A 72,089-nucleotide genomic window follows, 5' to 3' on the forward strand; every position below is an offset into this window, starting at 1 on the left:
CGTAGTTTGATTTACTAGATGCCTGCAACTGTTTCCTTAGAATGTCCTGTACTGTGTACGGATTGGTATCGCTGTTGTTCAGTGCATGAAGTCATTTAAATTTTGATGTAGGAAAACAGTTGAGAAGAAAAACAATGGGAAGTGTTGTTCCAGTGAAAATCCTTCATCTTTATATAGACCCCCAATATTAACACATACTTGATGTAAGAATGACTCTAATTGGTGTTTGGAAAACAATTAGAAGAAACTATAGTTCAGATGAAAAGTACCAAATTAAGGAAGCTTCAAACCCTTCCCTTGATTATTTTATGATACTTGAAACAAAAACATAATTGTCCAACTAGAGAGCTTGTCTTTCATTCTCACATGTGAAGAGACCAACTGTGCAAATCACAGGTAATTAGACATAGTATAACACCCATGCCAGACAGCCACTTACTTACGATAATGAAAAGCGCAAGGCATTCAACAATTTTTTCAAGTATAGGAATGACAAATTGTTCAAATCCTGTCAACAGAATTGCATCAATGACACCATAATAACATCTTGCATCAGAGCAAAGGTGTTTACCTTCAACTCCATTCCGCTAAGCATCTGCCAAAACTCTTCAATCCTTGCAGGCCAGGTCATAAAATTCCATTCCCCTCCCGAGTGAAAATGATCTCTGGTGACCTACCTCAATTAAGTATCAAGAATTCTCCAGTCACTTAAAGTACCTTCCAGTACACCCTATAAACCACGCCAATCATGCATGCTCATCACCTCACACACAGATGCCATCTTTGATATAACTACCCATAAAATTACCAGCATAATAGATGACACCACTGAAGGTGTTAACACAATCAAAGGTGTTCTACACCCTTGCACCATAGAGTTCAAAATGCTCTTAGTGGCAGGGATGAAAATGCTCGTGCTTAAGCTAGAGTCTACTTTGTCAGTGGACAGCAAATTTTTGGCAAGGGGCATTGCCTTTGCCTACACTTTGTGCCCAAACCATGTTCCTCCAGAGCCTTCTGTGTGAGGCCTATTGGAAGGATGCCTAATGTTATCAGTGCTTGCTGCAAACTGCCATATGCAGTGACTTCTGGAGGTACAGTAAGTGGATGTAGGACATGATCCAATATCACACACTACACCTTGGGTCCTCTGGGCAGGGCTGGAAGCTTTGTGCAGCAGGTTATAATCAGTGTAGATGTTAGGTATACTGTGTAACAAAACCCATGCCCTACACGAAGAGGCTGCTTTTCACAACAAAGACTGTGTGCAGTGCATTTTGTGTCATGAGGGCTGGGCACAGGCCATGGCCTGTATCCAATTCCCACTATACATGCTCTAATTCTGAATTGAGTGTTTCTCTAGGCTTGGGTACTGAGTAGAAGGTCTGGCTAAAAGTCATCCTGTGACTTTTCTCTACATAGTTCCAATGCCTCTGTACATTGGGTTCTAGGGACACAGGGACCGAATGTAGTGTACTGAATGTGAAGTCATGTGTCCAGTACCAGTTTTATCAGAACTAAGGCTGTGCATTATGGACTTTGCAGGGGCAAGAGGACTAGGTTCTTGAGTGCAGAGCATGGCCGAAGGACATTCACTGTGCCTAGATACTTCTGGCCACTGCTAAAATGGGTTCAAAGCTCAGCATCCTTGCCATTCACCACATAGCCTGGTTGAAGGACAGTACCTATGGTGAGGGTCTGATGGGAATGGTCATACAGGACTCTAACCTTAGCACACATTCCAATCCATCATATGGCATGGTGGCATGGCAAAAGGGAAGTCCATGTGTTTAAAGACTTCTGTACTTCTGTATTTGACCAAATATAAGGGCAAGTGGACCTTGTGTGCTGGGACTTTGAGTGCCTTTAGTGGTATCACCAACGATATCAATGCCAATATGTTCATCGATGTCACCAGTGAAATCTTCAAATAAGCTACTTTTTGATTTCATTGGTGATATCAAGTCTAAGGTCATTAGCAATTTAGTGGAAGGGTATTATAGCTAAGTAGCTTACTAGAAGTGGTAAATTTCAGTCACTTTTATGTTTGGGTTGGAACAAAAATGTGACTTAAACAGAAAATTCGAAATGAGGTTTCTTGTTTTCATGCTAATTTATGTCTTTTGGCTGTAAAAGAAACGCAGACTCATTTGTTTGGTGATTCTTAGTGATGTTCATTGGCCCCTTTACAAAGAATAAATTATAGTCTGTATCCATGTATAATGGACACAGTGCACATATAATGTAGTTCAACAATGCCCTTCTTCACATCCTCCTTTCCCTATTGTCTGCTGTGCACAGACATTGGGTACTCCCTGTGCCCACTTTCCTTATGGCTGTGTACAAGTACTGCATGCAGATCTTGCCCTTAAACCAGACCTCGCCCTTAATTCCCCTTTCCACAGTGCCTGCTTTACATGGTCATTGGCCATGCCGATAGTTGGAACGAAGGAGAGTGTGGCCATTGCCACTTCCTGCACTCAGTCCTCTCCTGGCCAGCTTATGCTCCAAAATGCTTTTTTCAATGACCAAATTCTACACCCAGTATTTATAGCTTCATATCATATATTAGTTCATTAACTTGCATTGAACTATCAATGTCAAAGCAAATTAAATATTCCCAAAATGGCATCCCTCATTTCAAGATCAACAACCACATGGCAATTTACTTTTTTTGTTTTTTAAAGAGTCTTTTCAATTTTGAGCGACACAATTAATTACAGGGTATGCAGCAACTCCTGCTACCAAACATATTTCAATTATGAATGTTGTAATAAATATCAACAGGGGGCACGCAGGAGCTCCCGTCATGCTCCGCGGCTAACCACAGGCTCGGGAAGAACGCGCTTTAGGAATCAGACGCGCTTATGGCGGTACCGCGTTTCTGAACGCGGAAAAAGAGTTTGTAGTTCACCTTGCTCCTAGGAACCTCCCGATCCGCTCCCCCCGTTTTTCGTCCTTTGGAATGGACTTGGAGTGCTGTCTCTCTGATATTCCGACCTCTGTGACTTCTGCTGCGGGTGGAATCCGCTTCTTGCCCTAAAGAGGCTTGGCAAGTGCCTGTTTGGAATCCTGCCCTGAGGAGAGGAAGACTGGTCTCTCAGAAAGGGAGGTGAGGTGGGGGCTACGAACTACAATGTTCTCTCTCAATGGGGGAAGTTTTTTTTTTTTTCCTCGTTTCAAACTTTACATCGGATTAAGTTGTACTGCGGGCACTGCCTGGTGAGCTCCTGGTGCAGTGCATTTCTGAGCATATTGTTAGTCCTGGGTAGTTGCTGGTTAAAAAGACACTTCCTCATGCAAAAAAAAAAATTCGCGTAAATTTGGCATGAGGCCAGTTTCTTTTCCAGAAGTCAGCTACATAGGGGGGGGGGGCGAAGGGGGCTGCAAGGAGAAGCACTATCTAATGCCTCAATCTCCGCACTATCTCCAGGGAAAGGGACGCCCTGCCTCTAAGTCTCCTAAAGCAACACGCACTGTTAAAACAAAGTGCCCAGCCCCATCCGACAATCACCTGAATATGGATCTATCTTTAAATACCGTCCCTCTGCCGACCATTGACTCAGCTCTTAGGGATACTTCTCCTCACAGCTTACCGCCCTCTATGACTAGCTCGGGGGTCAAAATTCTAGCTCGGACTCTCTACTTGAAGAGGCTGGAAACCTGGACCTGGGCCTAGATTTAAATTTACAGTTAATGAATAAAGTGAGCCCACCTCTGGACCAATCAGCCTTGAGCTGTAACTCCTAAGTTAAATACAACCGGGCTCTGGATATGGGCGCAGGCTCCAAGCTACTGTATCCTCAGTTTGGTCGACTGGTGAAGGGCCAAAAGGGTGTTGTTCCTTCACTGACTAGTGACTCTGCCTCTGCTTCTCAGGCAAACAGCTCCCTACTTGATCTATCCCACGAGTCCCACAACTCAATTTCTGCATCAGGGATAAGTACTACAGCCGCCCCCCCCCAAACTCCTCTGTCAATGGACCCTCTGAATTGGCCCAAGATCAGCTGAGTTTACAAGTGGGCTTTTTTTCCCATGCACCTAGAGACAAGGCAAGCTCCGATATCCCTTCAGAAAATTTGCTCCTTCAGATCTTAACTGAGTTAAAAGCTTTGAAAAGTTTGCAAAATGAGGCAAACCAGAAAACGGAATCGCAACTGAATTTAATTTCTAGTAATGTACAGCAACTTAACTCACGTATCAAGGAGGTCGAACAGCAAGTATCTGATCTGGAGGATGCCCACATCGCTTTGGAACCCTCAGTGGCAACATTTCAAGCAGATTTGTTAGACTGACAGATTCGGCTAGATGATGCAGAGAATCTTGCACGCAGATCTAACTTGAGATTTACAGGAATCCCTGAAGGGCGTGAAAATGGACATACTGTCACAAACTTAATCACGGATCTTATCCTACATCATGTTCTCTCAGAACCAGCGGATAAACATTTGGATCTTACCATCATGCGGGCCCATCGGGTCCCCACAGTACAGCCACCCCATGCAAAGTATCCTCAAACTATTCTCGTCAATTTTGGTGATTTTCGTGTCAAAGAACGCATCCTTCAACGTGCGATTAAGAGTAAAATACATCAGGTCCCTGGCGATTTTGCCTTCAAAATTTTCTCAGATATGTCCGTGGCGGCTGCACATCAGAGGAGACAATTGAAAGGGATGATTCTGACATTCCAAAAAGCCGGCGCTACGGCAGGACTTGTACAGCAATCTAAACTTAAAGTTTAAGTTGCATTCAATTTAGAAGCACTCTGGGCAAGGGCAGGGGTAGGGGGGAATATGAATAGGAGAGGGGGAGAGGAGGACAGATTATGCACTGGAAGGGGGAATGTTGCTTCAGAAAGGTGGACTTCACAGAGTGTAAATCATATTCCAGTCCTTTTGGAGTCTATGGTATAGGGTGCCATGCCAAGGCACCCGATTAAGGATGGATGGGGTCAAGGGGTGGGGGGTGGCCCCAGATTGCTCAGATGGGAGGGCCCCAGGTATTGGTCACCCAAGGGTCGGTGTGGGGGTTGAAGGTGGGTGCTGGGAGGGTTGGCAAGGGGTAAAGGATCCTGGTTTTCCACGCTAAATCGTAGCTACGCGCAATTCAGAAGGATTAAGGTTATAAACTGGGTGATATTAGTTGGACCAGGCCAAGGCTTGAATTCTCTGGTGGGCTCAGATCACTTACTTCCTCTGCGATCTTTTATGAGAACTCAATGGCAAGGTTGAATTTCTCATTAAGAGTAGTTTCCTGGAATGTCAATGGGTTAAATAATCGGTGAAAAGGTCTGTAATTGAAGAGAGGGTAACTGCCCTAAATCCCTCGGTTATTCTTTTACAGGAAACTCATATTCCAATGGAAAAAGTTGCGGGCTTCCACATGTTTAAAAAGTTTGCAGATTTTAAGGTGGTTGCCGCAGCCCCAGCAGCCCAAAGAGGCGTGGTGGTCCTTTTAGCTATAGGCCTCAGTGCTCGGGCACTTGACTTTCTCTGCGATCCTGAAGGATGATGGTGCTGGGTGCACTGTTTAATTGCTAAAGAAAGATTTATCTCTGTTAGTTTTTTATGCACCCTTGCTAGATGACCCAGCCCCTTATGTAGGACTGTTTCAATCTCTTTTGCAACTATCAGGTAAAATTATTATTGGTGGGGATTTTAACTTTCTTCAGGATCCAATTTTGGACACCACTGTTAGGAGTAAGAAACAACATAAGCCTAGAGTTGCCAAAATCTTTAAAGACTATGCCAAAGTGTTGATGCTCTGTGATCCTTGGAGAATGAGTGCCCCAAATGAGAGAGAGTATACGTGCATCTCAACCCGGTTTAAAAGCGCCTCTCACATTGATTTTTTTCTGATATCTAAAACACTGTGTTTTAAGACTCAATCGGTGCGGCACTCTTGCTTATCTGACCAGGCCTCCCTGGTGCTGGAAGTGTCTCTTTTTTCAGAAGTCTCCAAGCCTCAGCCTAGAAGGTTGGTCTTTAACCAACAGCTCCTTCAAGATGAGGGATGGGTACAGGTCTCTAAGGACAAAATATATGAATTTTTCAAACGTAATCAGGGATCTTCAACTCCGGCTATAGTCTGCGATTCATTTAAGGCCTTTTTCAGGGGCTTGGTAATTGCCAAGGAAGCAGCAGACAAATCTTCTTAGAGACAACAAGCCAGGGCTCTGGAAGAGGCAATGCAAAGGTGTTTAACTACTTACCTACATGCCCCCACGGAAAACAATAGACAGTCTTTTGAATTAGCTAAAAAGGCATTGGCCAACAATTTTTTTAAGAAGGTTGATATAGGATATCGGAGTTATAGACAAAAGGTATATGAAGAGAGTAATTTCACAGGCAAATTCTTGGCATGGCAAGCTCGGGATCGAATTGCTGGCAATATGATACATGCATTGAGATGCCCTGTTACCGGGGTTATGCATACTGACCCCAGAGCTGTGGATGAAATTATGCTAGAAAATTATAGGCGAATTTACACCCATGCTCTGGATATTGACCTTAGGACCATTAAGGAATTCCTGGGGAAACTGGATATTCCTAGTCTTACAAAAGAAGACAGCGATGCTCTAATACAGCCATTTACGAAGTTAGAACTCCTTGAGGTTGTTAAGAACCGCACGGGGAAGGCTTGTGGACCTGATGGCTTTCCGGCTGAATTTTATAAAGGTTTCATTAAAGTATTCATTAACGATTTTTTGTCTTTAATTCATGGCCTGCTTAAGGGCGAAAAGATTCCCAATTCTTGGCACTCAGGGAATGTGGTTAGCTTTCCCAAAAAGAATAAGGACAGGGAAGATCCTAATGCATATCGTCCAATCTCTTTGCTAAACACAGATTATACAATTATTACGAAACTTCTGCCTAATAGGCTCAACGGGGGTGATCAATAAACTGGTGCACCCCGATCAAAACAGGTTTATTGCCGGTCGGCAACTTGCAACTAATACACTCTTCTTAGCCGAGGCTCTTGATTATTTCTCTTCTAATAACATTTCTGCCATCATCCTTTTATTAGATGCAGAAAAAGCATTTGATTTGGTTGTGTGGGATACACTCTTTGCAATATTGTCTAGCTATAAGGTGCCCTTTCAGGTCTCTGCATTAATTCAAAGGTTGTATTCAAACTCTGAATCCAATATTATTATAACTTCCACTTGTGTTGGTCAACTTCAAGTACAACGTGGGACTCTGCAAGGTTGGCCTCTATTCCTCATACTCTTTGCTGTCTTCATTGAGCCTTTAGCCATTAAAATCAGACAAAATAATCAGATTATTCCCCCTTGAAGTCAATGGGGAAGATCAAACTCTATGCTGATGATATCATTATGTTTTTAGATGAAGAGCGCACCTCTCAGGAAGCGGCTTTTAATGTGTTTGCCGAATTTGAGCAAATTGGTGGCTACAAGATTAATATGAGTAAGACCGATATTATTTTGTTTGGCACTCCTTCTATTAAACTGCTCCCCGAATTAAGACATTGTGTAAATGCTAGGCTGAAGAGATACCTTGGGATGAACTTTTCAGCCAACATTGGTGACATGTATGACCTTAATTATGCCCCATTGCTCTTGCAAACTCAGGCTTTGCTTGCTTGACGGGGGTCTCTCCCCCTTTCTATATTAGGTCGAATTGCATTGATCAAAATGGCAGTATTACCATTATTTAACTTTCTGTTCTCGGTCATCCCGTGTCTATTAACATCAATGTTTCGCTCATTTATTTGGCAAAATAAGAAGGCACGGGCCGCATTAAGCACATTATATGCGGATAGAGAAAAGGGGGTTTAGCATTACCCAATTTTAAAAGATTATTATTTTGGCTTTTTGCGCATTATTTCAATAATTTTAAAGCAGATCAATCGGTAGGCTGTTTATTCACTAATCACTTTCGTGAATTAATATGCAGGGAGCACGATATTCTGAATCCAGCACTTTTGGTGAAATCTCCCAAAAAAGTTCGCTATAAGATTCTTAAATGGCTCTTTAAGAGAAAATCAGATTTTTTTAGAAGATATTCAATCCCATATTTGCATTTCTACACTCCTCTCACACAGTTTACGCTACGCTCTGGCGCTCAGCTCAATTCAGACTTAGTAAGGAGATGGGAGCATGCAGGATTTAGTAAAATCAGGGATTTTCGCATCAATGACAACTGGGGAACTCCCTTAAACATTCAGATGGTTGTCAAAAATGATTTTTTTGGGTGGGATCCTATAATACTATGCTTTACAGTCTAAGGGATTTGGATATCGATTTAATCATTAATACTCTGGCATTAGTTGCCGAATTGGTTGTATCTCCTGGGATAAGGCTTACGGGTGCTTGGAGAAGGCTACTTCTAGAAAGGGATAAGGTTGATCTCGGGGCAAAGGCGGCAAGAAAATAGGCTCACTAGGAGGGCCTTGACCTGTCAAGAGAGTGCTGGGAGAGAATTAATCATTTAAATTTTACAGTACTTAGAGGTGCGAACTGGCATCAAATGATATTTTTTAGTAAATGGCTGTTGTATCGAACCCCGCAAGCCTTGTCCTGTGTGGTGCCCAGCTGCCCTAATCTCTGTTTTCACTGTAAGGCAGTGGGGGTGGCAGGTTGGATACATGTGATCGGGACATGTCGATGTATACAGGAATACTGGGATGGAATATTCAAGATGCTAACATCTATGGCTCAGGTTATTATAACTCCCAGTATTCGGTTGATGTGCATGGGTTTTGACCCCGAGGCAAGGCTCCCATCTAGTTGGGAGAAACTCATTTTTATCGCCACTGTGGTTGCCAGTTCTCTCTTGTTAAGAAACTGGCGAGATGAGTTATCTCCCACCCCTCAAGAATGGCTGAGCAAAATAATGCAAGTCAGGAATCAGGAAATGAGATATGCTAGCAGAATAGGAAGTGGTAAAAAGTTTTCCCTGATCTGGGGTGATTTTTCTTTTTAGACAATCATGGGTAAATCTGCTCTAGGTTAAATCACCTACTGAATGAATTTGCGTAGCTATCTAGTCTCATTGTATCTGTCTAGAGCTTTCTTTCTGGGAACCATTGGGTAAGTTATTTAAGACAAAGTATGGAATTGTGATGTTTTTTTTCTGTTATCTTGGTGGGTCCTGATAAAAATTCAATAAAAAGAAATTAAAAAAAATATATATATATCAACAGGTCAAATCTGCTAATATCTATTGAGAAAAATTAGAGTTTCTCAGAACATCCAGAGTTTGATATAGTAAGCATGACATTCAGCTCCCACTTGGATGGTATTTATCACACCCCATAAATTCTGACAAAGCAGAGTTAAAAATAGAAAATGCTAACTTTAGAACAACCCAACTGACATTGGTCCTTTTTTAACAAATAGGACGATGTCAGAAATCTAAGAAATTTCCTTTTGAACTCATAAAAAAAATGGGTCCTACACAATCAAATGATTTTTGATCGCTTAGGCCACTTCATATATCGAGTATTTAGCAATAAAGTGCAGCATGTCACATTTATTGCCTTTTAAAATTTGTAGCTGTCCTTGAAGTTAAAACAGGTCTGCATGGTGATCTAATGTCTGTCTTTCAGAATCAAGGAATGAGATAGTAATTTTTCATCCTTGACTGAGTTTGTCAATGGCATACAAGATCCGCTTCAGTGGAACCAGGTGCGAGTAAGCAATGATTGGGTATATGGAATTGTCAACATTCAAATGTGAAAAACCCAGAGCTTCAAGAAGGTTTCTGAGATTCCTTCAACAAGGGTGTCAGAATGTGGACAGTTGTTTTGGGATGGTGGTACAACTTTTTACTTAATAAACAGATTCTGGTTGTGGTGCAACACAGTTCTAAGTGAATGTCTGCTTATCTGATGGTAGCTAAGACACAAGCCCAAAGAAAATCCACTGAGAAAGGTGTTCTAAATTCAAGCTATAGCTAACAACAATGAAGATAAAAATACAACTAAAAAAATCCTAAAATAATATTGAAATATCAAAATAAGTGTAATAAATAAGTAGACACAAATGTTTATGTTTATTAAGCTCAGAAAAGGGGAAGAGGAGATATGCTTGTTTACGTATTTACAGGAAAAAGCACCATAAAGTGCCAGTTGAAAGTCAATGTTCACAGAAGACTGGGGCCTAGGCATGATTATAGGATGACCATAGAGAAAGGAAATAGGAAAAGTGAACTTTTCTGATTTTCAAAGTCCTCAAGTGGAGCAAGACACAATATTTTATTATAGTAGGGCTTCATGAGGCTTGATATCTACACTGTGAGGTCACACTGAAGCTATTTTCTTCACGGCAAAGGGATTTAAGTTAGATGAATTTGGAAGTCTTACCCACCACGGCAAGAATGCACATTGTTTGTGGTAACCTCAGTATCTTGTCTTTGGTCACCCAAGGTTAGCAAAATTATGACTAAGGGCCTGATTTAGATGTTGATAGTAATGGTAACACCATCACATTTTCAACTGAAAACCCGTCCACCACCATGACAGTCCCTCTGCTTTATTTAGATGTTGGGTTCCCATAGGCGAAAGCCTACATTCAAACCGCTGTCTCCATCAAGAAAGACTGACAATGTTGATGGCAGAAAAGGGAAAAGTGGCTGCTGGTGGGACCCCAGCCACACCTCCTGTCATTCAGATCTGGATGTGCTTTACCACCAAGCAAAAAGTGGCGGTCCGACCTACACTTCTGAGTTGATGGTTTAGGAGGGAAGGGGTATAAACTCACCTTTTTTCCTGATTTCACTTCCATTCTGAACTGGATATGACTGGACAACACCTGCAGTCACTGCTGCCACAGACCGACAGAGAAAACACAACCCTGCATCACCAGATGCAAAGGTAGGGATGCCACATTGCCAGGTTATGTTGGGTGGGCACTGCATGGGAGGTCGGAACCACTGCAGGCATATACATGTCACAGTAATTTGTTTAAATCACTGTGACATGCATGTGTCAGGGAGACAACTGTGTCACACATGGCTGGTGACACACTGGAATGACATGCACATTGCACACATACATGCATGTCATTGTGGTGTCATTATTCACTGCCAAATGAATGCTGGCACCAGAATGACAGTACAATCACAAATGTCAATAGTGTCCATGTGTGCACTTTGCAAGGGGACCTGTACTGGTAGGTTTATGCTAGGTGTTGTGTATATGAGTCAGTGCGTGTATGTATGTGTGTTTAGATTAGCTGGTTGAAGTGGAGGGAGCTGGATCGAGTGGGGTAGTTGTGTCTGTATGTGTGTCACTTGCATGTGAGATCGATGTTGTGTAGGTTGTGTTGCTCTGTGACACATTCAGGTGAGTGTTGTTTTGTGGGAGACGTTGTTGTGATGTATGTAGTTGTGCTTGTGTGGAAGTGTGATTGTGTAGCTGAATGTGTAGTTGTGTTGGTTGTTGTGGTTGTGTCATGTGTAGGTTCAGTGTCAATGGTGTGTGTCTGGGTTGTGTTGTATTGTATTGGAATGGATGATGGTGATTATGTGTTACGTTGTGTAGTGTATAGTGCAGGGGAACACATATGGCTAAGGGGCAGTGTGTGTGTGTCACTTACATTTATTCCAAGCCACTGCCATTGTACAACGCCAATTGGGTCCCACTGACATCTCCCTCTGTCAGCAATCCATTGCTAGTCTACCACTTGAAGAACACCACTGACTTGGTCTTTTCGGCCTGCCACTAATGTGGCAGTAACACCATCAAGATCTAAATCAGGCCCTAAGTCTCAAAAGTTGATTATTAGTAAGTCCACCTGGTCTATCCCACAGGTCCCAGCTTCCCATGAGAAGTTTCTATATACCAGGTGTCTCTTCAGTGAGGATTCTCTTAAGGGCCAGTCTTGACTGATTTGTTGGGCCTTATTTTGGGCAAGAAACCAGTCTGTCTGCGTGTCCCTCCAGCAACAGCAGAAAGATAACACTTGACTATTGTGGCCAGATTTATCATCATTTTGAGGAACGCAATGCAGCAAGACAAACTGCTGCGCAGGGGCCTAAAGGAGAGACCTAGGAATGTGCCATAATCACTAACTTATGGCACATTCCTGCTCTCTCTCTGCTGGCACACTTGTGGCTGACAAATGCTCCCTTGACCCATGATGCAAGCCTGCCTGTATTACAGACAGGATTGTTTTTGTGCAGAAAGGACACTTTCTTGCACACAAACAATCCACAGAAACATTGCCCTCTTTCTATGTGTGCTATAGAACTGAGCGCATGAAGAAATAGGACCTAAAAAGGAGAAATAAACATATTTCTCCTCATTACACCTCACCTGGGAAGTAGCATTTTTGCACAATCCCAGATTTACTAATCTTAGGAAATCAGGGAATGCACCAAAATCCATAGGTAAATTAATGGAAGAACTCACGCTCCATTCATTGAATACCTTTCCCATGCAGAGTAAAGCAAGTCAGTGACTTGTGCTGCCTTGAGTTACTCCAGTTGGCATAGTAAATCTGACTTAAGGGTTTATGTTGCTTTGTGTCTCCTTGCGAGATGCAAGGGCAATGCAAGCCTTTGACAAACATGAGCCTTGGGGGTTCAGTTCCACTTCCTGAATACTTTTTTCAATTGCATGTTTTATGTATTTTTCAGTATTTGTAGAGTGCAAACATTCATCTCCAGATGGATATCACAGTGCTAAAACTACCACACAGCCTATCAACTAAAGTAGTGGGGGAAAGAGGCAATTCATTAGATAAGATCAGTTACTCTGGGAAAAGTAATGTTTTAAACTTTTTTCTGAACCTAATTTAGGTTTAATAATCTCAGGTTTCTTGTAAAACTTCACATTAGATCAAAGGATCGTAGGACCACAATCATAGAGAGCCTTGTATGTGTGACCTGGAAGTTTGAATGTTGCTATTTTTTGGATGGGCAGCCAGTGAAGAGTTTTTCGTCAGGCAGAGGCAGAGCTGTATCTATCTTTGTTGCAGATGAGGTTTGAAGCCACATTTTGTATCACCTGCAAGTGAGTAAAAGAATATTCAGTCATGCCCACATATAGGGCATTACCATAGTCCAAACTACTGGTGATTAGGACTTGGGCTACTGTTGTGCTTCAATTGACTGGAATCTAAAGAAAACATTTCCTAAGGAGTTTGATACAAGTAGGAGTTAGTTGTCCTTCAGTCTTTTTTCCACCAGCAGTTCATTCTGAATTTTCTTTTCTTCCAGATGTGCTTTCCAGTCCAGAAATTTTTTGAGCAGGTTGTGGCAAGGTGCCATTCTTAAACTGTTTACTTGCCAGTGATTGGAGAATTCCTACAACCAGTTCTGACAATGCTTCCAATAGAAATCCCACTTCGTTTTGTGTACTTCCTTTCGAAACTTACTGCAAACCTTCACAAAGCCTGTGATTCAAGGAAGGGGACCATGCAAGCTTTCCTCTGTAAAAAGTATTTTATTTGTTTGAAATACATCCCTATTGAAATGAGGTTCAGTTCTCTGTCCCCTATACTAGAATGTGAGCATAGTCAGATATCTAAGTTGGATCAGAGAATGAATGGTTTCAGTTCCTTAGCTTCCACTTGGGATCTTTCCTTCAAAAAAATAGATGTTTTTTCAGTCCATTAGATTGCCATCTGCTTCTGTCTCACTTCCAGATCAATAATCTATTCTAAGTGGCCACTGCTAGAACCACTTCAAATTCAAAAAAAGTAAAGAATAATGAAAAGGGGCTTGGGTACAGTGGATCTGTGACACCACTGTGACTCCAGTGACCTCTTTGGGATCACAGCACCAGAGCTAAGGGGTCAGGTTGTTTATACCCTGGCTCCTATTGTATTTTTTATTATTTGTTCTGGGACTCAGCTCAAGCTGAGTCCCAAGATGGCTGCCAACACTTCCTGGTTTGAAGTGTTGACAACCAATCACATTTCAGCACGAGATCGGGACAGGTCGCAAATCCTTTGCGTCCCTTTATACACAAATTTGAATTTCCTTAAATTTCTCAAAAACTACTGAACAGATTTACACCAAACAATGAAAAGGGCTCTTTCTGGACCAAGAGCTACCCTTCTGCCAAATTTGGTGTAATTTTGTCCAGTGTTTTTTGCACCTATCGCTGTTCAATATTTCCTATAGGAATTACCATTGGAAACACCCTAAATATCACCCCCAGTTGAGCTTGGCCCCTGCTTGACGAATCACCCCAAAATTTTCCAGACTGCAGCTCATGTGACAGTTGAATTTGTTTGGAAAAGTTAATGAAGATTCATCAAGTGGCGCCAAAGATATAGGCAAGCAATTAACAGCTTTTTCAATACAACTAGGTCTTAACTATAACTACCTACTGGCAACATTTTATATATATATATATATATATATATAATATTATATATATATATATATATATATATATATATATATATATATATATATATATATATATAGGTATAGATAGATAGATAGATGGATAGATAGATAGATAGATAGATAGATAGATAGATAGATAGATAGATAGATAGATAGATAGATAGATAGATAGATAGATACACACACAGTTAGAGTTATTTCAAGTAACTATAACTCATGCAGTAAGGTAACTTTAACCCGCAACCCCTCCAGCACATGCATAAAAATGGCTGCCCTGTTCACTTACTATGTCTCAGGTTTGGCAAGGACTAAAGGTGTTGCTAATTGTTCCAATGCATCACAACAGTTTTAGGGAAAGAGATCTGGCCCGGTGAACCTGGTTAGCAGGGACCCTGGACACTAACAACTTTGAGGCTTAATCAAATACCAGGAAAAAAGTGGGAGCTAACCATGACAAAAGAGGTCTTTTCTCACACTATCATGTTCCTGTAACCTTTGTTTTTTTCTGTGAATTTCTATGTTTCTTTTAATGTAAAGTAATTTTCATACTATATGTTATTCCAACCACCACCTCACTCAACCTTTAGCTGCACGCAGCTGGGATAGCCCACTCTGCCCACGGTCTTTGGCCGTGCACAGCAGTAGTTGGCCACAAGTTTTTCTCTCTGGGTGTGCGAATAGGTGTGAGAGGGTGTCTCTGGGAATGAGAGCAGCAGTGAGAGTGTTTGTCTAGGTGTGAGAATGAGATTTAGAGGGTTTAGGTGAATGTGAGAGTGGGTGTGAGAATGTCTGATTGTGCTCCAATAGATGAAAGATGCACTCACCTCCACAAAGGTTTTCAAATTGTTTTTCAATAGGGAATCATGGATTAAATACACTTGCTTTGCCTTCTCCAAGCCCAGAAATTAGGATCATTTGTCTATTCCAGAAGTGAAACTTTAACTGAGGCACCTGCTACGCTTATATTTGTACGTGCTTCCTGTTGAGGTTTAATTTCTGTAAAATGAGCATTATGACCAGAACAAAAGCTCACCTGCTCATTTATTCTACAAGAATCCACAGTTTGCACAAAATGTTTATCCAACTGGAGTATTTTCTAATGGTCAGTCAGTAAATGCTACCTCGTTGGGTTAATAGGCTGTGTGGGGGAGAGGTGCCACGTGCCCCCCTCCCCTGGCCGATTTTGGACCTGGTGACCCCATCCCCTAGCCCACTAGAATTTCATTGGGGGGTTGAGCAGCCCCCCTACCTAGCCAAATTTGGCCCCTGGGACCCTATCCACTGTACCAGGCCTTCTAAAATATTTTTTTCGGTGGAAGGGCAACACGGCCCCCTCCCATAGCCAATTTTGGCCCCAGGAACCCCATCCCGAGGGGCTTGGCCTTAATATATATATTTTCTTTTTGGAAGGAGGGTGGCCTCCTGGCCCCCCCCTACCCTGGTCGATTTCGGCCCCAGGACTCCATACCCCAGGGCCAAAGCTTATGTGCCTTCGCCCCTCCACCTACATCTAAATTAGGCCCTTTGTCCCTGTTTGACAAATCTCCATGAAACTTGGCAGACCTATTCATTTTTCTACATTCAGTGGATGATGCAAAGTTTTATGGTGATTAGTTAAGGGGGCAATGCAAAAGGAAGGGCCCAAAACACTATTTTCCCACCAATGCATTTTACACAGACTTTTTACAGGGATGTAGCGGTTAAATGATTGAATGGATTTTCATTAAATTTGGCAGGTATATATATTGAGGTGTGGAAAGGTTAACTGTTGCTATTTCATGAAAGTCAGTTCAGTAGTTTCAAAGTTATAAAGCACAAAATTCGAGTGATATATTAGACCACAGTATACTTTAGTAATTTTACCCTACACCATGGTACATGCCGACGACAAGGCAATATATGATTGGCTAATGACTGCCTTTAAAAAGGTAAAAGGCAGCAATGTTGTTTAGCCCACACTTAGGCCCTCATTATGAGTTTAGCAGTTGGACGAGCCGACTGCCAACTCTCAGGGATGTGACCGCTGTCAGCCTGGCGGCCTCAACCACAGTCTTATTACGATGTTCCCACTAGACCAATCAGCAGGAACATTGTATTGCCACATTTCCGCTGGTCAGCCCAGTGGGAACAATGCTACAGTATTGTGGAGCCAAGCCCAATACAAAAGCAAAACAGCATCCTCTGAATGCGGACTATCTGCAAAGCAGACAGTGCACAAACTGAGGGTGCTGAGAAGGAGGGCCACTGCACTTCCCACAACGTGGTAGTGGGCAGTGCAGGGGCCCCTCTGTGGCCGCCAGCACTTCCCTTTCACCAGCCTTTTCATGTCAATTAAGCTGCCTTGAAAAGGCTGACAGAAAGGGCACTCTCGCTCAGCGCGGTGGTGCTGAACTGAAAACACTAATCTCCTCGCTATGACACTCCACTCTACGACACACACTGCCCCTCCAGTCTACGACACATACTCCACTGTACGTCATGCTACTATACTGCACACCACTACACTCTACTCTCTTCCACTCTGAGACACTTTATGAGATGCCACTCTGTGACATGCCATTCCACTCAACGACACTCCATTCTACAACATTCCATGCCACTACACTCTATTGCACTTTGGTACACTGTAAGCTAAGGCACTGCACTCTACTCCACTTCACTGTATGACACTGCACTGTATGACACTGTATGACAGTCTGTTGTACTGTACTATGCAACAGTCCACTCAGTGCCCACTCAATGCCCAAAACAAACGTACAGATAGGACTTCAAAGTTCCAGTCTTTTTATTTAACAGTAAGCAGCTCAGCTATGCAGTTCGGTTTCATAGCCTTTCTCATGCTCACTGACACAAGTACATAACATCTTAATATGTATTCAATAACATATGCAAGAAAAGAGGACTGTTACATTACAAAATTACAAAGTGGGCACCATCTTGGAATAGTTCGGAAGTCAACCGTATATGCTTTTTAGTTTGGCTAAAGGTATTATATATTTTTAATTCACCAGTCATAGTCCATAAAATAATAGCGCAATCAGGCCCTAACTAAATCATGAAAAAGGGAAACAATTATAAAATGATCAATTTTAATATGGTTGGCGTCATGAAGGTGTGTAAGTACATATGTTGGTTTCAAACCTGTGGGCATATATCATGCCAGATACATATGAAGTGAATCTGGGAGTGTGACATATTGTACGTGCACAAATAAAAAACAATTATATAATTTCAACAAGACATTAGTGTACATAGTATCAATTTAGCCCAGACATCCATTTAGTAACCAATATACAATGCATTATACATGATGTGATTCAAAATGCCCACCTGAATCAAAAGGCATTTGGACCCCAGGAGCACCAGAAATTGTCCATGGCAGATGTTTTACTTATCATCACACCTAACGTGATGATAATAAGCACTAGGCAAATCACAATCAAGTCCAAGTTAGCAAATTATAGCCATTTGAAGCCATCCCACAAAACATGATACTGAGAGACATACACAGCTTCTTCCCCAAACAAAGTGAGAAAACACTTCATCACTAGGGGTTGACAGAATTGGCGGAATTTAATTCTGAGGATTTCCATGAACTTACATTAAAACGCCGCAGAATTCCATGGAATTCCACCAAGGGGCAGAGTGAGTACAGCAAAGTGCAGTACTTACCCCTCCGTGTCCTTACATAAGTATTGAAGGGCACCAAGTGCTATGCAGTGCACTCCTGTGCAATGCATACCCCTTGGTGCCCTCACATAAGCATGTAAGGGCACTGAGGGGCATCCACTCCAGTGCATTCCCCTTGGTGCCCTTACATACTTATGTTACTTACTTATGTAAGGGCACCAAGGGGTATGCTGTGGATGATTACACTGCAGTGCATGCCCCTCGGTGGCACTAAGGTATATCCACTCCAGTGCATACCCCTCAGTGACCTTACATGCCTATATAAAAGAACTATGTAAAAGAACTATGGGGAATGTGTGGCACTGCAGTGCGGCACATATTCCTCTGTGCCCTTACTTAAGTATGAAAGGGCACCAAAGGGTATTCACTCCAGTGCACAACCCTCAATGCCCTTACATAAATATGTAAAGGCACCGAGCGATATCCAATACAGTGCATACCATTCAGTCCTCTCTTGCACTTATGTAAGGGCGCTGAGGGATATACACTGCACTGCAGTGGTTTAAACAGGACTGAAAAAGGGAGAAGTCTCTCTATGTTCAAAAATCACTGCAGATTAAAGTCTAAACTGCAGTGGTTTTTAAACATAGAAGGACTGCTCCCTTTTCCAGCTGCATTTTAAACCAAACAGTGAGATTTAATTCTGCCGGCAGAACAGCAAAATTATGTAATAATTTCATGGTACTTGAGTAACGTTGAATAACTAAATAACTCTAACTCTCCTGGCGGAATTAAACATTCCACCCACCCCTATTCATCACCCATGTTTCAAAACAGCTACCCATCAACATGGCCAACAGAATACCTCAAGACAGGAGAGTATTGTAGGTGACCCCAATCTGGACAACTTCTAGATTCCGTACCAATAAATAAAATCAGTGTAAAAACTCCACTGTTAAAATCCAACTACACTGAAGCCTCAGGGAAAATAGTAGATTAGAAGCAGTATATCCAAGAAAGTAGAGAAGCAGTAAGAGCACGACAGGCCACAAATTCTTCAAAGATGCTGTCACATCACACCACCGGCTCATCGGATCAGCTATAAAATAGGCTATTCAAGAGCGCATCAATGCCAATGCATACAACAGCAAGGAACTCTTCACCGTTGTCAAGGAATTTATAAAACCCGGCATGGACACCACAGACAACCCACCCTCCCAAGACCTCTGCAACAAACTTGCCACCTTTTCCCCCCGCGAAAAATCTAGGACATCTACGAAGGTTTCGCAAGCAAAAACCCACCCCATACTCACCAACACCACCACAGATTCCAACCACTGACCGGTCATGAACCACTGGACCCTCCTCACCCTGGATGACATGTTGAAGCTCATGAATACCATCCACTCTGCGGCACCCTCTGACCCATGCCCCCACTACATCTTCAATCAAGCCACCATTGCACCCGAACTATGCCGAACCATCAATCCCTCCTTCGAGATTGCCACCTTCCCGGACGTTTGGAAACACGCAGAGGTAAACCACCTACTGAAGAAACCCTCCGCAGACCCAATAGAGCTGAAAAACTAGAGACCGATCTCATTGCTCCCTTTTCCAGCCAAGGTAATCAAAAAAGCGATCAACACACAGCTCACCGAGTTTATTGATGCCAGCCATCTCATTGACCCCTCCCAGTATAGATTCAGGAGCAACCACAACACCAAAACTGTGCTCCTAGCAGGCAGGGATGGCATCCGCACCATACTGGACTTTGGTGAAACAGCTGCCCTCATTCTTCTCGACCTCTCCGCCTTCAGCACCATCTCCCACACCACCTTGTGCACCATACTACGTGACGTCGGCATCCGTGGCAAGGCCCTGGAGTGGATCCGCTCCTTCCTCACCGGCTGAACACAAAGAGTCAGGCTCCCACCTTTCACCTGGAAGCTGCCGGAAACAAGTTTCAAAGTTCCCCAGGGCTCCTCCCTAAGCCCCACTCTCTTGAACGTCTACATGATCCCACTTGCCGAGATCACGAGACACCATGGGCTCAACATTGCCTCATACGTCGATGACACACAGCTCATTCTCTCCCTCACCAATGAACCATTTACAAAGAAAGAAACTTTCACAACAGAATGAAGGCAGTCGCTGACTAGATGAGAGACAGCTACCTCAAGCTCAACTCAGACAAGACAGAGATCCTCATCATGGGTACTACTACTACCACCTGGGATGACTCCTGGTGGCCCAGTGCCCTCAGAACTGTCCCATCTCTGATTGACCATGCATGCAACCTCAGTATCATTCTCAACTCCTCATAGTCTATGGCCTGCCAAGTCAATGCTGTTTCATCCTCATGCTTCCACACTCTCTGCATGATCCAGAAGACCTTCAAGTGGATCTCCATTGATGCGAGAAGAACAGTCACCCATGCACTCGTCAACAGTAAACTACGGCAACACACTCTATGCTGGAATCAACAAGAAACTCCAAACAAGACTTCAGAGAATACAGAACACTGCGGCCAGACTGAACCTGATCATTTCCAGCCACAGCCACATCTCTACCCATCTGAGAGACCTACACTGGCTCACCGTCAACAAACGCATCACTTTCAAACTCCTGACACATGCATACAAGGTCCTTCACAACATTAGACCTGGATACTTTAACTACCGCCTCACCTTGTGCACACCCTCCAGGCAACTGTGCTCTGCTCAACTGGATCTTAACACCATCCCCACGATTCAGAAGAACACAACTGGGAAAGATCCTTCTCCTACCTCACCACGCAGACCTGGAACACAATGCCACTCCACCTCAGGCAGTCTCCCTCGCTGGCTCAGATCAAGAAAGGCCTCAAAACCTGGCTTTTCGACTGACCCGCATCCCCCATCTAGCGGCGTGAGACCCTCTGGGTGATAAGTCATGCTCTATAAAAGTTTGGTTGATTACATTTATATTGCTAATGATAGTTAACCCATGTGAATTGACAGTTATGCATTGAGTTCAAGCCATAAGGGGATTTTGTGTTAAGATCAATTATGAGGCAGGGTCTCTCCCCCCCCACACCTCTCTCAGGGTCCAACTCAGTATTTTCAATGCCACAGTATTCTGAGAGGTTTCAGTTGCTGTAGGGACATCCTTTGAAACATCTGGCCTCAATTTTCAGCTGCTCATGTGTTCTAACACTCTTCTCAGTGAATTGTGCTGCCAACCTATCTCACCACCTCATGAGGAAGTAAAAGAGCTCCCAAGGACAGAGAAGAAAATGCAAGAATGACCTCTGTGGGAAAAAGAAAGAAAGGGCCAACAGTGGGACGAGGAACATGGTAATGAACACAATAATCAATCTATGAAACGTAGCTGTTAGAGAGAGAGTTCCAGGTTTTGAGCTATGGCCTATCATTTTGATCAGCAGAGAGTTTATTCTATCCAAATTCACATTGATGTATTCAAACTAATCAGACAATTTAGCAGAAAGTTAGATTTCTATCCGTAAAACTTGCTTTTTGTGATTTGATGTGAATACATTCAGTAGTTTTTGAGAAATTATGTATCAGAATATTTGAATATCTGGACAGCTGGATTCACAGGATATTCGTGAGAACAAAATGAACAAGACCACTGAAATTCACTAGTTATAGTCATATCAAGGAAGTGTGACTCATGTCCTAAAGTAGCTATACATCGCACCCCACAATGTACAGTGATCTCACCAATGATTTAATTTCAAATGCTACAGTCATGATATCAATGATGTCATAGAACATGTCATGAGTGACATAATATGAGAGGTAATTAGCAGTGCATGGTGAGGGTGTGAGTTATAGTTAATTTTTGGCATGAGGTACAGCTAACTGACATAACTATAACTGGTGAATTTCAGTGGTTTTGCTTGTTTAAAATGGAATATTTTAACTGACATTTTCACCTACTATGACATCCATTTAACCATCTGTTTTTTCATTGAATTTCTATTTCTAATGCAAAGTGTGATATAAATACCACACCTACCTACAATGTCACTGTAAACTTCGTTTTTTAATGAATTTCTCTGTTTTTTCTTTAATGTACAGTACTGTTATATCAGCAGATGGAACACAAACCCCTTGTGGGCTGCCAGGTCCTGCATCCAGTCCCCGGCAGGTAGCCACCCCCATTCTGTGCATGGCCTTTGGCCATACTGGCATGGGGTTTGCCAAAGGGCCTGGTCACAGGCTGGGCTCTGCATTAACCCCTCGCTGTCAGCCAACTCTACACCATGCACAGCTGCAACTAATGTTACAACACATACTGGAATTATGAGTTTGAACACACTCCATTTCAGCAGGTGAAACCTGTCAAGATTTATTGCGGCTAAAATGTCAGATAATTACCAGGATATGAGGATTCGGATGCACTAAAATCTGCAAGTTTTTTCCCATTATCTGAGACAAGCTCATAACTCTCTGCTATATATCACACCCAATGAATACTGACTCAGTAGTGTTGGATTTCATTGGGTGCTATAAATATTAGCCCAAACTTCTGCTCACTCATTATGAGGGCCTATGTAATCCATTTGCATATAGACGGCAACTACTTTCCCCTACTTGCTGCGGTAGAGAGAAAATACCGTTCATGCAACAGCTAGTCCATGGGTACACATTTAAATCAATATAGCATCAGTTGTCTCAACTACTCTAAGTGGGAATAGGGAATTATCAACTGCAATGTCAAAAATCTAGTATAGAATAGCTTTAAAAAATGTGATATTAACCACAACAAGGTGTGACATTCTAAAACAGATACGGTGTATCAAGCCTGCCAAGTAAAATATCCAAACTGTAAAGCTAAGGCAAGAAAATGCATAGTAAGAAACCTACAGGGTTAAGAGCCATAACCTCAAGGACCCATAGAGTCATGAAACCCAGTGAGCATTCCAACATTGAAGAAAGTGAGGATGTTGCGAACACTTGAATTTCTGCAATAAGCGTTACATTCACAAAATCCAAATAATATAGTTGAAAAGTTTTACTAAGCACAGCACAATACCACATTCCCCTCCTGTGCCGAGCCTTTTTTTGGCTATTTGGGGCTGTTCATGCTTAGGCCCTCATAACTTTTTGTCCGCATAAGCTACCCACACAAAATTTGCTTCTGTTTTTTCCAACATCCTACGGATTCTAGAGATACCCAGAGTTTGTAGGTTCCCCTGAAGGAGGCCAAGAAATTAGCCAAAATACAGCAAACTCTTTGTTTTTTTTTTTAAATGGGGAAAAAGGGCTGCAGAAAAAGGCTTGTGATTTTTTCCCTGAAAATGACATCAACAAAGGGTTTGGGGTGCTAAAATCACTATCTTCCCAGCTATCAGGAACAGGCAGACTTGAATCAGAAAACCACATTTTTCAACACAATTTTAGCATTTTACTGGGACATACCCCATTTTTACTATTTTTTGTGCTTTTAGCCTCCTTCCAGTTAGTGACAGAAATGGGTACGAAACCAATGCTGGATCCTGGAAAGCTAAACATTCCCACAAAGTAGACATTATTCAGAATTCAGCAAGGGGTAATTTATGTAAATCCTACAAGGTTTTCCTACAGAAAATAACAACTGAAATAAAAACAAATATATTGAAATTGAGGTGAAAAAGACAGCCATTTCTCTCCATGTTTTACTATGTAACTTTTTCCTGCAATGTCAGATATGTTTAAGCAATATACCGTTACGTTTGCTGGACTCTCCTGGTTGGGGGATATATAGGGCTTGTGGTCCCTCAAGAACCCTAGGTACTCAGAGCCACTAAATGAGCTGCACCTTGCAATGGGTTTTCATTCTATTCCGGGAGAAAAGCAATTCATTTGCCGAAATATAAAGAGTGAAAAATAGGTATCAAGGAAACCTTTGTATTTCCAAAATGGGCACAAGTTAAGGTGTTGAGAAGTAGTGGTTATTTGCACATCTCTGAATTCCGAGGTCCCGCTTCTAGCATGTGAACTACAGTTCATTTCTCAAATAGATGTCTTTTTTACACTCTGTCTTACATTTGGAAGGTGAAAATGTAGAGGAAGAAAAGGGGCAATAACAATTGTTCTTCTATTCTGTGTTCCCCCAAGTCTCCTGATAAAAATGGTACCTCACTTGTGTGGGTAGGCATAGTGCCCACAAAAGGAAATGCACCAAAACACAGGAAACGCAACATGGACACATCACATTTTTACATTGAAATCTGAAGTGTTTTGTGCAATGTGCCTAGCTGTGGATTTTGGCCTCTAGCTCAGCCGGCACCTAGGGAGACCTACCAAACCTGTGTAGTTTTAAAAACTAGACACCAAGGGGAATCCAAGATGGGGTGACTTGTGGGACTCTTACAAAGTTCTGTTACCCAGACACCTTTACAAACCTCAAAATTTGGCCAAAAAACACTTTGTCCTCACATTTTGGTGACAGAAGTTCTGGAATCTGAGAGAACCCACACATTTCCTTCCACCCAGCGTTCCCCCAAGTCTCCCAATAAAAGTGGTACCTCACTTGTGTGGGTAGGCCTAGTGCTTACAAAAGGAAATGCCCCAAAACACTATGTGGACACATCAAAATTATCAAATACAAAACTACCTGTTTTTGCGGGGGGAACCTGCGTGTTTGGTTCTGGGCTCAGCAGTTATATATAGAAACCTACCAAACCCAAACATTTCTGAAAATTAGACATCTGAGGGAGTCCAGGGAGGTGTGACTTGTGTGGATCCCCAGGTGTTTTCTTACCCAGAATCCTCAGCAAATCTCAAATTTAGCCCAAAAATCAAGTTTTTACCACATTTTTGTGTGGGATCATCCCACCGGGACAAATTTCCTACCACCCAACGTTCCCCTCAGTCTCCCGGTAAAAATGATACCTCACTTGTGTAGGTGGGCCAAGTGCCTGTGACAGGGAAGAACCAAAAACATATTGAAATTGAGGGGGAACGAAAGCAGGTACAAAAGGGCAGTTTGAAAAAAAAAAACTTTAGGCTGACAAGTGGGGCAGAATTTTTATCGGTATAGATGAGTCAATACAGGGTGGTAGGAATTTTGGGGATTCCTGCAGATTCCGGAAGGTTCCATCACAAAACTGTGGGCAAAATGTGTGATTTCCAGCAAAGTTGAAGGTTTGCAGGGCATTGTGGGTAAGAAAATGCTGCTGGGTGCATGTGAAGCACCCCACCCTGGACTCACCCAGATGTTTAGTTTTCAGATGTGTCTAGGTCTTGTGGATTTTTCTACGAGGCAGCGTCCCAAAGTCCAAAAAATGCAGCCCTCACCATTCCAAGTGGGACGATTTTGAGAGTTAGACAAGCTCTCATGGCCCAAATGTAAAACCAAAACACAAAATAATCAAATGTCCTCTTGCTTCCTGTAGGATAAGATGTTTTACTGTGCGGGGGAGAGCTGAAAGACTGTTACTCGCTTCAGTTTGGGTGGGGGCATAACCATGCCCATACTGGTTGGTAGCCACCACTGTACTATTTTTTTTTTATTCCATGGCATCTAGTAGGTTTTCTGTCCCCCCCCAGAGAGTGAATCGGGTGTAATTGCCCCATCTGCACCCGGTGGGCAGAACAACTTTGGCCCCATTTATTTGGAGTTTTTTGAAAAAAATCTTCCCTGGTGTCTGAGGGGGCTTTCTGCTTGGGGGCAAATGGGACTTCCAAAAAATAGGCCGATCTGCACCCAAGGGGGGTCAGAAATTGCCTAAAATAAATGTGCTCCCCACAGGGTAGCGACACTTGCCTAAGGCGTTGCTCCCCATGTGTTAAAAAATAATAATCCCTGGTGCCTAGTTGTTTTTGCCCACCTTGGGGGCAGATCGGCATAATTAAAATAGGCTGATCTGCCCCCAAGGTGGCAGAAATGGACTAAAATAAATGTTTCCCTCCTGGGGAGTGACCCTTGCCTAAGGGGTCGCTCCCCTTGTGTGAAATTGACGCCAAAAGAATATCCATGGTGTCTGGTGGTTTCTGCCCCCCTTGGGGATAGATTGGCCTAAGAAAAATAGGCTGTACTGCCCTCTAGGGTGGCAGAAGTGGCCTAAAATAAAATTGACTCCCAGGGGAGCGACCTTTGCCTAAGGGGTCACTCCCATCTGTAAAAAATAAAAAGAATCCCTGGTGCCTAGTGGTTTCTGCCCTCCTTGGGGACAGATCGGCCTAAGAAAAATAGGGCCCACTCCCCTTATTCATTATTCATGTATGTATATATATATTTATATATATATATATATATATATATATATATATATATATAAATATATATATATATATATATATAAATCCCTGGTGTCCACTGGTTTCTGGCCTAAAAAAATAGGCCAATCTTCTCCCAAGGGGTGACAGAAATAGCCAAAAAAGAATTTCCCCCCAGGGGAGCAACTGTTGCCTAGAGGGTCGCCCCCCACACAAAAAAAACAACAAAAAATTATCCCAGTTGTCTAGTGGGTTCTGCCCCCCACTGGGGCAGATCAGCCTAATTTAAATAAGCCGATCTGTCCGTGGGGGGGGGGCAGAAAAGGCCTAATATTTAAATGCCCCCCAGAGGAAAGACCCTTGCCCAAGGGGTCGCTCCCCTTCATATGTAAATGTAAATAAATATCCCTGGTGTCTAGTGGGCATTTCTGCAGCCCAATCACTTTACGATCGGCCTTTCAAAAGCCTTTCCTTTCTTTTGATGTCTCTGCCTGCCCCCTCCTCCCGAGCGGAAGAGAAATGCTTTGCATTTCTCTTTCGGATCGCTCTGGAAGCTCAGCTTCCAGCGCAATGGGAGGTCGGGCGAAGGGTGGAAGGGAAAGCGATTCCCCTTCCATCCCTGCCCTGGGGGGTGGGGGGAAAGCCCACGGAGGGAGCGTCTCTGAGCTCCAGTGGCGGGACTTAATGGTTACGTCCTCGGCACAGGAGCACTGTGCCGCGGGACGTAACCGGTACATCCGCTTCACAGAACCAGTTAAGGAAAGAAGACATACAACCATAGCATTCAAATAAATATTATACATAGTCCTCTTGTATTTTCCCTTACCTCAGTCATTAACAGCACTTCTGGTAGCCTGTGCAACAAACCACCTCAGAGCACTTGGAATGTTATCCCACCAAATCAATTGCAAATTGGTAATCTAGCGGTAAGGAATAAAAGGGTCCAGAAATGTAAAATGCTACTTTTTGTCATGGAAACATGAGCCAAACAACAGGATGCAATGAAACAGGCACCACATTTAACATATTTTCACTATTGGCACATACCTCACACTCCCTCACAACTCTTTCCCCATCCTATCTAAACCTGGCCACCAACGCTCACCCTAATAAGTATTTTCATTGAAAGCATTTCCATTTGCCATGCCTGTGCTAATGTCTTACAACCTACTAGGTGGTATACATTGCCCTTCCTTGAACTACATATCACCCTCAACTTCCAAATCTCCAGATATCTTCTGAAATGGACAGAATTCTGAAAAAATATCTCTCCTTTTAGGTCATCCTTGCATCACATATTCCTTTATACATTTTAGGAAGTGATCACCTGCTTCACCTTCCTTCCACAATTGTTCATTTATACTCCCTAAACTTCCTGAAATGATATCCGTCATGGTGGCTTTCATGAATACTTCAAAATCCTTTGAACACTTCTCAAGGACACACAGTAATCTGGGTAAGCGGTCAACTGTTACACTGGAGCACATTCATCCTTAAAATGACTTTCTTGAAGTTTAGACATCAGTCTCGCAATGACTGTTGTGGAATTTCATCCCCCACCAAGAGGCTTGTGGTCACTATTCAAAGTAAAACAAGATCCCCATATATAATTGCGGAAATGTTCCACCACCCACACACATGCCAACTCCTTCTCTATGACAGTATGTCTCCTTTGGTGTTACTAAGGGTAAGAGAGGCGTGCTACATTCCATTCTTCCTTTCCACACATTTGTGAAAGTACACCCTCTACATTTGTCAGGGAGACCAGATCCTCGAGGCCTTCGCACGTTCCCAACATGTCCACCACTAGACAGCTCCAAAGCTCCGATAGAAATATCACAGAGCCTGACAGAGTCCAAGTGGGGGAAAAGGGCATTAGGTAGGGAACAGCTGGGAAGGAGACCTGTAGGAAGCAAAAGGTTAAACAACACAATATCAAGATATAATCACATTGACTTTCAATAGACTATGGAACTAAGAGTTCTTATACTGTAACTGTGGATAACCTAAGAAGTGACTATAACCAGACCTCAAGAAATCTAAGTACCTGGAAAAAATCAAGAATGGGTTAATACAATGTTTCATATGAGCTTTTCATGAAATATCACATACTGTCTAGAAATACAAGAACCTTCTAGAATAATGTTTCAGAACAAACATTGCATTTTTACATGAGGACAAAAGGCTTTCTGAAACATTCCCTGGAAAACAATAGGAATTGTATTAGGGACTTAATATGCACAAAGAATGTCACATTTTGAATTAAGCATCTTCACAGAAAATCCAAAAGCTCGGGATAAATGTGTGCACCTCAACAAACACAACACACCAAAGTTTTAATTACCATGAATTGATTGCACACACTGTTGCAGATCTGAACGTCGAGTTTTACATGCTGGAAATGAATTGCGCACACTGCCGATTCGAACAAGAATATGCAAATGCCATGAAATGATCACGCACACTGCTGCCGATCTGAACGTCGAGTTTTACATGCTAGAAATGAATCGGGCACACTGCCGATTTGAACAAGAATATGCAAATGCCATGAAATGATCGCACACACTGTTGCCGATCTGAACGTCACGTTTTATATGCTGTAAATGAATCACGCACACTGCCGATTCGAATAAGAATATGCAAATGCCATGAAATGATCGCGCACACTGTTGCCGATCTGAACATTAAGTTTTACATGCTGAAAATGAATCACGCACACTGCCAATTCGAACAAGAATATGCAAATGCCATGAAATGATCGCGCAAGCTGTTGCCAATCTGAACATCAAGTTTTACATGCTGGAAATGAATCGCGCACACTGCAGATTCGAACAAGAATAAGCAAATGCCATATAATGATCGCGCAAGCTGTTGCTGATCTGAACATCAAGTTTTACATGCTGGTAATGAATCGCGCACACTGCGATTCAAACAAGAATATGCAAATGCCATGAAATGATCACGCAAACTGTTGCTGATCTGAACATCAAGTTTTACATGCTGGAAATGAATCGCGCACACTGCCAATTCGAACAAGAATGTGCAAATGCCATGAAATGATCGCGCAAGCTGTTGCCGATCTGAATGCCAAGGTTTACATGAGAGCAATGAATTGTGTACTCTGAAAGTTTCACAAGTAGTCCCAAAACTTGAGAGTCTTTGAGAACAGGTTCGGGGGCCCAGCCCGACCTCCGCCTTACCGCCCTGCTCAAGGATCACCAATATAATGCGGGGCAGGTCTGGAACATCAAGGTAGGCCTCCGGAACAGGAGCTCAGGAAGTTGCTGCTGCTCTGCACCGGGACCTCTGAATAGTGTGCACGTGGAGCTGGGCTGGCTCCCTTATATAGAGTCTGGCCCAGCCCACAAACCACACCCAGTCATGCTGCAGGGAAAGCTTCTAGAAGGTCCTAGAAAGGGACCACACCCTCACACACTCAGTAAGCCTGCAGCAACACCTTGCAAATGAACAGTTATTGCAAACATCATTAATGGTGTTTTTCAAGGTTAAACTCTGCAATGCAAAAGGTTAAAACACTGCATATAAACACAATGCATGAATTATGCTCTTGCATAAAGGCTGGGTTTTTGCACTTTTGTCACCCGTAGAGCGTGCACTGTCCTGATGTTGACAGTACTCCTCTCTCCCAAATGCGCTCTAGGGCCTGGTTTGCCTAGGTTAAGACAATGAAAACTTCTCACTAGTCATGGAGCATGAATGTCAGATGCGGAGACCCATGAATTACTTTCAGGACCATAACCTTTCCAAGAGATCAGATACCACAGGTGACGACCTCTAAGTTTGGAATCCAACACCTGTTTAACTTCGCATTCCAATTCCCCCTGCACTAGAACTGGAGCTGGTTGGGAGCATAACTTCTGGACTGCTTTTTTCAGGAGGGAAGTATGGAACACCGGATGAATACGTAATGACTGGGGCAACTGCAGTTTATAGGTCACTGGATTAATTTGCTGGAGGGCAGTGTAAGGACCTATGAATTTGGGATTAAACATGTGCTTTTTCTTGAAGTCAAGATGTCTTGTAGAAAGCCATACTTTTTCACCTGGTTAATACTGAGGTCATTAACAATGTTTCTGGTCGTAGTGCTTTTGTATTTTTGTTTAGCTTTTTCTAGATGCTGTTTAATCAGTTTCTGGGTTTGGTGGAGTTGTTGAATGGTTTCAGACACAGCTGGTATAAGAGAACTTTCTTAAAGAATCGTGAGGGGCAAGGTATCAGGATGGTAGCCAAACAAGCCAAAAAAGGGTGTGACACCAGTGGATGTGTGAAACGAGGTATTGTAGGCTAGTTCAGCTAACCAGAGCATTGATGTCCAGGAATGAAGTGCTTTCTCAGCATAAGCATGCAGGTATTGTTTCAATGTCTGATTCAGTCTCTCAGTTTGGCCATCTGTTTGAGGTTGGTGGCTAGTAGATAGTGTGGATGTAACTTGAAGCGTTTTGCACCACGTTTTCCAGAAGTTGGAGGCAAATTGCGATGCTCGATCGGAGAGAATCATTCTCAGCAGCCCGTGATAATGGACCACTCTATTCAGTAGGATGGTTGCCAGTTCACTGGAGGTGGGCAATTTCTTACGGTCAATGAAATGTCTATATTTTGTGAGACTATCTACCACCACAAGGATTACTGAGTGCTGTTGAACAACTGGTAGACCTGTAATGAAGTCTAACAAGATGTGTTCCCAAGGTCGACGTGGAGTTCGGAGAGGATGCAACAAACCTTTCGGTTTTGAATTACTTTTCTTGATGCGGGCACAGACTTTGCAGTTAGTGACCATTGTTTTAACGTCTTTTGTCAGAGTAGGCAACCAAACGTAGCGTTGGATTAATTCAAGAGTTTTAGGAGTGCCTGGGTGACCTGCCATAGGTATAACATGCAACCAATGAAATGCTAACTTGCAAAGCTTGGTAGTGGGCACGAACAAACGTGCTTCATGGAAAAGGTAGTCCTTGCTTGATTGATCTTTTGGGATCTGCTTGAGCCCATGCTTGCCATTTCTCAATGGTGAAGGAATTATGGATGTCTTCAAAGAAGTCTTTGGTCTTTATGATGCAGAGGACCTTGTCTGGAGCAGTGATAGCTCTGGAAAGGCTGGATTGTAAGTAATGTGGTAGACTCTTGGCGGGACAAGGTGTCTGCTTTGCGATTATCTTTACCAGGATGAAAAGTTACCACAAAATTGAACTCAGCAAAAAACAGCATCCAGCGTAATTGCAGAGGAGTCAAAAGCCTAACTGAACTCATGAACTGGAAATTGCAATGATCAGTATATACTTTGATAGTGTACTTGGCACCTAACAAATGATGTCTCCACTCTTTAAAGGCATCACTGATCGCCAGAAGCTCTTTCTCAGCAATTACATAGTTCTGTTTGGCTTCGTTCAGCATTTGAGACATGTAAGCTACAGGATGAATTTGGCCAGTGTCTTTACTTTGTTGTGACAAGACTGCACCAATTGCCACATCTGAGGCATCTGCTTCAACTATGAATGGACAATCCACATCAGGGTGAATCAAGACTGGGGCTGTGGAAAAAGCTTCTTTCAAAATTAAAAAGGCTCTGTCAGCTTCTGGAGATCACACTAATGGCCAGATGTACGAAGTCTTTTGCATGCCGCAAACTGCGAAAAACGCAGTTTGCGGCATGCAAAAGGCCGAACGCGATTCTCATCCCCAAATTGAGAGTTGGTACCGACTCGCAATTTGGGAATGGGACTCGCAAATAGGAAGGGGTGTTCCCTTCCTATTTGCGACCACATCACCATTCAGATTTGCTTTGTGACCGCGAATGCGGTCATAAAACAACTCGCAGTTACCACCAGTGTCACACTGGTGGCTTTGTGAATGCCGAAAAAAATATTTTTTCAGAGCAGGCAGTGGTCCTATGGACCACTGCCTACTCTGAAAAAAACGAAACCAAATGGTTTCGGTTTAGTTTTCATTTTGCAGCTCGTTTTCATTTAAGGAAACCAGGCTGCAAAATGAAAAAAAAACAGCTTTATTGACAAAGCAGTCACAGACATGGAGGTCTGCTGCCTACAGCAGGCCACCATCCCTGTGAGTGCCGGGACTCGCTATGGGGTCGCAAAATGCGACTCACCTCATGACTATTGATGAGGTGGGTCTTTGCGACCCCATAGCGAGTCGCAGAAGGTGTCTGAGACACCTTTCTGCATCCAATTTTGCGAGTTGCAAATTGCGAGTCGGTCAGACTCGCAATTTGCAAGTCGCAAAATCGGAGTTTACTACATCTGCCCCTAATTTTTCTTTCTTTCTCAATAACTTGGTGATTGGCGCCACTGTCTGAGAGAAATGGTTTATAAACCTACGATAAAAGTTTGCAAAACCCAGGAAGCACTGTACATCTCGAACAGTCTTTGGAGTGGGCCAATCGGATAAGCTTGTACTTTCTTTTCTGCCATGACCATACCTTGAGGGGTGAGGATAACCCTTAAAACTCAACTGTGGTAACATGAAACTCACAAGTGGTTAGTTTGCAATATAAATGATGCTTTCGAAGAGCTGTGAGAATCTTCTTGACATGTTGTACATGTTCGGTTTCATTGTCAGAGTAGATCAAAATATCATCGATGTTGACTATTTCAAATATGTCTAGATACTCTCTAAGGATGTCATTCAGGAAAAATTGAAATGCTGCTGGAGCATTGCACAGTCCAAAGGGCATGACGTTGTATTCAAAGAGACCATATCTTGTCTTGAACGCAGTTTTCCATTCGTCGCCTTCTCGCATTCTGACTAAATGGTAAGCACCTCGTAGATCGAGCTTAGTGTAAATCTTTATTTTTTTCACTTTATCCAACAAGACAGGAATCAGAGGCAAGGGGTATTTGTTCTTGACGGTGACCTTGTTCAAATCCCTATAGTCAATACAGGTTCGAAGGTCCCCATTAGCCTAGGGGGCAAAAAACAAAGGAGAGGCTGTAGGAGACTTGGAAGGGCGGATGAAGCCATTCTGTAAGAAATGATCTAGGTACTTTCGTAAGTGTTCATTTTCATGTTCTGACGTGGTGTACACACGATAGCTAGGGAGTATCGCACCTGGAGTTAGATCAATTTGGCAGTCATAAGGTCTATGAGGAGGCAAGGTTTCTGCTTCTCTTTCATCAAACACATCTTCATAGGATGAATACTGCCTGGGCAACTTAACTTCTTTCTCCGCTGCAGTGGCTATGTGAGAGTTGCAATTTTTGGCGACTCGAGACGTCTGGAGACATATCTCATTACATAAGGCGGAAGAGAACACGACTTTCCGTTCTGCCCAGTTAATCTCAGGATTGTGATGAGTTAACCATGGTAAGCCAAGGATAATTCCATACTGAGGAGCGTGGAGCTCCTCTTCATGTTTGGTTCTTTGATCTCCCCATCACAGATCACCGACAAGGGTACAGTCTGAAGAGTTACTGGGCCTCCAGTCAAGAGTTTTCCATCTACTGCTTGTATTATCTCTGGAGTCTTCTTCTTGGTGCATGGGATACCCCATGCGCGAACCAATTAGGCATCAACAAAGTTCCCGGTAGCCCCAGAATCTACGAGGGCGTTCTTGAAATAGTTATTTTTCTTTACTTTAACTTTAATGCCCAGCTTGAGATGTCTAGACTGTGAAGGGTCCACGGTGACACCCAATAGCAACCCTTCTTTACATCTTGGGTGATCTAGTTTTCCGGCTCGACTTATACATTGGCTGCAATTTTCTGGACAGGACCTCGTCTGCTCTTTGGTTTGATTGGACAATCTTTGGCGAAGTGACCCTTGCGCCCGCAATAAAGACATTGGGGGTCATTATGACCCTGGCGGAAGGCGAAGAAGCCGAAGAAGCGGCGGTCTTTTTTTTTTAATTATGATCATGGCGGTTACCGCCATGGTCATCCGCCGGTTCTCCCTTCCGCCCGCCAGGGTGGAGACGACCTCCGGGCTGGATCCAGCCCGGCGGTTGTCACTATACCGCCAGCGGTATTTGGACCCGTCTGACCGCCATGGATTTCATGCGGTTTGAAACCACCATGAAATCCATGGCGGTAAGCACTATCAGTGCCAGGGAATCCCTTCCCTGGCACTGATAGGGGTCTCCACCACCCCCACCCCGACTCCCTCCCCTACACCCCCCTCCACCCCTGCCACCCCCCAAAGGTGGCTGGACCCCCTCCCCACCCCGACCCCCAACATCATAGCACTCATGCACACACGACACGCACGCAGGCACCACCAACACACATACATGCACACACACCGACATACATGCCAACATCCACACACACAGTCAGACACGCACACCCACATTCACACATACACGCACACAACCATACTGACATACCTACAGACATACACGCACTCATTCCCATACTCACAACACCCCCGCAAGCATACAGGCACTCACACATCCCCACTACATACACACACGCACACCCCCATGCACGCACACAACACACAACACCCCCCCACCCCCCTCACGGACGATCGACTTACCTGGTCCGACGATCCTCCGGGAGGGGACGGGAGCCATGGGGGTTGCTCCGCCGACACCACACCGTCAACAGAACACCGCCACGCCGAATCACAGGACGTGATTCAGTGGGCGGTGTTTTGTTGACGTGGCGGTGGAGGTGGAGCAACCTCCACTTCCCCGCCGCCAGCCAGCATGGCTGTTGGCGGCTCTCCGTTGGAAAAAGGACGGAGAGCTGCCAACAGTCATAATACGCCGAGCGGAAAACCGCCACCACTGGCGGTCTTCAGCACGGCGGTCCCTCGGCTGTCTTTGAAAAAGACCACCGAGGTCAAAATGACCCCCATTGTCTGTTCTTTCTACGCAGGTCCTTTTCGTCTTTGGTCAAAGGTCTCCTGATAGTTCTGATTTCCATGGGTTCTGGAGTTCTCTCTTTCTGAGTTCTTGATTCTCTATGATCGTGAACACGCCAGGAATATTTCTCAGTCTTTTTGCATGTTCCCCTTCGTTCTGCAAGACAATGATCCAGTCTCAAAACAAGGTTTGTTAGATCTTGACAATCTGTAGGCTGCCGGTCTACTTGGGCAGGAATGTCCTTTAACTCATCCTTGAGTCCTTTGTAAAACAAGACTGCTTGCTTTTCTTCAGGCTAGGATGTCTCGGCTACCAGCCGATAAAAATTTGCTAAGAAGGAAACTAGGTCTTGGTTACCTTGTCGGAAGTCTAATAGTTCACAATCTGCCGACAATATCACTGTTCTTCGATCAAACACTCTTTCAAACTCACAAACAAAATGTCTCCAATTGTAAAGCAGGGGACTGTCTTTACGGACAAGAGGGATTGCCCAGGTGGCTGCGTCCCCAGTCAGGTAAGATAACAAGAAGGCCGCCCTGGATTGGGCATCAGGGAAAGTGTTTGGTCGGCAGGTAAAATGTAATTCCACTTGAACCAAGAAAGATTGCTCTTTCAGGGGATCGCCTGAAAACGTTCTGGAGGAGCCAGGGGGATAGCTGAGGGAACATTGAGGGAAATGTTCGTAAGAGGATTACCTCCGGAAGCTTGAGAAGGAGGACCAGGCCAAGACACCCCCAAAGAACTTTTTTCCTTCTTTTCTACGCTTTCCTGCAACTGACTCACTCTCTCAGCTAAGCTGGCTGCTATATCCTTTGATGACACTACCTCTGCTTGGAGCTGCGTGATAACTTTGACTAGCTCGTCCAATGTGGCCATGCTCAGAACACACGCAAACCAGGAGGATAATAAATTTGTGGGCTCACTATTCTGTCAGGGAGACCAGATCCTCGGGGCCTGCGCACGTTCCCAAAATGTCCACTACTAGACAGCTCCAAAGCTCTGATAGAAATATCACAGAGCCTGAGAGAGTCCAAGTGGGGGGAAAGGGGATTAGGTAGGGAACAGATGGGAAGGAGACCTGTAGGAAGCAAAAGGTTAAACAACACAATATCAAGATATAATCACATTGACTTTCAATAGACTATGGTTCTAAGAGTTCCCATACTGTAACTGTGGATAACCTAAGAAGTGACTATAACTAGACCTCAAGAAATCTAGGTACCTGGAACAAATCAAGAATGGGCTAATACAATGTTTCATATGAGCTTCTCATGAAATATCACATACTGTCTAGAAATACAAGAACCTTCTAGAAAAATGTTTCAAAACAAACATTGCATTTTTACATGAGGATAAAAGGCTATCTGAAACATTCACTGGAAGACAATAGGAATTGTACTAGGGACTTAATATGCACAAAGAATGTCACATTTTGAATTAAGCATCTTCACAGAAAATCCAAAAGCTCAGGATAAATGAGTGCACCTCAACAAACACAACACACCAAAGTTTTAATTACCCTCCCATGCTGGAAATGAATCGCGCACACTGCCTATTCGAACAAGAATATGCAAATGCCATGAAATGATCGTGCAAGCTGTTGCCGATCTGAACGTCAAGTTTTACATGCTGGAAATGAATTGTGCACACTGCCGATTCGAACAAGAATATGCAAATGCCATGAAATGATCGCGCAAGCTGTTGCCGATCTGAATATCAAGTTTTACATGCTGGAAATGAATCGCGCACACTGCCGACTCGAACAAGAATATGCAAATGTCATGAAATTATCGCTCAAGCTGTTGCCGATCTGAATGCCAAGGTTTACATGAGAGCAATGAATCGTGCGCTCTGAAAGTTTCACAAGTAGTCCCAAAACTCGAGAGTCTTTTTAGAACGGGGTCGGGGGCCCAGCCCGACCTCCGCCTTACTGCCCTGCTCAAGGATCACCAATATAATGCAGGGCAGGCCTGGAACATCAAGTTAGGCCTCCGGAACAGGAACTCAGGAAGTTGCTGCTGCTCTGCACCGGGACCTCTGAATAGTGAGCACGTGTAGCTGGGCTGGCTCCCTTATATAGAGTCTGGCCCAGCCCACAAACCACACCCAGTCATGCTGCAGGGAAAGCTTCTAGAAGGTCCTAGAAAGGGACCACACCCTAATATACTCATTAAGCCTGCAGCAATACCTTGCAAATGAACTGTTATTGCAAACATTGTTAATAGTGTTTTTCAAGGTTAAACTCTGCAATGCAAAAGGTTAACATACTGCATATAAACACAATGCATGAATTATGCTCTTGCATAAAGGCTGGGTTTTTGCCTTTTTGTTGTCCTTAGAGCGCGCACTGTCCTGATGTTGACAACATCATACAAACTTGCATCCACTGTAATGATACATTCCTGGTTGACACAAAAAGGTCTCAATGTTGGGGCCCTTACAATTTCAGACTTTATCAATTCAAAGACCTTTTGTTGTTATTTTTTTTGTTATTCTGACCAAATAAATTCAGCGTTTCTCCTGGTCAGTTCTCTGAGTGGCTCCATTGCTAATAGATTTACAGTACTATTCAGACAGTCCTTAAAATTATAGTAATTTCTTATTATTATCCAGTGCAGGTTGATTTCTTTGCACAACACCTTTCTCTCTATAAGGTATGACTCCTGTTTACCTTTAGAAAAATAAGGATGTGATTCTGGAAGCACTTCACAAACCTATCCATTTCTTTGAAAACATGAATCCTTGATCTCAGTAACACTTTTGCTGGTTAGCAGCGCCGCCATGGGGATTCCGACCCCCTTCCCGCCAGCCTGTTCCTGGCGGTTTACACCGCCAGGAAGAGGCTGGCGGGAACGGGTGTCGTGGGGCCCCTGGGGGCCCCTGCACTGCCCATGCCACTGGCATGGGCAGTGCAGGGGCCCCCTAACAGGGCCCCTAAAGATTTTCAGTGTCTGCTTGGCAGACACTGAAAATCGCGACGGGTGCCACTGCACCCATCGCACCGCAGCAAATCCGCCGGCTCCATTCGGAGCCGGCTTCATCTTTGCTGGGGCTTTCCCGCTGGGCCGGCGGGCGATCCTTTGCAGATCGCCCGCCGGCCCAGCGGGAAAGTCGAAATGTCCCCCGCGGTCATCTGACTGCGGGGCGGTGTTTGGGTGGTTTCCGCCCGGCGGGCGGTGCCCGCCGCCCGCCGGGGTCGGAATGACCCCCATAGTCTTAAGTTCCTCCCTCACTTTTATGGTTACCCCCTCATAATTTGTGCTTCACAGGTTTCTCCCCTTGCTTAAGTTTAATCCGGTGACAGTAGCCCTCCATTTTACCTAACCTCCCAGTGAAAAGATCAGGAAAGTGAGAGATTATCCATAATGCATTATAAGCATCATTAACAATCATAATATGTTCTTTGCATCAAGGCTTCAACATAATTCCCAGCTTCCACTGCTCTCCACTGCAACACAATCCCCCTTTCATTGCCTCACATAATTCAACTAGAGCTTCTCTGCCATTAAACAGCTAAGCACCTCTCCATATCCAGTAAATCAATAGTAGATCCATCAAAATGTTCAGCTGCAATATTAGATCCTTGCAATTCATTCAATTTCAAACATCACCGATTTCAGCCAAACAATATTGTTCTGTAATTATTGTCCATGGAGACCCAGAACCCGCCATCAACTCTAAATACTTTCCAAGTACATGAACCTTGCATTTTAGTGAATTAGTAACTTTAGAAACAGCTCCATGTTTCCCAGAACTATTGAGGTATAATACCATTCTTTTGTCAATGTTACTCCGCATCCCACAGTCACATGCACATGTTGCACATGCTAACTCACTCATACTGTAAGTTCTATCTTTAGACAGAAAATATTAGAAGGATATAGGGGCTCTGTGGGACACAGTGCAAAGCATATAATGATTAGGTAATCTTAAGGAATATAGCCCGCTCTGCTTCAAATTTGGGCTTTTTGTCATTGAATCAGTATATTATCATTTAAATGGCTGCCATATCAAACATGTCCTTTACCCTCATATTAGAATTCAATCAGCAATGTGGAACAACGATGTACCTTTTTGATGTTGGATAATTAGGAGTTTGCTAGTGTAATGCAGTAATATTTTTTACAGTGAGCACCCCTGCTACCCCTACACAAGCTCCAAAGTCTGCCCAAATCTGCACCAATTATTGCTTCAGAGGCTGGTATTCAAAAACATTATGCAATGTAATGTATCCTGGTTGAGGACATCATCAACATTCTGTCTGTAAATGGGTTGACAGAAAAGGCCAAATCTGAAGGATTTTTAAATAACAGAATGTACGTGTGCCTCGTGGAGCCCTCTGTCAGGGTCAGCAGGCAGATCACCTCAAGTCTCATCAGTGAACTCAGAATGGCTATTATTCTCAACCCAAGTATTAAAGACAATAGTCATATGTTTTGAGAGGCAGAGGTCAATGATTACATTGTAAAGACTTGAAATGGAATCTTTAAAGGAATATCAGTTAATTAGGTACCCAAGAATAGTGGCACTCTCCAATGTGATATCTCATGCACCCTACCCATCACAGATAAATGAGCAAGTCTGTACTTCAAATATTGGGAATGGGTCAACAGAGCGTCCATGCTAAGACCTTCAAGTGATTTTATCTTTCATTCTAAAGCATGTTATCTATGGTCACTATGCCTTTGTCTGCCATGTGTTCCAGTGGATATCTTTTTTTCCAAAAAGAATAGCCCCATTCTACTACAGAAGCACATGAGTATGGAATTCACAATTGAAACTTTGGGCCCTGTGATTCATATGCCACACACTGACAGCAACAATACCTGTAGGATTTTCACTCAAATTCAGTTTACCTCAGTCCTTTGCCAATGCATAGAAACTCCTTTCTATGTGCAACCATAACAGTGTGTCAATACAGAAGAGAGCATATATATTGCACAGGCCAGGTAGCTGGCCTGCCAGTATGAAGACGTATGTGGCAAATGAAGTCCCATGGCTGTTGTGGCAGCATATAGTTTCAACAATTTTATTCCATGCCTGGAATGTCCCAATATATATATATATATATGATTTGATTTTACCGCCTATCTTTCTTATAGGCTAGGAGATATCTTTTGGTGAATCATGCTGAAAATATAATTGAATATAGGATGTCTTATTGTTTTCACTGTCTGAAACCTCCAGTACATCAATAACTGTAAGTTGAATCATAGTGAGCAATTGGTCCTCTCTTTTCCAGCATTGGAGTCAGAATATCTCTGATCATATTCTTCACCACCCTATTTATATAAACGTCTAGATGCTTCAAACAATAGCGCACCCATCAAAAAGTAATCTTCCCATGGAAGTTATCATTGTAACTTTGATCATGGAAGGGTTTCACAATGACACTAATTATTCTTGTATGCAACAAATTAGTAAAAGGAAGATATCTATGGCATCAATGCAGGCCTGAGGACCATTATATCATCCACATAAAACATTCTGTTCCCAAGTAGGCATTAGTATGCACTTGATAGCTCTGTTTTTCCTAATTGCCACCAGAAGCCGTTCCAATGTAAGTAAATATAAGAGTAGGGTTAGGAAGTAACCTTTTCCTGTGCTTCTCGATGTAAGGAAGAATTAGGAAAGAAAGCTTTTACAGATTAGCTGACCTAACGATGCACTATAGACTCACCAAAATTTGTCAATTAATTCCACCCCAGACCAAACTTACCCACCTCCGTGAAGAAGTAGCCTCACTCCATGCAGTCAAAGTCTTTCTCTGCATCAAGTAAAATGGCCTGCAACAGTAGAAGCAAAAGAGTTGCTAGACATTCTACCCTGGACAAATCTCACTTGTACAGATTGAATGATTTGACGTATCAACTTTTTCAGTTCACTTGCAAGGGTTTTAGCTAACACTTTCACATCAATTCTTAAAGAAGATGTCAACCAGTAGTTGGTGCTTAGCTGGGGATCTCTGTCATGGTATAGGGTCAATAAATTACAGGCTTCATTAAAGTGATAAAGCACTAAACCATGGTCAGAAACATCCTTGTACACTGTACTTAAGGGTGGCAACAATTCTGCTTTATAAATTTGATATGTGTTTATAATATGTGAGAAGAAAAACATCATCACCTGGTGCTTTCCCTATGTTAAAAGTCAAAGACTCTGGTTATTTCTTAATCAGTATTATGAACCCCTGTGAGAACCAGTGAGGCCCTACCATCATCTGTCAAAGTCAGGAGGCCCTCATTACGAGGCTGGTGGTCATGAGACCGCCAGCCTCGCTGGCAGAAAGGACCGCCACATTAAGTGTTGTGAGGCTTGGCAGACTCCAAGCCTCCACAACCCCGCCAGGCCCGCTGGTGTGGTCACACCACCTTGGCCAGTGGGGAGCACCTCCGATCCAGTAGCAGGCCTCAGCCTGCCATCCAGATTACGAGGCTGCAAACCGCCAGGCTTTCCGTGGCGGTCACCCCACCACGTAAACCCTAGCATTCACTCACCTGGCGAAAGGAATCTTCATTCCTTTCATCGGCACACACATACACACCTATCTGCACACATGCACACATCCCCCCACACGCTCATACACACCCCTTCACACCCCTTCACGAATGCTTGCATACACATGCACACCCATTCTGCATACGCATACATGCACTCAGACACACCCACTCACTCACATTCATCAACACAGACACCCCCATTCACATGAACATACACGCACAAACACATTCATATTTAATTGCATACACGCACACATTCAGCACCCCCCTCTGCAAACATGCACACATGCACCCAAACACACAGACCCACTCCCCCCCTTCGGATGCCCACTTACCTCCTCAGTCGAGGGGGAAGTCTGGGAGAGGATGGGTCCTGGCGATCTCCCCTCACCGCCTCTGCCACTCCAGCAGGACTCCGTCAAGCTGTATTATGGCTTGTAATATGGTAGGCAGAGTCCTGTTGGCATGGAGGTGCTGGTGAAGGACCCGCCTCTGGAGCACCAACCACCAGCACAACTGCTGGCTGCTTTCCACCTCAGTGATGGCGGAAAGCAACCAGCACTCGTAATATGGAGGTCTGCTAACCACCAGCACTGGTGGTCGTCTGGCAGGTTGGGCTTTGGCGGTCAGTGAAATTGGCCACTAAAGTCCAAATGAGGGCCAGGTGTGTGATCATGGACATAAATCCTCCTCATTAGTCATTGTAACACTGCATGCAGAGTCAAAGATAGCCTAAATGAATATGGTAGATTGTGAGGTGATCTCAAGCAGTGAGAGACAAATGTACTTTTTTTGTTTGGAATACTGTGCTTATATTCCTTTTGTTTCAAATGGGCTGTCAGAGACCCTCCGCCTATATCCCCAAGTTCTTTTATAATGATTATAAAATGCAGGACAATATATCCCTAGGAAAACCAAGTGGGGTTTGAGCAACAGTATGGGTGAATTGCAGTCAACAGTGCACAGAAAAATAAGCTACGGCCTAGCACAGGAGTGTACACAATTTCAGGTAAGTCTATTCCATGTGGATGTCCTGAAAATCTACAATAGACTGAGCCCTTGTGGACCAACACTGGATTACCCTGGCCTAGCAGATCTCTAGAAAAGCACCACAATGTACTTCTAAGGATCATTGCCAAAGTGTTGGCAATGAGAGTCAGCAATATTCCTCCTTTATTGGTGGAAAATGATCACAAAGGAATTTGTATAGGTGTGGGCTCCAGGTTCCACTAATATTTGATATACTTTTGTCCTGGTCCATACACTGAGATGGTACAGCAGGGAATTGTCATATTGGGAAATTCAGCCCAGATGGTAAAGCAGGGAATTATTATTCTGCCCTTCCTTCTCTTGCCACTAAAAATGTATTTAGCACCTCCTTCTTTGCCTGGATCACCTAAATTATAAAAAGGTATTGGTGGTAGTCGACATAATGGAAGTCTTCTCATTCCCAACTAAGCACAGGAACTAGGCAGTTCTCCTGGTTTCGCATCCAAAGTGAAATTGCACATTTGTCTTCACGATGTTACAGGTATTGCTTCTAGATATAAAAAAGCTTCATTTTCATGCTGGTCTTCTGTTCCTTACATTCCCATATTTATCCTTGCAGACAGTGAATCAGAAAACTGAGCTCAACAATACTGCCCTCCCTTCACGGTTAATAATCCAAATTCTTAGTATGATCAGTAGCAAAAAAGAAAGGGGAATAAGGGATGCCTAACTACCTTTGGGTAGACATCTAGGAGTGATAATACCTTTAGATTTATCCGTACTCTAAGCCTAAAACCTCCTCCTTATTTTTTCAAGATTAAGGAAGATCTAATTAAGAAATTAAAATGTAGTATCTTACAGTTTTGTGATTGTGAAGAATGAGCACAGGACTATTCCTGTGCACTAAGTGTCTAGTGTAAGGATGGCTAGGCTATCCAGCTAAACCTGCTTTCTCCATCTTAAGAACAGTGATGGCAAACATTTCCAGAACATTGTTTTTATTATTTTACTTCCCAGTAAAGATAAACAACATATCTATATCAAAAACAGCACCACTCCCTATACAAAACAGATCTGCTTATTTGGACACATGTTAAAGGTCGGCCTAAACAGATAAGTATGCATTCTTTCTGGTCAACATTGTTTTATGTGATGCATGATTGGAGCAGTTGTAGCTATGATATGTCTTTGCCTTCTCTTTGCTCTTTGCCACCCCTCCATTTCATGAATAGGGTTCCTAATAGTTTTAGGAACTAGAAGCATAGCCTGAAATGTGTGATTCTGCTTTGCAGGAATGTAAAATATAGTAGTTTGTATCCATGTTTAGGAGTATGCCACAAGCTTTCATCTCAAGTTTGATGCACTTGCAGGTAAGAGATGAATTGAGTAAGTATAGGTGGAATGGGCTTTTTGTTTGGAAACTGTCTCTTTTTATGACATATTTACGTTTTCAGCTGGTCTGGGATTGCTATTTTGTTTTAAATTTGCACAGGTGTTTGTTTTTATCCTCCGTGTACAAGGAAAACCTAAATTACAAATGGAAAGGACAATTGAAATACCTATATTTGAGGTCTATTGGCATGCCAACCACCCTGCAAAGAGTTACCACGGTGTCGGAAAAGTTTAAAAGCTAGTCTAAGCATAGTATTGTACTGGAAGGGTACCTTCCAGTAGAAACCTATGTTAGACTCACAGACACTCCTTTACACTATTGTGCAAAGGTCTCTGTTTGGTACACCAGGATTTGGAAAAACAAAAGCAGTGCCATATCTTTGTAGATATAGTGATGCTCTACTCTCTTCCTTTCATGAAATACAGCATAGCAACTTTGGTTGCTTTGTTGCATTGTGTGAACAAATAGTATATTTGCGCCATTGTGCTAGAATTCTCTGAGGCTTGGTGGTATGAGATTGACTCAGTTTTTTCTTCACTTTCTTTTGCATTGCTGTTCAGTGAATACTAAGAGGCAGTGGTGTTAGTGGTGGTAACTGTCCCAGAATAATTTTTCCAATTCCTAGCTTTTTGTTTCCTATAGTGAGTCGGGGTATGAGTGTGCTGGTTATACATATATTCATTGTTTTTTTATGATGGTATTTGCTGTGCCCACTGTAACCTTTGAAATTGGCCTCTGTATGGGTGTGATCATAATGCGTGAGAATGCAGCCAGCCAATTTTTACATACAACATAATTTTAGTGGTGCTGCTAAATTTTCTGCGCACATCTGCTTGCACTGGTAATAGACCTGATTATGAAGCAGCATGATGGTACAAAGAATATCAGCACTGACCCACTTGGTCACACCTTTCAGTTTAGATGCCATACACACATCATCAGGACATGAGAGGAAAACGGAAAATATATTTGCTTCTCATGGTACAGGGACTTGAGGTGCATGGCGATTTGTAAGAAGAACCATCATTCAACCTCAAAGAGAGGTACTCAAAACTTTGTAGTAGACGATGAACGTATTTCAAGGATCATCTATAATAACACCACCACCAAAAAGTTTAGCAATCTTTCACAGGCCCCTGCCCTTTAATGAATGATGACCATTGAAACAACGGAATGAAATGGCAAGAAATATGCATGTAACTTGTGATGCATCTTCTAGCACTGTACCTATAACCCTTACCAAAGCTGGCATCCAGGCAGTGAAGGTAACTTGGGGCAAATAGGTTATGTCACAACCATTGGCTTAATTTTCTGCCCAGAAACCGGAAACAGACTACGCTTCAACAATACAGGAAATGCAGTAGAGGGAACCTCATATTTTGTGCCCACATTTCAAAGTCCAGAAAAGTAGCCTGCAGAATAAACATTGCAATGATTGCATGCTGAAAACTCCTTATGCAACAGAGGGCCTGATTGAGAGTTTGGCGGGGGTAAGTCCGTCACAACAGTGACGGAAATCCCAGTCTGCCAAAATATAAATTCCATAATATCCTATGGCATTTAGATTTTGGCGGACGGAATATCCGTCACCTTTGTGATGGAGTAAACCCTCCACCAATCTCTTAACCAGGCCCACAGTCTTGATAATTTTTTAGACGCCACAAACAACCTCTCTGAAGATGTGCTGCTTGAGAGTTACATTTTAGGAATGCTAAATACAGATGTTTTACATTTAGATGCTGAAATAATTGTCACTTCAGTTTGCTCTTTCATTCAGTGTGATAATTCCACATTTGGGATTTTCATAAAGTTATTTTACCGGGTACATACTGGCAGAATCAGTACGAAAAATATCTGTGCCCAATAGAGCCCACAGTGTGAGAAAATATGTGTGAATCAGTGTGGAAAGACTCAATGCAATGCTTATTCTTAATTTCTAAGCACCAAATCATGATGTTGTGGTGGTACACACTCAGAGATTACCACACCCTGTAATATTTGAATTTCTTGATAAAGTAGAACCACATCTGTGCTCTCACATAATCAATGCTAAACAAACAAACAAACAAACAAATTTCTTAAGTGCATTACTCACCCGGTAGGGTCTCAAGGCGCTGGGGGGGAGGGGTTACTGCTCGAAAAGCCATGTTTTGAGGTGCTTTCTAAAGGTTAGGAGGTCCTAGGTCTTGCGTAGGTTGGAGGGGAGGGAGTTCCAGGTTTTGGCGGCGAGGTGGGAGAAGAATCTGCTGCCGGAGGTGGTGCGTTGGATGCGGGGGACTGTAGCGAGGGTGAGGTCAGCAGAGCGGAGCTGTCGAGTTGGTTTGTGGAAGTTGATTTGTTCGTTGAGGTAGGCTTGTCCGGTGCCATGGAGGGCTTTGTGAGCGTGGACAAGGATTTTGAAGATGATCCTTTTGTTGATGGGCAGCCAGTGTAGGGATCTGAGGTGGGCGGAGATGTGTTCGTGGTGGGGGAGGTTGAGGATGAGACGTGCAGCTGTGTTCTGGATTCGCTGGAGCTTTCTCTGAAGCTTGGCTGTGGTCCCTGCGTAGAGGGCGGTCTCGGTGCTATGGTTTTTGCGGAATCCAGACTGGGAGACCTTGAGTATGTTGTTGTCTTCTAGGAAGCAAGACAGTAGTATGTTTAATATGGGTTGGTAGTTTGTGAGGTCTTCAGGGTCTGCTTTGGGTTTTTTGAGAAGAGCGTTGACTTTGGTGTGTTTCCAAATGTCTTGGAAGGTTGCGGTCTTGAAGGAACATACAATCTCCAAAAAGAAGCACAAATATTGTTCTTGGTGCTAAAGGTTAATGAAAGGCTAATGAAACTTTTACCCCATCAGGACTTTACTATTTACTAATAGGCAACAATGGCTTATTATCTAAACAAACAAATATCAACTTTGCATTTCAGGACCATGCTACTGTCACATGGTTTAAGAGTGTATGTGTGTATAGGTTTGAATATACAGCTACCTGGAAGTAGAAAAATTGCCTTGTATAGCAAAGGGGGATGAGAAACAATGTGTATCAAGCTAGATTTCTACCTATTTTGCACTGAACCTTTTAACATTACGTTCATCCTGTGAAATATTTTTTTGTGTTAGTGCACCACTGATCCCAGTGAGAAAAGGTGATGGGTAAAATGTTTGAATTAATGTTAACCTTTAGAAATTACTCAAGGATGCATTCCAGTGCAATGTGTTTTGTCCAGTGTGCCACCCTTATACTACTACTACTATGACTAATCCCAACTATTTAAAAAAGGTGTAGCTTGTAGGACTGTAACTAAGCTCCAGTCAAGTTGTTAAGTGCATTTTACTATATCAAAAACTACAAGAATAGGTTCAGAATTATTTTAATGTACATGGTAAGGTCTGTTAAATAAGATTAAAATAAAATTTGGACTGGTAGCATATGAATCAAAAGTTGGCATACAATAGGATGACTAATTTGGATGTGGGTAATGAGCAGAGTTCTTGATGTGCACTTAGGTATTATAAAGGCAAAAGACACATACAAGACCATACTTATGGCAAAGTGATGCAGTGCAGCCCAGCAAGTCACCTTGCTGTGCTGCCTTGCATCACTGGTAAAGGGTGGGAATGTGCAGTATTTAAGCCATATGGCATTTTCCCGTCCATTCCCCCTGTGCTGGTGCACAATGTGCTGCCTAGCTCCAAGGCAGGTACCTGTGCACTATGGTGCAAGGGCTCCTGTGTTGCATGTTGGATTGTTTTTTGTGCAGGAAAGAGCACCTTCCTGCACAAAAAGAATAATTAGAGGCACATTTCACCATCTATGTGTGCTGCAGAATGCAGCATGCATAGAAAGAGGAAGTAATGAGGAGAAGTAAAGATATTTCTTCTTGTTATGCCTCTCTTGGGAGGGTATCTTTTTGGCACATTCCCAGGTTTACCAGGTTTGATAAATCTGGGGATGCATCACTGTTGGACCTGGCTTTTTGACAGGGTCATCCCAAAACTTTTTGCCTTCCTCCTTTTCTTTTTCTGACCTCAGTTTTGCTGGTTTTTAGACTCTGCGCACTTTACCACTGCTAACCAGTGCTAAAGTACATATGCTCTCTCCCTTAAAACATGGTAACCTTGAATCATACCTGATTGGACTATTAATTTACTTATAAGTCCCTAGTAAGGTGCACCCTGTGTGCATAGGGCTGGTAGATTAAATGCTACTAGTGGGCCTGCAGCACTGGTTGTGCCACCCACTTAAGTAGCCCCTTTTCCTTGTCTCAGGCCTGCCATTGCAAGACCTGTGTGTGCAGTTTCACTGTCACCTCGACTTGGCATTTAAAAGTACTTGCCAAGCCTAAACTTCCCCTTTCTCCACATATAAGTCACCTCTAATGTGTGCCCTAGGTAACCCCTAGAGCAGAGTGCTGTGTGGGTGAAAGACAGGACATGTACCTGTGAAGTTTACATATCCTGGTAGTGTAAAACGCCTAAATTCGTTTTGCACTACTGTGAGGCCTGCTCCCTTCATAGGCTAACATTGGGGCTGCCCTCATACACTGTTGAAGTGGCAGCTGCTGATCTGAAAGGAGCAGGAAGGTCATATTTAGTATGGCCAGAATGGTAATACAAAATCCTGCTGACTGGTGAAGTCGGATTTAATATTACTATTCTAGAAATGCCACTTTTAGAAAGTGAGCATTTCTTTGCACTTAAATCTTTCTGTGCCTTACAATCCACGTCTGGCTGGGCTTGGTTGACAGCTCCTTGTGCATTCACTCAGACACACCCCAAACACAGGGTACTCAGCCTCACTTGCATACATCTGCATTTTGAATGGGTCTTCCTGGGCTGGGAGGGTGGAGGGCCTGCTCTCACACAAAGGACTGCCACAACCCCTACTGGGACCCTGGCAGACAGGATTGAACTGAAAGGGGACCTGGTGCACTTCTTAGCCACTCTTTGAAGTCTCCCCCACTTCAAAGGCACATTTGGGTATAAAACAGGGCCTCTGCCCTACCTCAGCAGACACTTGCTGGAGAAGAAACCTGAACCAGAAACTACATCCTGCCAAGAAGAACTGCCTGGCTGCTCAAAGGACTCACCTGTCTGCTTTCTACAAAGGACTGCTGCCTTGCTGTTGGCCTGCTGCCTTGCTGAACTCTTGTCTGGCTGTGAAAGTGCTCTCCAAGGGCTTGGATAGAGCTTGCCTCCTGTTCCCTGAAGTCTCAGGACCAAAAAGACTTCCCTTTTTCACTTGGACGCTCCGTGCGCCGAAAATTTCGACGCACAGCTTGTTCCGCGGCGAGAAAAACGCCGCACACCGACGCTGAGCAACGCGACGCTCGGGGGACGACCGGAAATCCGACGCACGGCTTCGCAAGGACAACACCGCCCGACCTCTAGAGGAGAAATCGACGCGACGCCTGCAGTGAGATCGTAATTTCAACGCGCTGCCCCGCAGAACGACGCGTAGCCGGAAAACAAGCAGGAAAATCCACGCACAGACCCGGGACATCTGGTAATCCCCGCGATCCACAGAAAGAGACCGTCCGCGCGCCGGAAAACGACGCACGACTTCCCCGCGTGGAAAATAACGACGCAAGTCCGTGTGTGCTGGGGAGAAATCGACACACACACTCTTTTTCCACGCACCTCTCCTTTTGTGGCCCTCTGAGGAGATTTTTCCACTCTAAACCAGGTACTTGTGTTTGAAAGAGACTTTGTTTATATTCTAAAGACTTAAGACACTTTATATCACATTTCAGTGATATCTTTACATATTCCTATTGCAACTTTGATAGTTTTGACCTGAAAATACCCAGATAAATATTATATATTTTTCTAAACACTGTGTGGTGTATTTTTGTGGTGTTATATTATGGTGTTGTATGATTTATTACACAAATGCTTTACACATTGCCTTCTAAGCTAAGCCTGACTGTTCGTGCCAAGCTACCAGAGGGTGGGCACAGGCTGATTTTGGATTGTGTGTGACTTACCCTGACTAGAGTGAGGGTTCTTGCTTGGACAGAGGGCAACCTGACTGCCAACTAAAAACCCCATTTCTAACAATCACAAATAATGGAAATGCCCTTGGACTGCCTCCCTTGTGCATAGTAATGCAACTCAGTGATTACTCCACATTTTTGGAGTCATTCAAAGCCAAGAAAATTGGCTTTGTGTGGCTTAAAAAATCTGACTTAGAGGTTTGGGTTGCACATGTACCATGTTGCATGGTGCATGCATGATGCAAAACTCTCATAAATATGTCCCACTGTCTTTAGGGTGCACAAAAATAGGTTGTAGTGCATTGCTCAGATCAGTTGTGAATTTACATTGCTCGTGATTAGCGTTAAAGTAACACAAAAATAGAATACACTAGAAGTTAGGGGATATCAATAAACATACTTTGAGAATTTCCAGTGGTCAAACTCCAAGATTGAGGAATAGTGAAAATTTCCAGAAATTACCACTAGGAATTTGGAGAAATTATGCATTATGAGAATTAGCTTTTGAAGTGAGTGAATAGTCAATAGAGATAGAGAAACATAAGGGAGAGACAAACAGGTGTGGAAAGCTATGTCCTAGCCAGACTCAATCCACAGGTCTGGCATCCAAGGAAAGACAGAGACGAGATAGTAAACTTGATTTGGTTGGAGACAGAGGTCTTTGCTCTGAAATGTGTAAATATTCTATGTGATGTTTCGGCATAGGTTTTTTCCCACTGCTCTGTGCCATTGTCAATCTTGGTGTTGAGTTGAAGACAGTGAAAGGTTTAGACAGATGCTGTTGAAAGGAGGCCGGTGTAGTGGTGGGTGCTAAAGTTGATGGAGGGCAACACTGGAAATTCATTCAACTACAGTAGTGGCCTGAAGTTTTTCCTCACACTTTAGAGGCACGCTGTGCAAGTTTAATTCCTCTCAGGCATATCAGTATTCTGACTAAGATGTAATTTGTGGGAGTTAAAACAGTCGGAAGAAAAACATTATGACACAATGTACTTTTTCCTATCTGGGGCGTTGTTTCCTAATTTCGAATTTTACAGCTTGCGGGTGCTGATAACAAGTGGATCAGTTTTCACATGTTGTTAAACTGTTTCACAATTGACGACCTATGTTCTGAGTAAAAACTCATCCAGCTAATAGCTGGAGGTATTTGCTCGTGGAAATAACGCTGACCCTGAGCACAAATTTGTCAGGATTCAAAATATGAAATTAAGTGCAAACGTAATTTGCACTCATTGTTATTTTCTGCAAGAGACACATAATAATGTAATTAGCATTCCACTTCTTGAGCTCTATGAAGTAGGTTAAAATTTCTTTTTACAAAAAAGTAATTGAAAAATTCCTCAAAAAATAAATTGTATAATGTAATAAAAAACAACAAGAAAGTAATACTTTGATCATTTTGTAAATCTTTTTGCAAGGATTAGGAATTATTTTAAAAATCACAAAGCCATATTCGGAATGCAATAACAACACGGGAGCACTGATATTAGAAGACCTGGCACAGCTGGCTTCATACGTGTTTACGATAAATGATTCAGTTCTGGAAGGAGATTCAGTGGTCAGTGACACAGTAAGGGCCTCCATCGCCCTCATCCCTTTGGCTACAAGGATCTTCTTTCTCACCCTACCCCCAAGCTATTTATGCAGTTTGAATAATCTCCGCTCCCATTTCTAGCACCCTGTTAACTACTTATACTGTCCTCTGTTGAGATCCTTTTGTGCTGTATAAACACCTCTGAATACATAATACATACATACCATAACCAATATGTTTGATATTGGCCCTAGGACAGATGTGCTTGCAGAACTCCTCTGCTCTCTCCAAATTGTTCTTGAGACGGTAGGCGTGAGTTTGTGTTTCACAGCCTCAGTACCTGCCGAAGAGGTATGTGTTATCTGTCGTTCAAGTGAGATGGCATCCAGTAACTCGATATCCTAAACGTGGTGGAGTATGACACCACCCAATCCCACACACTCTTAAGGTGAATACTTCCCCGCCACTAGAAACACAGTCCTCAATAATCTACAAAGACATCTATATTCAGAATGAATAGAATAAAATGCATGCTTCCTGAACATGAAGTCACGGGTTGTGCTGCAAATCACCAAGCCTAAATTGACCTCTATGGTTATTGAAGAAGCTAAGGGGGCTCCATACATGTTAATAGAATATTAAGGCACCTCTGCCATTTTTTCTAGAATTGTTCCTTTGCATAGTTTCTTTTAGATACCCTAGAGTCAGAAATGCATAAGGTAACAGAGCGTACCCTAACGTGGCATAGTGTGACATAACATAACACGTCAAAGCGATTGTGCATATTCGATTACAAGCAAGTAGCCTCGTAGATTGCCGCAAGTGAACGCTTTGCACTCCCTCTCTCACAGTTCAGCTAATTCTTCTTTGCGAATCACACACTCAGCTATCTCAAACTCCCGCGCCGAAGTCAGATAACGCCACCTTTTTAAATGCTACATATGTACTGAACAATTGTGACTAGGAAAACGCGACTGAAACAGATCTCGGGCACAGATGCATGTGTTTTTGCTGCATTCCTATTTTCTAACACCACAACCAAAACACTTACAGACAGGTCCCTTCTGTTTGAAGCCCAGAGGATAACATGGTACTGAAGCATAAATAAAGAGTGCCACTAGCAAGAAGTAACTGGCAGCAGACAAAGCCCAAGCCAGCAAACTGTCACGGCTGCTCCAGAGGGTTTAGAAGCTTTATCAAATCTGTGCCGGCTAATTCACTTGCAGAGGTGCTCTGATAACCACAGCTTACTCCCCCCAGCTTTCATCCTGTGCGGAAGACAGACAGGTACCAAGGACAGGCCTTTTCAGTGCACTTGTCTAACGCCAGCTCGTTCTTTTCCATCCAACTGATAACAAGTTAAAGCCTGATTGCTTTTCAGCCTTTAAAATAGTTGAAATCAACCTTTTTTTAAATGTTCTTTGGACTTTTAATGAACAAAGGTTGTTCATTGAGGAATAGTTTTTGCTGCAATACGTGTAGCTTAGCCTTCAAATCAGTTTTTTTAAATTATTGTTTATTCATTTTTAGGTCTTTTCTACTCCCTTCAAGAAGTAGTGTTTTAATCAAAAAAGTCCTACCTTTGAGGATGTAGATGCTAAAATAGTGTGTTCTTACAACTTCAAAATGAGCGCCAACGATAAAATATGGCAAAAAAGAACACATTATGGTGTGAAAAGATCCACTAATGTTTTTTGCTGTAATCAGAAACCTACAAAACGCAAAATTGATATGCAGAAATTTTCCTAGTCTTTGTGCATACTTGGTTCGATTACCCCAAGCATTACTGCTTGGAATGTGTTTTTCAGTTATTAAACCCATCACCCATAACATTAAACGCACAGATTTTTTGAACACACATAACTGACGTTTATGGTTACGAAGCAGGAGTCCATGCAGATACCTCAGAACATCAATCTGACATTACTGCAATAAAGTAAATCCCACAGATGATGTACTCTGCGGTGTCCTTTCTGGTCCTCGACCAATGTTTAATGATTTGAGAAGGTGGAATTCCACTGCACATATTGATAGTTCATTCATGTGTCTGATGCAGCCTGTGAACTGGGTCACATGATTTGAATTGTGTGCAGATTTGCAAACAAATTGTTTTATGCAATTCTTCAAAGCGATCTTTCACTTTGCACGTCAACTCACCTGAATCGTGCCTGGGTGTTGGTAAGGTGAGCTGACCTAGTACAGGCAGTATGAGAGCGTTCAAGCTTAAGCAATAGACGCTGAGGAGAGACATTGGTAGGCAAGTTTTGAGGTATGCGGAGCCAGATACTACTCTTTGAGCTTCTGTTTGGCTCAGACCAGAAAACCAAATGCATGCCTCTGCACTCACTTTCACAGTGCGATTGTTAGAATCTACATGATAATAGTACATGCTGAACGCTCTTGATTATCAATCACAGTGTGTGTGTGTTTGTGTGTGTGTGTGTGCGCGCGCGCATTTGGGTATGGTGTGTGTCAGTATGCCCTTGGGTGTCTGTGTGTAGCCAGGCAGCAAAGGGCAACAGATAGAATCCTAGACTGAGATATGTAGAGAGTTTGAAAGCCCAAACCCATGCCAATGTACAAATCATGAGCGCCTATGGTAGCAGAAGAGGTAGGTATGTTAAAAGAAAAACAACCTTTGTCAATCTGTATTAGTGCTTTGATATGGGACACACATGTATCTCTGAATGCATGTGACTGCCTGTGTATGCATGTGTCTTTGTGTGGGCATGTCAACCTGTATGGCTGTGTGTGTGATTGTGAGAAATACATCCTTTTTACCCTAATCACCCCCATTTTCTGACTGATACTGGTGGTTACTGACTCTTACTGTGCCCTGGGTTCTGCTATCCAGGCCCATGGCCAGTGTTCTGTTTCAAATGTATATGGTAATTAGGCACTATAATAATTGGCTCTAATAAACTACTTATATGTCCCTAGTATATGGCGTGGCATGTATGTTTGGGGACCCCAGTTGGGTTAAGGCTCTTATGGATGCACTGCTGGGGTTTCTGCTGTCATTTTAAAGGTAACCCTGACTTGCAGGCTGCTTTTCAAATAGAATTAAGCCCAAATTCAACATTGAAATTAAAAGTACTTGAAAAACGTCAAACTGCCTTATATTTACATATGTCATCTCTAAGGTCTGTCCTAGGTGCCCTAAGAGTAGGGTGCATTGTGATTATAAGCAGGGACATTATAAACATATTTTATATGCCCTGGTGCGGAGAAAACTGCCAATTTAGTTTTTTCCCATTGTAGTATATTAGCTCCATAGGCTAACATGGAAAGGCTTTATTGATACTAATAAAGTCTATCTTTTGCCAGGAATGAGCTAAAAATTTGAATCAAAGTGTCAAAATAAGTGTTAAGATACATCCAACAACTTGCCAATATTCGATTTATCATAACTATTAAAGTTACCTAAGGTTAGATCTGTAGGAGACTCTCCTGATTGGCCAGCCCTTGACTGACTGGCCAGCCAGCTCTGATTAGGGCTGAAGCAGCCTGGCCTGAGACAAAGGAACCAGCTGATGAGAGGAGAACTGCACTGGTAGATGCCAGAGCAGGAAAGGCGCTGGTTAGCCAAACTGGTCTTCAAAGGAGGAAAAACAGTTGGGGCAGAAACCAGACCCCCACCCCAAGACATGTGGGAGCCCCTCTAATCAGAATAGGAGAGGAGCTGGAAGGGGAGTGCAGGGAAAGGTTAGCCACCTGTGGGTGGGCTTAGCCAGAGCTGAACCTCCAGGAGAGATTTTCTCCATTTTGGATTTTTAGGAAACAGTGCTTTCTGGGACAAAAATGTGCCACACTTTTAAGAAAGTGTTTATCAGAGAGGGTGCCATCCTGCACCCCATTGGTCAGGGGTGTCCTACTTGCCAGACCAGACATCTGGATCAAAATGGGAGAGCTGTTCAGCAACCCAGATCACTGCTGGAAGAAATCAGAAGCAGGAGGACTGCCCTGTTGAACCCCTAGCTTCACCAAGAAGAACTGCAGTCTGTAGGACTGCACCTGCTGCACATTCTGCGCTTCACCACAAAGAGGACTTTGCCTTCCTTCCAAGATCCAGTAGTAGATGTCCTGACTGAAAGCAACAGGTAAAAAAGAGCTTCCAAGAGTCCCCTACCTCAACTCCTGCATGAAGAGCCCAGCTGACCAGAGTCCAATGGACTTTTAAGGATTTGACAAGGTGAACTGTGGGAATTGTGGTCCCAACTCTCCAAGGAGAAACTCAGGAACCTTAGCTAGTGTTGTGGCCACTTAAAGGCCCCAACAGACCTGCTGGAAGAAGATCTAGAAGTTTAAAGACATGTGGAGAAATTTTGTAAAAATGTTCCATAAGTGGCCAGACCTGTCGATGGGAGTCAGGTTGGTGACGTCAAACCGTGGCTCTGCCTGAAATTCAGGTTTGCCCTGCTGAAAGACCCAGAGCATTGCCAATCGACAATGTAAAACAAGACTTCCAGGCCTTTATTCGGGCCTTGTGCTGAAGCAAGCCGTCGACTCGAAACCCAGACTGCCAAGGAGCCTCTCTCGACATTGAGGAAATAAAAACGAAAAAGTGACTACTCGTGAAGGTAAAATGTTGATAGGCGCCTACTGCTCAGTTTGTCCCATTTGGTCTCCATTGTGGTTGACTTCAAACTTTGGCTTTGTCTGTGCCAGTTTCAACCAGATGTCCTCAGTTGCAGTTTTTCACTTTTGGGCACTAGAAAGCACATTTTCTGATTTATTCTTTAACAATTTAAATCTCCAGTCCCCTACATTGGATTTTGTCCTTTTGATGTCATTTTGAAAATAAAAATATTTTCTAATTTTATAGATTGGTGTTGGATTGTATTACGCATTGTGTGTTACTTTTTTACTGTTTGGTGGATATTAAGTTCTTTACACAGCTGTCTCCTAAGTTAAGCCTGACTGCTCGTGACCCAAGCTACCAAGGCTTGAGCAAGGGTTAATTTATTGAGACCTTAATTGGACCTTATTTGTGATTGTGGTGTGATTACTAAGTGGAGGTACCTACCTGCCCTTACTAAAAACGCTCTTTCCAACAGTGATAGAGAGCAGGAGAAGGGGAGACAGAGAGAGAGAGAGAGAGAGAGAGAGAGAAAAAAAGAGAGAGAGAGGAGAACATACATTATATGTGGTGACAGTCTGACCTTAATGATAGTCTCCTTGTGACCAACTCCCCATGAACACTACTTATTGGGCTGTCAGTGTCCTTTGTTGAAAACATTTTACAGGACTATTTGTTGCATATTGCACCCACGTCTGACATAATGATGCCAATACTTGCCATATTATGGCCATTCTTGGTGTGACAATGACCCATATTTCTAATTCTATCTCCGCTGTAACAGGGGTCTTGTTTTACAAATTGTCTGCATCAATAGTAGGGGAGGGCTTAACCGTGGCACATTGCTCAGCGTTGGTTAACATTTCAGGGACATTCCTAATGTTTTGGGATATAATGTTGGGTCTAAGATAATACTGGTGACCCCTGGTATAATTTTTGCTTCCTCTGAATGTTAGTATCGTAACTTTCATAATTCTGGTAATGCTTGTAACAGTCAGGTTATTCTAGAGATTATGAAGCCCACACTATTTAGCCTGATGTCCCTAGCAAAATGGTGCTCTTTGTTGCATATTGCATAACCCCTCCTCCAAAATAATATTTCCCATACTTAGCTTTTTGTGAGAAATATTGCCATTATTGTGGACACCAGTGGAATAATGATGAAAATCTCTAGCACATACTTGGAACCCAAGACCTTTGATCATAAGCTATGGCATTTTAAGACAGAATATATCAATGTGTGGTAAAAGCATATGCAGTTGTTTGATTATAAAAGACATTGCTCTATGAGGATCAAGCATGTGTTTAGCAAAAAAACGGCTATTTTAGGAAAAAACATTTCAGTCAAACAGCAAGCTTTTTTTCTGAAATTGAGTTTATTTATCCAAAGCGAAACTATTGAATCAGATAGCTCTAATAGTAAATTGTGTGTATTTTCTGAAACTGACAAGTTGATCTTTAGACAAAAAAATATAGCATTGGCAAAATAAATTCCAATCCAAACTTTAAGTGATTATTTTTTATGAGTTTGAGGGACATACTGCTGATTCATAGAAAATAACAGTTTTCTTTATAACTATTCCATCATGACTCGTGTGATAGCATTTCACCATCCATACTAACAAAGTACTTATGCCATATCACATCAGATGCCTGAGCCCTCAACCTAAGACACTGGTGCAACCCATTTGCTTTCTGAACCTATTAGATCTCTGTAACCTTAGCTGTAGCATAGCTGTACCAAATGTGTAAGTCAACTTTCAGAATCCTGAGCCTGCGATATCTGTGTAACTTCTCATTTTTACCACTCTGGCCCTTTCAAGTAAATTTTCAGCCATATTACTGAAAGTGTTCTCGCAAGGGGAGAAATGGAAAAAGAAAGAACATATAATATAGAAATGCAAAAATATGTGAATGCAGGCAAAAAGAGGGCTTCCAGAGATTCCAGTTTCAAAAGCTATTCTTATACTATTATCAGGTTCTCGACTGGTAATCCTTGCCGTGTCCCAGTGCAGTGTTTCAACACCAGAAGAATAAGATGCAAGCAAATCTTTGGTGACAGTGCACATACATTTTTTGCCTGCAGAGGGCTGTGGGACACCTGAAAGATTTATTTCCTCTGAGGTGTGTCCTGTTTGTTAGCAGGTGTTACATTTCAAACTAGATCATAACTGGGCTTTAGAATCTTATCTTCTGACTATGCAATTGAAACTGATGTTCATTTTGCATATTGTTTCACCAGTTGGCCTAGAGATGATGTGAGGCAGTTTTACTTTTTCAAGCGCTGTATGTCTGTAAGGTTTATGGCTCTATGTGTGTAGGTACACTAATAATTTTCATGAGAATAGCACAGAATATATACAGAAGTGTACGTTAACTTTTAATAAGAGGTGTTTATATTATTCAGCTCAGTGGCACTGATTTAATCAATCTTCAAAGAATTCAAGATTATGCTAAACTCTGCAAGGATTACAATTTATGCATTTTAGGTCACACAAAACTATTTGCAGCCAGTGAGATATTTGAAGAGAACTGGAAATTGCAGCTTGCAGGCGCTGAAAAAATGCTTGAGCCCAATGTGTTGTCTCACAAGGACATGAGCCTTTGATGTGCAGGTTATATGGAATACACACACACACACACACACAGACACACACAGACACACACATACACACATGCTCATACACACGCTTACACACACACACATATCTCTAAAAAACGTGCATTGACCACTTGATATGTCCAAGTAGCACAATATTTCAAGACCTGCTGGGTGCACACAGCAACATACAGTAGGGGTCTTCATCCCTTTAAGTGTCATGAATTTGGAATATCTGCTGCCAACAAAAGAAGCAAGAACAGCTCTGTTCTCACATTTTTTTCATTGTAACTCATTTTCATTTCCTCTCTTGGCAGAATTGGTAAAAAAAATGTGTTGTGGAAGACCATTTGTTGCTTCTTCCCCTCCAGAAGTCTCTACTCATGTCTCCATTCATTCTGACATCACCCCTTTCTAATACTATAGCCATCAGCTAATTGGTGGGATTTCCAGACCACATTTCTTAGCATTTATAGCACATAATTATGCTTTATACTTTTAAAATATAAGGATTGTGTTAAATTGCATGCCCTGCTTTTGACCTTTCTATAATACCTATGGATGTGAAGTCATGAATTAGCCCAACAATGAACCTACAAAAACTTTACAAGATGTCAAAATCAAGTAGTCCAAATCATAGTCCAAAAGTCCTAAAGCAAAGTTAATGCTGAAATGAACAGTCCACAGTCCAACAGAAATATGGCAATTCCCTTACCCAGATGGTCCATCACAGATGTCATTTTGGATAAGGGCACAAGTGCCTGGCCACCCCCCTGCTCACATTCAATGACCTCCAACCACTACATCTCTGATAAAGACAGCTGGGTTTCCAAGGCAGAGCAAGACACCCCCCAAGTAACTGAACATAAAGGGGGGTGTCTAGGAATGGCAATTACTGAAATACTGGGAGGCACAACAATAGTACTTGGGGAGGAGTGGATATGAGAAAATATGGCTGAAGAGCAGGAGGTTGAGAGTCTACATAGTTTACAGTGCTGGTCAGCGTGCATCTCTATTATGTTATGCTATGCAGATGTGCACCATCACCCTGGAGGGTATCCTAGAGCTGAGCAGGTATGAGTCTAGGTGCACCTAGGGCATAGTGAGACTACTCAAAAAGCCAGGTCTTCAGTTTCTTGTAGAATTCAAGGAATGAGGAGGAGGCTCTTATGTGTAGAGGCAAATCATTTCATGCTTTAGGAGCGATGTAGAAGATGACCAGATCTGGTTTTTCATATGCATGGGTTTTGTACAAGTAGGAGTCCAGACGAGCGGAGGTGTCTGGATGGTTTGTGAAAGCAGGTGAAATTGTTGAGGTATGCTGGACCAGTGTTATGTAGTGCCTTAAAAGTGTGAATGATAAGTTTGAATTGTGCTCATTTGTGACTGGGATGCCAGAGGAGCTCCTTCATGTGTGGTGTGATGAGAGTGTGGTGTGGGAGGTTGGGAGTGAGTTAGGCAGCTGAATGGTCTGCAGCCTTTTGATGATGATTCTGCTGATCCAGACTTAGAAGGTGTTCCCATAGCCCAGCTTGCTCATGACTAGCATGTGCAACAGTTTTGCAAGTGCCAATTGATAGCCATTTGAAAATCTCCCTCAGCAGCTTCAGGATATGGAAGCATCAATCAGTGACAGCATTTCAGCATTTACTTGGCGGTAATGTGGAGTTTATGTTGGTGATGATCCTGCGGTTCTTGGCTTGGGTGGTGGTGATGGGTATCAGTCCTTGCTCTGTGCAGCCTTGTTGGTGTTCAACTTTTATACAGTTGGTCTTCATCTAGAGGGCGATTGCAGTCATGCAAGGATAGCAATTGATCCTGAAACTGGGTGTTCTGTCAGGGAGGGAGAGAATGAGTAGCGTGTTATGGATGTCGGAAAGGAAGTTGATATCATCAAAGCAGATGATGCTGGCTAGAGGATAATTAATGCATTGAATTGGGTCAAGCTCTAGTAGGATTCTTTCAGAACTCCGCAGATGAGATTGCTGGCATCTGAGGTATACAGTGCCAGGCTGTCTGACTGGGTCCTTCAATTCCGGAAGGACCAGGTTCATCAAAGTCCTTGTCCTTGGATTCCGATGTCATGTCGGCGTTAAATGAGGATGGGGGGGCTGTATCAAATGCCGCAAGAGGTCCAGGAGGATGAGGTCCGCCTTGTCTCCTCTGTCCAGAGATGTGTGGATGTTATCCATGGCACTGATGATGACACTTTCCATGCTGGGGTTGGGTCTGAAACCAGGCTGACTAGTGTCAAGTAGTTAGTGGTAGTTGAGGTATTAAGAATGGTGCCTGTTGATGATTTTCTCAAAGACCTTGACCAGAAATGATAGAAGGGAGATCAGTCTATACTTAGTGAGCATTGAAGGGTCTCCAAAAAACTTCATCAGGAATTGGGGGACAGTTACACGATTCTGAGCATCTGGGAAGGTCACAGAAGAGGTGGAGGCAATCAGAATGGCTGTGAGCATGGTTCTGAAGGGTATCAGTTCTCTGAAGTAGGTGTGGTGGGGACAGGGGTCTGATGGAACCCCTAAGAGTTTGGACTTCATGGTGGGGACCCTTTCTTCTCTGCTGATGATGAGTCAAGCGGTTAGCATTGGTTCTTTAGATAATGGGGGTGATTCTAAGCTTGGCGGGCGGCGGGAGCCGCCCGCCAAGCGGGAACCGCCAGAAGACAGTACCGCGGTCAAAAGACCGCAGCGGTCATTCTGGGTTTCCCACTGGGCTGGCGGGTGACCCCCAAAAGGCCGCCCGCCAGCCCAGCGGGAAACACCCTTCCACGAGGAAGCCGGCTCCGAATGGAGCCGGCGGAGTGGAAGGGGTGCGACGGGTGCAGTAGCACCCGTTGCGAATTTCAGTGTCTGCTAAGCAGACACTGAAATTCTAAGTGGGGCCCTCTTAGGGGGGCCCCTGCAGTGCCCATGCCACTGGCATGGGCACTGCAGGTGCCCCCAGGGGCCCCACGACACCCCATACCGCCATCCTGTTCCTAGCGGCCGAAACCGCAAGGAACAGGATGGCGGTCGGAATCCCCATGGCGGCGCAGCAAGCTGCGCTGCCATGGAGGATTCCCCTGGGCAGCGGAAAGCCGGCGGGAGACCGCCGACTTTCCGTTTCTGGCCGCGGCTGTACCGACGCGGTCAGAATGCCCAAAGGAGCACCGCCAGCCTGTTGGCGGTGCTCCCGCGGACCACGGCCCTGGCGGTTTTTACCGCCAGGGTCAGAATGACCGCCAATATCTTTTGGCACGGTTTATTAGGTTCTGTTTCAGGCTGAAGATGCTCTAAATGGTGGTGATTTTATTGCTAAAGAATTAAAAGATATTGTTGCAGATGGGGTTAATTAATTTGAGGTGGCAGATGGTGAGGTGAAATCTTTCACAATGGCAAAGATTTATTTGCTTCTGTTCGTGCTTGCATTGATGTAATCTGCCAGAGCAGCATGTTTGAACGTTCTCCTATTGACATTGTCCTGGCTCATACTCCATTTGTGCTCCAGTTGTTTGCAGTGTTGTTTCACCAGTTTGAGTTCTTATGTGTACCAAATGGCCTGGGACCTGGAACTTGTTGTATTTCTGTGTTTGAGGGGGTCCAGAGAGTCAGCGCAGGAGGTGATTCAAGTGTTGAATTCTTGATGTCTTTGAGGAGGCTGTTGTTGTGCTCAGGTTGGTGAGTGTTGACAGCAGTGTTCCAGTCCTTGTCAATAATGGTAGTCTGCTTTTGTATGGCTGGCCAGGCAGTGATACATGTGTGTTGGACCGGGATGGGGATATTGAACTTGACAAGGGTGTGGTCTGCCCAGGTAATGGTGTCGGTTCATCAACTCGGATGTTGCTTAAGTTGGTAAAAATAGCCTCTCAGCTGCCTCAGGGCCTCCAGTAAATTAGCTATGGTAGCATACTCTGAGGCAGGTAGAGGAGCAACAAATGAGGGCTCAGAGGTCTCTTTGGTGAATTTGAAACTCAGTGGCACTTGTACTAGTTGGGCACTTGCAGGAGGGTGTGCAGCTGGAGGTCTCCATTGTTGTGAGGGTCTTTTGACTGAGAGAAGAGGTAACCTCAGGCCCAAATGATGGGGGTTCTGCTCCTGGGACACAATTGAGCCTTCATCTTCTGAAGTACTTTTGATTGGTAGCAAGTGACTCTCTCAGTGGGAACACTCTCAATGCAGGTTGATTGTGCCACCCCTTTAATAGTAGTAGTGCTGGAATACTCCAGTGCCTGCCTAGTGGCCAAGGTTTTCTTGAGTCTTCAACCCTGATCCTGCTCTGTCCTGGTTTTACCTTCACTATCTTTTAAAAAGGAATGTTGACAAAAGAAAGAAATGACGATTGCATGTGTCCACTACTTCAAACACATTCAAATACTTCTTCTGAGATAACAACAGTAAATTGGACAAAGAGTGATATTGCCAAACATCATACCCCTCTGCTATGCAAGATCTGTATTAGCAGATGTCACTTTTAAGAGTGACTGTCTGTAGTTGACAAATATTCAGCTGCTGTATTAAGCATCAGGAGTGGAACTACATATCCCAGACTGCGCTTGGCCCCAGGAGGTGGCCATTTGAATGCCCAGCTGCTCGCACTTGCCACACCAACGAGCATTACAAAGCACCAGGGAATCCAACACAGCGCATGACGTGCTAAGCATCAGGAGGGGAACTACATATCGCAGACTGCACTTGGCCCCAGTGGGCAACCATTTGTAAGCCCAGTTGCTCTCACATGCCACACCAACGAGCGCTATAAAGCACTAGGGAATCCACCGCAGCGCAGGGCGCACTATGCTTCAGGAGGGGGTACTACATATCCGAGACTGTTCTTGGGCCCAGGAGGAGGCCATTTTCAAGCCCAGCTGCTCGTACTTGCCACACCATCGAGCGATAGAAAGTGCCAGGGAATACACCACAGGGCAGGACTCACTGAGCATCAGGAGGGGGGCTACATATCCCAGACTGCTCTTAGCCCAGGAGGTGGCCATTTTCAAGCCCAGCTGCTCGCACTTGCCACATCAACAAGTGTAATGAAGTGCCAGGTAATTCACTGCAGCACGGGATGCACTAAGCACCAGGAGGGGGACTTTATATCCCGGACTGCTCTTGGCCCCAGAAGGTGGCCATTTTCAAGCCCAGCTGCTTGCACTTGCCACACCAACGAGCGCTATAAAGCACCAGGGAATCCACCGCAGCGCATGATGCACTATGCATCAGGAGGGGGAACTACATATCCGAGACTGCTCTTGGCCCCAGGAGGCGGCCATTTTGAAGCCCAGCTGCTCGCACTTGCCACATCAATGAGCGCTATAAAGTGCCAAGGAATCTACCACAGCGCAGGACGCGCTAAGCATCATTAGGGGGACTCCATATCCCAGACTGCTCTTGGCCCAAGGAGGCGGACATTTTCAAGCCCAGCTGCTCGCACTTGCCACACCAACGAGTGATGTAAAGTGCCAGGGAACCCACTACAGCGCAGGACTCACTAAGCATCAGGAGGTGGGCTACATATCCCATACTGCTCTTAGCCCTAGGAGGTGGCCATTTTCAAGCCCAACTGCTCGCACTTTCCACAACAACGAGCGCTATGAAGCGCCAGGGAATCTACTCCAGCGTGGGATGCACTAAGCATCAGGAGGGAGACTACATATCCCAGACTGCTCTTGGCCCCAGGAGGCCACCATTTGCAAGCTCATCTGCTCGCATTTGCCACACCAACAAGTGCTATAAAGCGCCATGGAATCCACCACAGCGCGGGACGTCCTAAGCATCAGGAGGGCGGAACTACATATCTGAGACTGCTCTTGGCCCTAGGAGGTGGCCATTTTCAAGCCCAGCTGCTCACACTTGCCTCACCAATGAGCACTGTAAAGTGCCAGGGAATCCACTGCAGCACGGGATGTGCTAAGCATCAAGAGATTGACTACATTGCCACACCAACGAGCGTTATAAAGCACCAGGGAAACCATGGCAGCGAAGGATGGGCGTGGGCCCTTCCTGAGCAAAGGACGGGCCCGTCCATGCCTGTCAGAGCCCAAAGGAGGCTGGGCTGGGCCACCCCCCTAACATTTATTATCAATTAGGCTTTATTGGCTCCTCTCTACTGTTGTAGCCTCCTTCGGGTTATTCTACTGACTCATTTGACCATTAAGGGCATATCCATATATTAGACATAGCACTATTGATGGGCAAAAGGAAAGAGACTGAGGGTGGGGCTGGGGTGGTACACAAGAAAAAACATAAAAGGCAGAAACATGCAGCAAATAATTGTGTAATGGAAACGATTGATAATCTTTTGGTTGAATGTGAGGACATTTTAACTTCTTCCCTGGATAATGTATCTAAAGGCACCCAGAGCGAGCACTTCCCAGCTAGGCTGGGGGCGTATCATATGAAAATCCCAGATATATTAAAAAAATGTGGAATACAGGTTTTAGCAGTGGGAACTGAGAAATGTATCGGCAAACGAGTTATCACCTGCTGATAGTTATGCTCTTCAATGTAGCAATCGCTTCAGCCCTCTAATCAATACTTCAAGACTTACACAACAATCCTGACCTGAGTACTACGGTGGGTGGGACAGTAGATACAAAAGTAAACCGAGACTTATCTAAAGCTCAGTACATCTCAAGCATATAAGATATAAAGAGCGAGGTGTCTGAGCTCAAATCTATGGTTAATTCTTTAATTTCAATGGTTAAAAAGTTAATGCCCTTGGATGTGACGACGGTTATGGATCGGACTCATAGCTCCACACTCAATCCCTTAGGCCCCTCGATGATGTTGCCCAAATTGCCCTTGAGAACATGTAGTAAGAATCATATTTGTGCTTCCTGCCTGCCGAAGTCGGTTTGGTCCCTAGTGCTGGTCATCTTGCAGTAGGCAGTAGGACGGGGAACTCTTCTCAGGTTTCCTTACATAATGGTTTAGGCTTGGGCAAGGAACAAAGACTCTGTTGTCAACCTTCTAAACCTATGGATGATACTGTCCCAAATTGTGCTGCAAAGCCTGTTGCTGACTGGTTCAAATCTAACAACACTATCTTAATGGTTAATGTCTAAATTACATCCTTCGGCCCAAAGGGAAGGGGGAGAATCTATCAGAAACAAGATGATTGATTGGATCCATCATGTGAGAGACTGTAACTCTGAGATACATGAGGATATAATCGAGGCAGTTAGAAGGCCTGATCTTGATACACACTATGATACGATTAAGTTGACACTTAGGGTCAGAAATATGTTGGATAAATTGGTGGCTCTAGACGCTAGGACTAGTGTCCCTGGGTACTCTTGTATTCAGTTTAAATATCCAAGGCTCCCATTGTATCACTGGGCCCGGTTTACCCACCATTCAAAGGGTAGCTCATCTGATCTAAATGAGAACGATTGACTTGGAGTGCCATCTGAAACCCTTGCTGATTTACCATTCTGGGCTCTCTCCTCACACAACACAACTAGCCCTGGTATGGTTGATCCTTCTACGCTGATTCTAAAAGTACTTATTCTCCTCTTTTGGATAGTCTTCACCAGTCAACTCAGAACAAGCTGACAAAAACGCACCCTCTTCCCCCCACAAATCTCATCTGATAACTCAGGACCAGGAACCAATTGTGTGAACATTACATCTATGGTCAGCACAGCTCCTCAAAGTGTTGGGATGTGATATGTTTCCTGGAATGTGGCAGGTATAAGGTCTGGTCTCCCCCTTCCAGCTTTTACTTCTTTTATTGAGGAACTCAACCTATCTCTCTTTCAGGAAACATGGTCGATCGATTCACTCTTTCGGTATTGTTATTTAACTTTTTACATTCCAGCTCTCTCCAGTAGTAGGGGTAGACCTTATGGTAGCTTAACTATGTGGGCCAGAACATCATTAAACTGCTTTATATCTCAGCTACCCATTGATTCCCCTGACATATTAGGCATCTAGCTAGGTAAATGCAGGTGTGATTATCCTTAACATCTATGTAGGAGGGGTAAGGGGGGTCGGGCTCCTGAAACCATTCGTGTTTTGGAGACATTCCTGTGGAAATGTCCCTGGCGTTATACAATCATTGTAGTAGGTGATTTCAATGTCACGTTTGAACCTATTGACTGGGATGATCTTGGGTTTGCTTATGAGGAGGATCGGGTATGGTCTGTCCCCGCCTTGGACATTCCACCCATTAAAAGGTGGTTGCAAGTTGCCTTCCAGGCAAAAGCTTGACTATTGAATGTGGACTCAAGCTTTTCTCGAAATGCTAGTTCCCCCTTACACTTTGCACCCAATTCCAACTCGGAAGTCTCAGATACCGATGCAATTATCCATGGGATTTCTTGCTCTAATCTTTCTCCATACTGGAATTGCAAAACTTGGATATTGCCCAACAGATCCCCTCGGCTCCATTGCTTTCTGACTGCGATCCCCCTAGAGAAGACCTATTAGCATTGGTGTCTAGCTTAAAGAGTGAAGTAGGTGAGTTGAAGCATTTACTGTTTGAAGTCCTCAAGCTTCTTAAGAAGTCTGATCTACCTCATTCCTTTGAACCAAAACCATTGCCTTTGCCAAGCAACCATCTTTCGGCTCCTGGGCTTTTGCCAACTGGTTTGCTGTCGAACTCTGAGGCTCTTCAGGGTCCCAATCAAAGGACTTATCATAGTAGAGTTGCTGTGCCACCTTTTGTAAATTCCATACCTTCTCTTTTCCATCTTGACTCGAAGTGGGACACTACACTGGTATCTGGTCAGTTCTCTCATATGTCCAACGACAATTGCATTTATATGTGCAATGTCCCTCTGCTTCCAGCACAATCGCGGGAAGATAAATTTTCATTAGTCAACAAGGTTTCACACTGGATCTACCATGTCAGAGGCTGCGGCTCAATTATCCATGCCGACATTGTATCGGCCAAACGGTCAAGTGCCCTAACAGGTGGGCGGGACACTATAAAACTCAATCTTATAAGTTTTCATTTGGTGACTGGCCTATTGCAGATGGAAGCACGCAATCACATGAGGAAGGAACATGACATATGTTTTAGCAATAGTTGTCCTGCTTTGGGAAGCACGAGGCTGATTCTTCCACCAAGCATGACCATGCCAGTATCAAATAACATCACAGGACATTATGTTCCTATTGGACCAATATTCGGCCTAGCCTCTGAGACTGACACGGGTTCTGTTCCCAAACGCACCATTGTATGTGATTCTGAGCTCCAGGGGGTCACTTCAGATGTTGATTGACTATGCTTTTCTAGTTCCTGCAACGCTAGTATTAGATTTGATTTACAGGCCCCATTATATTTAAAAAATCTATCAAGTCTAGGAGCTGACCCATCACAGGATCCTCAATCTGCTTCTATTACAAACCTTAATTCGGCATCTCATGATGAGTATATTATCACCTATTTCCCAGATGTTTTAACTAGTGAACCTATGTGTCCCACTGTACACCTAACAGGGAAGCTTTTGTCCTGGAATGTGGCTGGTATCAAAAGCAAATTAGTTGACTCTGAATGGGGGGCTTATATTGAAGATTTTAGTATTTGTATGTTTCAGGAAACATGGGCGACGGAAAGTGTGCATAGGCAGGGGTACTGTTCTTATACTAAATATGCTAATCAGTCTTCTGCAGGCAGGGCAATAGGGGGACTATGTACCTGGGTCAAGATGACAGAGGTGGGTGGAATAAAGGAGATCCATGTAGATTCCCCTGATATTTTGGCGATAGCAATTCAGCCTAATTCAATAGGGGGACTATGTACCTGGGTCAAGATGACAGAGGTGGGCGGAATAAAGGAGATCCATGTAGATTCCCCTGATATTTTGGCGATAGCAATTCAGCCTAATTCAGGAACTCCTGTCCTATGTATCAACATTTATAATAGAGCAGGCCCTCCTAACCATCGGTCTGCCACCATAGATCTCCTGAGCACCTTAATTTCAGACTACCGCCCCAAATATCGTATTATTATTGTGGGCGATTTTAATGCGCCAATCGAATTTAATTCTGCCTTCATCAAGGCTACGCAGATTGAAGACGAAGTATGGAATATTCCCTTTCTTTTAACTCAGCCAGTATCATCCACTGTTTGTAGCAGGGTGCTGCAGATAACAGATCTTATAATACTTCATGGTCTTCGTCTTGGCAATGGCCGTTTTCCTGCTGACACCCCTGCTAGACCAACCTTCTTCAGGGGATCATATAGTAGTACCCTGAATTATGTTATTTTGGAATTAAGGGTATGGCACTCTATAATAGATGTGAAAGTGGGCCCACGGCATACTGGTGATCATGCGCCTCTCCAAATTGTATATGACAGAACCCTTTTATCAGGAGCTATGTCCTTCCCTGTTTCCAAATCTCATGGCGCCTTGAAGATATCTAGCAACAGGCGTACAGTAAGATGGGATTCTTTCCAGAGGTCTAACAAGTTACGGGACAAACTTTGTGCTCTAGTTTCTAGACATCAGCTTTTTGACGACCATCTCTCATTAACTCCGCTGGAAGTCATGTCCTCTCATGTGGACCTCTTTGCCGCCCTTAAGGAGTTGTTCGCTAAAACTGTTATGAACCGAAGCAACCCCTCCTCTCAATCTAGTAGTAAGTGGTTTGACAAGAGATGCCAAGAGGCTAAAAGTACTTGATTAAAGTGTTAAGATCTAAAGATAGGGAAGACATTGTGAGGGCAAGAAGAAATTATGCCACCATATGTAAGATGTACATACTCGAGTATGAGGAGAGACTATGGGGTGAATTGGCTGAGGCTGCTAGGGCCCACGATGCCAAACTCTTTTGGCTTCTGGTCGCGCGTAGAGACCAAAACCATTCATCCAACCCAGAATTCCATATTGCCCCTGATATCTGGTTAGCTTACTTTAGGGAGCTGTACGGTTCTACATTTGATTTCAATGCCACCAGTTCTGGAGAGATATTGTCATTCCATTCACCAGCGACCCCTTTGCCTCCCTTTACACTAAAATAAACTGAGTTGGCAATTATTGGCCAAAAATCAGGGAAGGCTTCTGGTCCGGATGGAATCCCCTCAGATTTGTATAAATTGGATTTGAATAACTGGACTCGGTAGATAAATAGGATATTGAATATTGCCTTGTCTAATAGGTCCTATCCTGACTCTCGGAAGGAGGCAATAATTGTGCCAATACATAAGAAAGGTAAAAAAGGCCTTCCAGGGAATTATAGACCTATCAGCCTACTAGACAACTTACAGAAAATATTTTGCTACCGGTTATTAAGCAGGCTGAAGAAATGGATTGTGAACAATCAGGCACTAAGCCACCTTCAGGTAGGGTTTAGAGATAAGGTCAGCACTATCGATCAGGTGTTCCACTTTACTACCATAAAGTGGAAGACTGTAGATGTGGATTCAGGACATCTTTTTGTGGCATTCGTTGACCTGAAGTCTTCTTTTGACCTTGTCCCGCATCCTAAACTGTGGGAAGTTATGAGCAAAACTGGAGTCCCCCGCTCTATGCTTAACATAATTAGAGACCTTTATTCAGGCAATTGTGCCAGAATACGATGGGGATTGGCAGGTGAATCGACTTCAGCGTTTCCCACAGATAGTGGTGTGAGACAGGGTTGTGTATTTGCGCCCACTCTATTTCTCTTATTCATCAACGCATGTATTCCCTGCCTCTTGGATTGCTCTAGTAACGCCCCTATTATGGGAGGGCAGAAGATTCCATTTCGTCTATTTGCTTATGATACTCTGTTACTATCTCGAACAACCATGTTTGCTTGCGAGGTTTATGGAGTTTTGTAAAGACCATGGCCTGGAAATTAATTCAGTAAAAACTAAATACATGGTGTTCGGAGACAAAAAGTATAAAGTGAAAAGATCTGTTTGCTTAGAGGGCGCGTTATTGGAAAGAGTGGGCACTTTTGATTGTGTTAAACTAGAAGACTCACACAACTGGCATGCCCACCTCCAGAAATCATTAATGTGTCTGAAACAAAGGGCGAGTGGCATTGTGAGATTCACAACCAGATCCCCCAGATTTGCTTTGACTCCTGCTCTTGAAATATATAAATCTCAAGCCGGCGGGGGGCTTTGTATGTTGCCGAGCTATGGGGCCATTACATTCTGGAGGACTTGGCAATGGAGGAAAACCTGTTTCTAAAGATGTTGCTGAGAGTCCCTTCAAGTACCCCTTCCTTGCCTATCCGAATGGACCTAAATCTTTTTCCAATCAACCAGATTGCCGCCTTAAGGCCACTTCTGTTCTGGATCTGTCTGTGGTCATCAGACGCTCTTATTCCATTCAGATGCGGGTTGACCAATCTGGTGGGCACCAACTTCAACACTAGAATTAAGTGGTGTGCCTATGTTGAACGGTCCTTATCTCATTTTGGTTTGGGGTCCTATTGGAAGGATCCCTCTTCTATTCCTAAAAATGCCACCCAGACCTTGAAGGACGCTGTCTGGCTCAAAGTCCAGACTGCACAATTGGTTGAAGTTTTGCCCTCTTCCATGACTGATAGCTTCCTGTAATTTAAATGCCATTATGAGCTTGAGCTCTTCATGGATGCAGCACTCTCTCCATTTGCGCGTTCCCTTTACATTAGATTCAGAATAGGGTCTCTTCCCCTGTGCTCTCTAACTTACAAATGGCCCAACTCAATCAATAGGTCCAAGTCATGCCCGATGGGCTGTAAGAATGAAGAGACTGATTTCCATGTTCTTTTTCAATGTCCTGCATATTGCAAACAGACGGCTCTTTGGATTATCCCTTTATGCAAACTAATGGGTTTTAGGAACTGTTTACCTGCTTTGAGAGTACTCAAGACAGATTAATCCGTACAAATAGTGTGCCCTGTGGCAACATTTTTCAAATCAATTTGGTGTTTTAGACTAGGGATTTTAAAGAACAAGGCTTAGTAGTAGATATTAGAAGCAGGCATTATAGTGCACAGTTGCCGCTTATAAGTGTATGGGCATCAGTTTAATGTATTTATTACTCAGCTGAGGACGCATGTCCTTTTAAATTTTATATTCATGGTAAAAAAAAATGCAGCCACTGTTTTATTCTGTTTTGAACTTTTCTGTTTTTAGAGCTTGTTATTAATCTTACCTGTTCTCCCTTTTATACTCTCCCTTCTGGATTGCTTTGTACTGTACTTTTATGGTATGTTTTTACCGAAATAAAGTAAAGTGATGATGATGATGAATGTGGACTCAGAGCACTCAATGGCAGGACAATATCTGATGCAAAGGGCTGTCATACTTGCAATAAGGTCAGCCATACAAGCAGAATTGTTTATTGCTTAGTTTATATAAGACTGTGGCCTTTAGTAATTGACATGACGGTCATTGAGAGAACTGAGAACGATCATAGTCCACTCTCAGTCCACTTGCTTGCCCTGTGTAACCAAATGTTCACGATCAACACCCCAGTTATATAATCTTTGGGAATCAGTTTGGCCAATGATAAATGCCACTTAAAGTGGAACAAGGTATCGGCTCGACCAGATATCATTAGGGCTGCCAATGGTATTTTGAAGACCTCATTGAATGCATTTAGAT

Source organism: Pleurodeles waltl, chromosome 12 (assembly GCF_031143425.1).
Source record: "Pleurodeles waltl isolate 20211129_DDA chromosome 12, aPleWal1.hap1.20221129, whole genome shotgun sequence".
NCBI classification, from domain to species: Eukaryota; Metazoa; Chordata; class Amphibia; order Caudata; family Salamandridae; genus Pleurodeles; species Pleurodeles waltl.